At 37.1% G+C, this 72089-nt stretch overlaps 2 protein-coding genes, 1 long non-coding RNA gene, 1 other non-coding gene and 1 pseudogene across 4 annotated transcripts; 2 read left to right on the forward strand and 3 right to left on the reverse strand.

Annotated features, from left to right (window-relative positions):
- Nucleotides 1-16719: 16719 nt before the first annotated feature.
- Nucleotides 16720-17202, reverse strand: LOC150032964 (uncharacterized). Its single transcript, XR_016524230.1, has 2 exons — nucleotides 17061-17202; nucleotides 16720-16975 (listed from the first exon to the last, which is right to left on the reverse strand). It is a non-coding gene; the product is annotated as an uncharacterized LOC150032964 (long non-coding RNA).
- A 2760-nt stretch (nucleotides 17203-19962) lies between these two features.
- LOC150032965 (uncharacterized) lies at nucleotides 19963-21427 on the reverse strand. Its single transcript, XM_090307088.1, has 4 exons — nucleotides 21299-21427; nucleotides 20379-20655; nucleotides 20220-20290; nucleotides 19963-20103 (listed from the first exon to the last, which is right to left on the reverse strand). Exons 1-4 carry the CDS (start codon nucleotides 21425-21427, stop codon nucleotides 19996-19998), a joined length of 585 nt encoding a protein of 194 aa, XP_090163214.1. The 3' UTR covers nucleotides 19963-19995.
- A 1940-nt stretch (nucleotides 21428-23367) lies between these two features.
- Nucleotides 23368-24090, forward strand: LOC150032966 (secreted RxLR effector protein 161 pseudogene; annotated as a pseudogene).
- Nucleotides 24091-30012: 5922 nt separating this feature from the next.
- On the forward strand, nucleotides 30013-33345 carry LOC120069921 (putative disease resistance protein RGA1). Its single transcript, XM_039021759.2, is given in 2 exon segments — nucleotides 30013-32126; nucleotides 32129-33345. Coding segments are annotated over 2 exon segments (2646 nt in total). The 5' UTR covers nucleotides 30013-30097; the 3' UTR covers nucleotides 32746-33345.
- Nucleotides 33346-40363: 7018 nt separating this feature from the next.
- LOC150032967 (small nucleolar RNA R71) lies at nucleotides 40364-40470 on the reverse strand. Its single transcript, XR_016524954.1, has one exon. It is a non-coding gene; the product is annotated as a small nucleolar RNA R71 (small nucleolar RNA).
- Nucleotides 40471-72089: the final 31619 nt, after the last annotated feature.

A 72089-nucleotide genomic window follows, 5' to 3' on the forward strand; every position in this document is an offset into this window, starting at 1 on the left:
GAGAAGGTGTGTGGCGCCACATCTTTCAAGCCTTGGAATCAGCCCTTAAGGGAGCTATCTATCTACTTGCCTCTGCTTCAGGGAAGAAGTGAATTCCATTTTGTGTAGCTAAGTTCCCAGCTCCCAAATCAGACGAATCCCCAAAATGGTAGGTTTGAATCAGCGACCTGGCCACTCGCACCCATACAAATCAAAGGACTACCCTCAATGGCAGAAGTTCCCAACTCACTCAGAATTGAGGTCATATTACCTATGGTCATCCTAGTGAAGTGAAGTCTCTGTCATGAACGGTGTTATATAATGAGACATTAACACTTTGTGGTCAGGTCTAATATAAATTCTTTGTATAGGGCGTCCCCACTTGCATGTCTCCAACACGAATGATTAGGATCAGACCATCTGTGACAAGTCACAACACTTGTGATTATTCCACAAAGCGGGCCGCATCCGTAGCATTACTAGGTTAAGGTTTCCCTCCTTTAACCATATACTACAGACCATTTTGGTTATCACTCAAGACATGATCCACTTGTATGTCACTACATACATGCTTAAGTTACATACACATAACCAGGGATTTTATGTTTATTGGTTTATGGTAAAACAAATAAAACATGCAACTGAGCAAAAAACAAGATGTGAAGTAAATATCATATATTATACAACACAAGTGTTTGTACAAACTGTTTACAAAATACAGGATACGAGACTTCAGGGCATCAACCACAACAATCTCCTACTTGTCCTAAAGCGAAGTGGGGTGTACATAAAACTAGTACAAAATAATAAACAAGGGCATAAAAGCCCAGTACAATAAAATCTCCCATTTGCCCTAGTCCAGCCACAGACGATCCTGTAGACTCATGCTCCGTAGGTGGCCCTCAAATACTGTACCCATGAGAGCCTTCGTAAACGAGTCAGCAACATTGTGCTCCGAAGCGATATTCGAGACGATCACGTCCCCTTGATGCACTATCTCGTGGATCAGATGATACTTCCGCTCTATTTGTTTGTTGCGTTTGTGTCTCCTCGGCTTCTTGGAGTTTGCCACTACCCCATTATTATCACAATATAGGGTAATGGGCCTAACCATATTTGGAACAACTTCCAGTTCTATCAAGAACTTTCTGAGCCAGACGACCTTCTTAGCAGCTTTGCAAGCCACTACGTACTCCGCCTCCATAGTGGAGTTGGCAATGCACCCCTACTTAGTGCTTCGCCACATTATTGCTCCTCCGTTAAGAGTAAAGACTAACCCTGATGTGGACTTGGGAGAGTTCTTATTAGTCTGAAAGTCAGACGCATATGGGACCCGTTTCATCTCCTCAACCTTTTGAGGCGTCTTAGGACACATGTTCTTAGACAAAGTGACTCCATGCGGCAGTAGGCCCTTCTTGGAGTCCTGTATCGAGTACTTGAGCAACATCTTGTCAATGTGCGATGCCTGAGACAGTGCTAGCACTTTGTTCTTATGATCCTTAAAGATCTGTATACCAAGAACAAACTAAGCCTCTCTCAAATCTTTCATTTTGAATTGGGTCGTTAGCTAGTTCCTAACTGCAGCCAGTAGACCTACATCATTCCCAGTGAGTATGATATCGTCTATGTACAACACTAAAAAGACTACTAAAGCGTTGATGGTCTTTTTGTAGACACAAGGTTCATCAACATTTTGGTCAAAGCCATACGACTTAATCGCAATATCAAACTGTATGTTCCAAGATCGAGACGCCTATTTCAGCTCACAAATGGACCAATTTAGTTTGCAATCTTTTTGCTCTTGACCTTGGGCTATGAATCCCTCGGGTTGCACCATGTAAATGGTCTCCTCAAGATTTCCATTCAGAAAGGCTGTCTTGACGTCCATTTGCCAGATCTTATAATTATAATAAGTTGCAATGGAAGGGAGGATGCGGATCGACTTTAACATGGCAACAAGCGAAAAAGTCTCCTCATAGTCGACTCCGTCTACCTGGGTATAACCCTTTACCACAAGTCGGGCCTTGAAGTTCTGTACGTTCCCATTAGCACCCCGTTTGTACTTGTAGATCCATTTACAACCTATAGGTCTTACCCCATCAGGCTGATCTACAAGATCCCATGCTGAGTTGAAGTACATCAATTCCATCTCGAGATCCATGGCCTTACCCCATTCATCCCGGTCAACATCCTCCATTGCCTTCTGATAAGACAACGGATCCTCAATGTCGCCATTTACTACCATAACAAGGATTTTCGTGAACCCCAGATAGCAAACGGGTGAGTTCGCAACCCTCCCACTATACCGAGGTTCCCTCAACTCTTGTGGTGGAGTCGACCTACTAGATGAACTCCCATCAACAACTGTTGCTGATGAAACAGGCTCTTCAACAACTCTTGTTGAGGTTTTAGTAGTTTCATTGGAAAGCTCACGCGACACGATTTTACTTCGTGGACTGTGCTCTCTTATATGATTCTCCTCCAAGAAAGTAGCGTTCGTTGAAACAAACATCCTATTTTCCGTTGGATCATAAAAATAACCCCCTCGTATACCTTTGGGGTAGCCTACAAAGAGGCAAAACCTCGACCGTGGTTCCAACTTCTTAGGATTAGCCTCAAGCAGGTGTGTAAGGCAACCCTAAATGCGGAAGTGACGTAAACTAGCTTTACGCCCATTCCACAACTTCAGAGGCGCAACACTCTTGGAGAGAACACAATTGAGTATGTATACTGCAGTTTCCACTGCGAAACCCCAAAACGAGTCCAGTAAGGAAGTGTAACTCAACATCGAGCGAACCATGTCCAACAAGGTTCTATTTCTCCTCTCTGCTACACCATTTTGCTGAGGTGTACCTGATGGTGAGAGTTAAGAAACAATTCCATGCTCTATCAAATAGTCATGGAATGCACAATCCAAAAACTCTCCACCTCGATCAGATCGAAGTGTTTTAATTCGTCTATGCAATGCGTTTTCAACTACATCCTTGAAACTCTTTGAACTTTTCAAAGAATTTAGACTTTCGTTGCATAAGATAAACATACCCGTACCTGGAGTAATCATCAGTAAAATTGATAAAATACTCATAGCCACCTCGGGCTCGCACATTCATAGGACCACAAAGGTCAGAATGTACTAACTCAAGAGACCCTTTGACTCTATAACCTTTTCCAGTAAAAGGTCATTTAGTCATCTTACCTTTAAGGCAAGACTCGCACACTGGTAAAGAGTTTTCTGTAGGATTGTATCAATAGTAGCGGAACCACAAGGATCATCTAAGCATTCAAATTCACTAATTTTGGCAAAATATAAAGCATGCTTTTATAGGAAAAATGAGTTTCAAGACATACCTCTTGTAGAACTTCTTCAAAGCTCCATCTCCAACTGTTATCTTCTCCATGTCTTGTTGTAGACCACCTCAAGATCTTCCCCACTATACTCTTGGTGCTCTAGATTGAGTTGTGGGACTCAAAATAAGCTCGAATCAAGGGATGAAGGAGAAAAACTCACTGGAGCAACCTTGTTGAAGAACAATTCTTCAAACCAGTTTTTCTCTAAAAAAACTCTATGGATTGCATGCCCGATTTTCACTCCAATCTTCTCATTATATTGCATATCAACATGCAAAGAGAAGAGTTTCATGAGTTGCAGCTCATGCTTGGAGAAGACAAGGCAATGCTAATGCTTCATGTGTGAGCTACTTAGATGATAGATAATGGAAAACTCCATTTTTCCATTTTGTGTTTTGTTTTCCAATTTTATCTAAAAATCAAAATTTGATTTTATAATCTATTTTGATTTTAAAAATGAAAATTTAATTAATTTCATAAATTAATGATTAAATAAAAATTAATTAATTTAATATCAAATATTAAATTAATTTTAACACATATCCATCTTTATATATTTAAATTATATTTAAATATATAAATTCTCCTATACCGTTTAATTCTAAAATTAACATAATTATATCTCATATAATTACTAATTCCCTTAATTCTAATTTGAACGTTTCAAATTAACTTATCACGCTATTCTAGAGCTAGTCCGTTACGAGCTAGTACGGGGACCTCGTAGACCTATAGATCATGGGCTCCAACGATTTGAGCTTAATTGGTTGAACTCATTAGACCAAATTAATCTCCATTCGTTAACTAATGAGTCATTCCACTAAAGCCCATAGTTGCATTCCCCTCACTGTAGATATATTATGTCCACATGATTTAACCATAATCAGCAAGTCGACCCTTCACAGGTTGTTCGTAATAACGGCTGGGTCAAACATCTGATTTACCCCCAAGATTACGTCTTATTCCTCAAGTTCCTACTGATCATCTAATGAACAACTAGTTTGTGATCCAATCACCAAACCAAACTCTCTTAGCCCATTGAGAGGGTAGGGCCCCTTATTCAAGACCTGGATTCAGTACTTGAGAGAACAACCTTTCTCCTATCCCTAAATTGGTTTGGCGTGAACTCCGTCTTGCACCTTATGTCTCCAGCTATCTATCCGGTCTTACCCCTAAAATGGGAGTCTTATTGAGCCGGCGCTGTTGAATCAACCCTCAACTATGAAAATCTAAGGGCAATCTCGAATAAACAGAAGTTCATAGTTAGCTCATGATTAAGATCGAGTTACCTAGGTCATCTAGGTGAAATAATCAGTCTTAAACAATAAATAGTGACTTTTCTTGGTCCTGATCTTATGCAAATTCATTGCATAGGACACCCCCACTCCTCATGTCATAACATGTTCGAATTAGGATCACATCGTATGTAGTACTTTACAACTCTTTGTAACAACTACAGAGTAAGTTGCATCCAATGGTGTTACTAGAATAAGGAAACCAACCTCATTCATGTACCATAGATCATTTTGACTATTTACTCAAACTCGATCCACTCTTATGTCTCCACATAAAGTTCAAGTACTCATACAATAGTCATGGGTCTTAGTTTATTGGATTTAGACTTTCATACAATTTATTAGATCAATAACAAGTATATTGATAATAGAAAATGTTTATCATTTTACAAACTGCGAGTTTTTAGGACATAAAACCCAACATTTTCTTCTAACTCACTTAGAAGTCCATTCTTCACCAATCTCTCAATCATATTGAGATTGATGTGCCCTAAAAGTAGATGCCAAATATGGGCATTTTCCTTTGGAGAAATACGTTGACGTTTTGATTAAGTTACAACAATTCTAAACAATTCAGTTATGGAGGGAATTAATGGCTAACGACCTTAGCACATATAAATTCGATTCCAGATTTGCAGTACAAATAAAAACACCATTTTTGTGAATGATCGGTTTATCCACATTAAAAGAGATAGTATATTTACGTTGCAATAAACACTTTACAAAAATGAGGTTCCTCTTTAGTTCAGGAACAATACATACATCATTCAAAACAAGAAACCTATTATGTAAAGCTAACTAGAGCCTTCCCATTGCCATAGCTGAGACGACATGCCCGGTGCCCGAATCAATCATCTCACCAGCCTCTAGCTGTCGCCAGGATCTAATCCCCTGAAAAGAAAAACAAATGTGATTAGTGGCGCCCGAATCAATTATTCAGCTAGAATCATCATTCTCCACTAAACAGGTTTTAAGAACTAGTAAATCATATTTACCTTTATCGGCCTTGGCCTTAGCCTTGGCTACTTTCTTCTCTTTCAGATACCGAGGACAGTTCCTCTTCCAGTGTCCATCTTGGTTGAACCGATGGATGCCTCCTTAGGCTGACAGACGGTGGGTTAGCAGGCGCCTTCCATTTTCCCTTACCACCCATCTTCTTCTTCCCATTTTCAGAGTTAGAAGTAGAAGGTGCAGACTTCGTTCCTGAGGACAAGCCTCTATGGAATGTCCTAGAGGATGAAGTAACATTTGCCTCACCCTTCTTCCTCTCTTTACTTTTCAGTAAAGATTGGTAGGTCTGCAACTCGTTGTGGAGAGTTGTAAGGTTATATTTCACTTTGTTAAGAACCACATTGTTAACAAAGTGCAGGAAGCTCTCCGGCAATGAATGCAGGATTATGCTAACCTGACTGCCTTTATCAATGGTTGACCCATTCAACTCCACCACATTGAAGTGGACCATCCTGTTAAGCACATGTTCTAGAACAGAGATGCCTTCTTCCATTTTGGAGTTGAATATATATTTAAGAGCCTCATGCATAAGCTGTTCAGATGGATGTCCAAACATCCCTTGCAAGGACTCCATGATCTCACGCACTGAGACTATAGGCTCATGTTTCTTGGCCAAGAATTCAGAAAGACATGCCAAGATGTAAGCTCGAGTCTTCTCATTCGCCTTTGTCCATCGCTCGTATGCCTCCCAAACCTTTCGAGCGACATTTGGAGCTGGAATAGAAGGATAGGCCTCCATGAGAGCAAACATGAGATCCTCGATGATTATGATCGTCGTGATCATGTGTTTCCATGTTGTGAAATTGTGGCCAGTCAATTTTTCGGCGCTTAACAAAACCAACGTGGTTGTTGCCATTTTGAAAAAGAAAGTGGTTGATGAAAATACAAACAAAACTTTATTAGCTTTTGCTAAACCACTTTTAAACCAATCAGTTTTGCAAAACAGTTTCAAGTACCCTAAGTTATAGACTTCTATTTTGTAATGATGCCCCAGTGAGGTAGGAAAAATATCACCGGTAGGGTGATCAGTTACTCCTTCGCTGGGATGAGACATTCTCAACCATTAGGCAGAACCAACTCTTGGAACTAAACCTAACAACCACCATTTTTCGGTCTAGAACTATTAACCTTTAACAATTCCGTGTAAGTGTGACCCCTCGCTTTCGGTGCCAGAGTTTCGCCCTAATGATCCCACCGAAGGGAAGAAGCAGATTAGGACAAGAGACTAAGTTACCTTATCCTCTTATAGGAGATCAAATAAATAAACGCGCAAAACTACCATCCTTTAGAGGGACACTCCCAGGATGCCTCGAGGCAATGCGTAGTAACTTTATTCAACCTAACGAGGGAGACCGAGGGATATGCTGTCGCACTTTCCGCTCCCACTTACTATGAACACTCTCTCCATCCACCTTGATATTGACCTACCCAAACACCATCCGTTAAGGGGACATATCAAAGTTTCCTCGAGGCCGAGGGTAGATCTCACGGTGTGGACTATTTAGGAGAAACGTGAAAGGTTTAAGTGAAACATCTTATGCCCCAAGTACCTCCCACCTAATGTTCTACTTAGGAGTTCATTAATCTAGAAAATCCGGCTACTGATTTTAGTCTAAGTCGTCTTTTTAAACTCTACTCATAAACATCGTTTGTCTATGAAATATAAACAAGTTCAAGTAGTCACATTTAAACACTTTAATGGACTATCCTTAACTTGCATGTATGCATCAAATCTATCTAATTCACCTTTCCAGGTAAGTTCTCAGGTAGGGGTATTACGTTTCTGTCGACTTAAATACCCCAGCCTAGACAGAACCCGCCTTAGACAAAAGGTCCTTTATAGATAGATTTGCTAGACTTTAACCTTTTATTAGCCAATTTAATCCTATTAAACTGATTAAAAGATTAAAGCCTTAGGGTTGCTAATCATATTAGAACTGTGATCTTAGGTCTATGTGATCCAAGTTTTAAACACTTTAAAACCATGAATTAAACCTAAGTGAGCATGTATGTCTTTTTTATTTCTTTTAGTTCTAATTTCTCTTTAACTTTTAAAAAGAAACAATAAAAAACCATTGTGCACAACAAGGTGTTTATAACATTTATAAAGTAACCTATGTGTCATGCTTCATGCAATGTCCGATCATTACTATACATAACTTTTATATAACGCGTAATAACCAAGCAAACATGCTATCATTCACCCTTATACTATAACAATTATAATATAAAGATGATGCATGTCTATGCTTTTTATGCATGCATTAATATAACTCTTATATTATATGATGCATGAGCATGCTCTTACATAATTAAATCATGCTACTCTAAATTATAACATTTACAATAAAGAGATGATGCATGACCAATGCATAACCTAAGGTGGGATTTACTATATGTTCATACCATATGACATATAAAAACCATACATCGCATGTAATAAATTAAAGATTAATGGACCGAGATTAGCCTTTACAAAAATCGGAATGAAATAACCCTATCTATTACATTTTTCATCAAACGAATCGGGTCTTGAACTGCCAGAAGGACTCCATCATGTAGTAAACCCTGAATGTAGACGATTGCCCAGTGTGCACTAGACCATAGATGCAAAAACTAAACGATCGTGTAGACGACTAAAAGGCTACGAAGCCTGATCGTCTAGGTGATCGCTTAATGCGGCTACAGGTAAATGATTTACCTTGCGTTACTAAGCGATCGTTTAGCCAGTTACTAAGCGATGAAGCTTGCTGAGCTAAACGATCGTCTAGTACGTGTGCGTGTTAAACGATACGTGAGTATCCCATCGTTTACATGTCCCGATACTCAGCGATTGCGTACCTCATCGTCTACACGATGCGATCAACCATTGATAGTCTCCTTCCTCGAAGAACTACAACGTTTGCTCCGATCTTCTTCACGAACGACTCAAGACTCAAACAGAATTTGAATTACAAACTCGATAACTCCTATTAATGCCTAAAAACACAGAGGCCTTTACAAACAACTGCAAATGTAAAAGAATTAAATCAAACCGAGGCTAACATCCATGAAAATATCCATTGATCCACACATCCATAGCAATTTAACAAATTTAAGCAGAGCAGACATGCACCCACCAAGAATGTATTTGTAATTCGTTGCAATAATGAAATTGGAGTATTAGAACTAGGCTCTGATACCAATTGAAGGAACTCTTAACGAAGAGCATCCGTGAGCACATTTGGATCTTTCTGATTTCACCATGACTGAAATACAACATATACATTCTAACATATAGTTATGCAAATTAACACTATTTAAAGGCATGCTTCGAACAATAAAAATACGAAGGGAAAGAGTTCTCATACCAGTTGAAGACCCTCTTCAAGTGTTGAACTCTGATGCAGCATAAGACCTCTACGTAATCTCTATCGCCCAGCAAACAAGTTATCTGCAGCAGCACGAACTATCACAAACAAGTGAACAACAGCGGGGACGACACAACCAAAATGGAGCCATTGGTATTCTCGGAGTGAGAACCCAAAGTGTGGTCTTTGGTGAGTTTGGTAGAGGTAGAAGGAAGAACAAATCGTGTAGACAATAAGCAAGTGGGAGAGAAAAGGAAGCTATCGTATAGCTAAATGCTTATCGTTTAGAAGAAGCTACATGGTCGTGTAGGTTTTACTAAGCGATCGTTTAGTAAAAGGTGGACGATCGTTTAGAAAACACGACACACTATACGATCGTTCGGGAAAGCTAAGCGATCGTTTAGGGACTAGCATGCGATCGTTTAGGCACGATGTATACAATCGTTTAGGCGCTGAGCGACTATCGTATAGGTTCTCGACTATGTGATCGTTTACGTTTCCATACCGATGCCAACTTTTCCAAACCTTTGCAAAATGAAAGAAATGTTCATTTTATTCTTCGGTTACCATAACCGATTGTGGCTGCTCCCACAAACGCACGACCGAGAGAAATTTTAGGCCAATTATCATATAATTAACCAATTTAATAATTAATAAATATAATCATATTATATTCTTACCCTATAGTTTGATATCACATATCTACTATAGTAATTTCTCCCTACTTGATATAAAACATATTTATATCTAATTTCCTCCAAAATAATGTATCTCATACATTTAGTCAATTATATCATATATAATCAACCAGTTCAATTATATCATATATAATCAAACTCCCTCTTGTCAATTTGAACATTTCAAACTGACCCAAATACTACTTCTCGACTTTATCCAAACTACCTAGGGGACTTAATGGACCTGCGGCTTGAAGCTTCAACGATACATGAATAACTGACTAAACTCTTTAGCCACGAGATCCACCATCCGTTAACTGTCAGACATTCCACTAAAGACCAACAGCTGAACTCTTCTTACCATAGATATATTTCTGTGTCCATCGGATAAAACCAATCATGAGTACGATGACCCTTCACAGATACTCGTACGTACAGCTGGGCCAAATTATTGTTTTTTCCCTATAGTCACATCTCACTCCTTAAGTACCACTGATTCCTCTAATGAACAATACAACATAGTCCAACTATGTGTGAACACCTCTCAGGCTAAGAGAAGGCGTGTGGCGCAACATCATTCAAGCCCTGAAATCAACCCTTAAGGGAGCTATCTATCTACTTTCCCCTGCCTCGAGGAAGGAGTGAATTCCATCTTGTGTAACTGAGTTCCCAGCTCCAAAATCAGACGAATCCCTAAAATGGTAGGTTTGAATCGACGACCTGGCCACTCACACCCATACAAATCAAAGGACCGCCCTCAATGGCAGGAGTTCCCAACTCATTCAGGATTGAGGTCATGTTACCTATGGTCATCCTAGTGAAGTGAAGTCTCTGTCATGAACGGTGTTATATAATGAGTCGTTAACACTTGTAATGACATAAAAATGCCATATATTTGTTGACGTACAATGTATTCTAATCTTATGATCTTATGTCATACAACGCATGGATGAATGATGAATTTATTTTCTTTATGCGATACTACTTCTAGATATGTGTTATTTCTGAAGGCTCTTGTAGTATGCTATACGCTGTCACAAGTTTTCTTGCACTGGAACCAAGTATAATTCTATCGTAAGTTTCTCGGTGTGATTCAAGATCGAACACAGGGACTGTTTTAGGTTAAGTGCATTACATTTATGATATATGCGACCGAGGGGTTTTTTTCAATGAATAAAAGGTTGTTTGTACATGCGATAAAGTAAATTGTGCAGTAAAGTAAAGATAAGCGATAAAAATGCGATAATAAAGTAAAATGCGATAAATGAAGTGCGATAAAATAAACATAAGCTATGATGATACAAGATACAGGTTACATGATACAAGATAGGTTGAGACTAACTGTGAAGATTATACAAAGGTCGTGTTATGCGGTGGCGAGGCTTATGTGCGAAGTAGAAAGAGAAAAGATAATTAGTACAAACATCGCAAGTTCCTTAATTGCGTTAAAGACATAAGTATGGTTCCACTTTCCCTTGGCGTACACCTCTCGGTGATCGGCCACGTTCCCATATCTCTGAGGTGAAACAGGGATGAATGTAATGAACGCAAGGTTACTTCTATCTCTGGAAGTACTTCTCGCTTTAGGTAACGCATTCTTCTAACCTTCTCTCGACAGATCAGAATGGCATCTTCATTTCTGCTCTCACAGGTGAAGATGCTGTCTAGCATGCTTTAGCTAAACATCTTTATTTCTTTAGCACAGATTAAGTAACTTGTTTAATTCACCTTAATTACCAAGGTATTAAGAAAACATCGTGGAGAAAATGATTCATGGAGGAACGGAAGTAGACAGAAATATGGACATGACAATGATCATGACATTCAATAATACTATTTAGCGTCTGATACATGATAGTGAATGAAGAGATTAAGAAAATGAAATACAATTGATGAATGAGAGTTAAAAACAAATACAGATGAGTGCCAACGTCTTGACACAGATCTGGATGGAGAAATCGCTTGCCAGCGTAGATGAAGTGAACGGAAGGATGAGCTTCCCTTTCAAGCTTGCTCAACCGGTAGAAGGGATCTAGGTACAGAGCTTCACGGTGGGGATTTGGCAGATTTGCGCTGAGACTCACCTCTCGGCCTTGTCTCTTTTCTTCCCGGATCTTCTTTGATTAGCACTCAGATCAGCCTCTCTCTCAATAGCCTTGTATCAATTATCCCCCGTATTAAGTATATCTTTCAGTGAATTCTATGAGGGTATTTATAGGCTGAAGGCTTTGACTCTCTGACTCGTGGTCCCCACTTTATTGTTATGGCATCTCTGAAAATGGTGGAATAATATTCCTTCTGTTATGCAATCAGTCCGTCGAAAATGCACAACAGTTAGTTGTACACGTGTCAAAATCCTCCGCAATTGCGTTGCTCATTTGCATGTTCGATCGTGTGTCCGTATGCGGTGTTATTTTTATTACCGCATGCGGTTGAAGTTCAGCTCTGGATCGACTGTTGCATTGCGCCGTCATTTCGTTGATCGTCTCTTTAGTATTGATTTGACGAGCGCCATGCGACAGAGATACATTGTTCAGTTTCTCTTTGAGCCTTGATCGCAAGCGGTGACTTGGTTTCCTGCAAAACAGAATAGAAATATCCTTTTCTACCATCTTGATGGTGTCAGTGGGTGTATTGGCGATAATTTATAATTATTGTATTTCTTAGCTAATTTTCATACAATCAACGCATATTTTCTCTCTTTTGGCTGCAATATCTGAATAAGGTAGCATAAATAACTTGTATTTCTACAAGTTATCATCCCTCTACTAGCTCATAAATGGATTAAACCTTAGAGTAGTGTGTTGAAAGAATTTGAAACGTTCAAGTTTGAATTATTATATTTAAAATAATTAATATTTGATTATCAAATTAAACAAAGTTGGAGAGTTAAGAATATTGAAATTTTATTGAAATATTAAAATATATCAATATGGATTCATATTTCGATCAGGTGATTTATCAATTTAATATTTGATATTAAATTAATTAATTAAATTGTTTGTTTGTTTATTTATTTATTTAAAATTAACTTTGTAACATTTTGAATTTTTGAAATTTAGTTTTAATTTTATTAAAGTTAATTTAATATTGATTAAATTAATATAGTTTTAATAAATAAATTAAACTAAACTAATTTTTTTGAATTTATGAAATTTCCTAATTCAAATAAAATTAGTGGGAAAAGTTGGATTTTTCCAGTAATTTGTACACTTTAATTCTCACTTAAATGGACTTGTTTTGGTACCAATTTTTGGTTTTTTTTTTTTATTTCATGTTTAATTTCTATAAAAGGGTGTTTTAAATTAAATTTAAAAGTTCATGAAAATAAAAAAATTTAAAGATAAAAAAAAAGTTTCTTACATTTTCTCTGAGAACTCAAAATCTCCTCCAAATTCTTCCCAATTTGGGTTCAAGAAACTTGTAGAGGATTGAAGCAATTTAGGGTATCTTCAAAGGTTGTATACTTTTAACCCTAAATTCTGAAAAATGGACATTCATACTAATTCACTAAAATTAATGTAGTTAAAGTGTTTAGGACCTAAATTATTTGTGCATGTTAAATGTCAGCTCTATCAAAATTAAGCATATGAGAGATTTAATTATTGGCCACTTGGTGGGCCGACCATGTATTAGCCAGCTAAGAAATACTAAGTTTTTAGCAATTGATGAGACACATAGAACATTTTTGAGTTTGAGATCCAGAAGATGATCTAATGCAGTATGAAGTGATCGCCGAATTTGCTGCAAAAGAATTAGGAGCACCACGATACCCTTAATTGTTATCGAACATTTGTTTTAGATTGTTGAAATACTTGATGTAACGCATATAACAGACATTTGCTATATGACCTAGTCTTCCACAGACCTAGCACATGGCTTGATTTGCTATATCACCATACAAGCCACAGTCAACAACTTTTGAGCCACTGATTGACTACCACATCATGTATCTCAACATAAATTACAGATGGTTGATTCTTGCTAATTTTTGTAATTTGCAACTTATTTGCTCTTTATAAAATCACTTCAAGCTGCTTCTTAAAGTTGATGTATTTAAAATTGTTTGAACCACTATATATTGTTGTTTTCTCTGTTCTTTTGTTTATAGCTCTTTCAATTTTATCTTCTGGTTGTTGTGTTCTGTCTGGCTGCATGTTCTGAGTTCGGTTTATTTCAGACACCACACTATCAAAATGGTACTCCAATCTTACACCATTAATTCCTCCATCTTTGCAAATTCTTAACGGGTTCACAAAGGCTCGCACATCATCTTGTTTTTTTATTTTTATTTCACAAAAATCATAATAAAGTTTTGTTGGGTCAGATAACTATATTTCTCTTGTTTGCAGTCCAAACTACTCAGCATTAACGATCAACTTCACTTCAAGACTCAGGAAAGACTATATCCTTCAAGCTTCAAAACTCTTCAATCATTTACCTGAATGTAGCTCAATCGTGTAGACGAAGCTCTGAGGAACTAGACGATAGTTCAATTATGTAAATGATATTACGAAGCACTAGACGATCGTGTAGGCAATAGTTGAATGGAACTAAACGATCGTATAAACGACAGCTAAGGAACTAGACGATCATATAGACGATGCAATATGGAGCTAAACGATCGTGTAAACGATGCAAGAGAAACTAAACGATCGTGTACACGATACTTAGGTAAAAGCTACACGATCACAAAGAAAGAAAGAACACAAGTATTTAAGTGGTTCAGCCAAAAGGCTTACGTCCACCGTACAAATTGGGAGGGTCTTTTTTTATTACTTCTTTAAAACTTCTTTACAAAATGAATGCTTTGCTCTCTCTCATTCTCGTTATTCTCTCATTCGTTTTCTTTTATACAGGCGCTCATTTTCAACAAAGAAGCTCTTGTGGTTACAACAGATAAAACAGAAAGAGACAACAACGATCAACTGTTTGCAACTTCTTTTCTTTTTATCTCGATTCTTTCTATAACAAGTTTTGTGCATTTACACAGAGTTTGAAAGGAGCTTTTAGATTATATAAATCTCTTTTATAAACTCCTAATAATTTTTCTTTTTAATTCAATCAATCCTTGGAAATTTATACACGCTTGAGACGTTAGAAAAGGGTAATTTGAAATTTCCCAATTTTCCATGTTAACGTGGTCCGATTTTCTATGATATGACTTTGTGTGTATAATAGGAGTTCCATAGTAATAAAAAGCAGCAGTAAGCGTACATGTTCATCTTAAGCCTAAGAATGTTGCTATTGTTGAATAATTAGTAAGGAATTTAAGTAGTTTGGGTTTATGAAAACTGTATTTGAATGATATATTTTGGAAGTCCAAATTTAAAAAGTCTAGATTTAAAAAGACTGTATTTAGAATACAAGTTTAAGAACCAAAATAGAGTAGTGAAATTTTGGGTTTTTATGATTGTATTAGTTCAACATATAAGATTTTATATTAATACGATTTGTCATTTTAACATTTTTCTTATTATTTAAATATAACTAAGTTCGAAATCAAAATTGTGTTTACTATATTTCTTAAACTTTAAATTGACTAGCTTAATTACGTTTTAAGAAAGGACTAATTTGAAAACTAAATATATTGAGAAGATTTCTTTTTTCTTTTTTCTTTTTTTTTTTTTCCTAACAATGAATGTCCAAAAGTTGTATATATATGGGGCATTTGCTAGAAGAGGGAAAAAAAAAGTCTTAAATTTGTAAGTTTAGCACTAGGTTTTTAAATTTTGCAAATATGGAAAAAAAACAAAAAAGAAAACTTTCGTTTATTTCAAATTTACCCTTATTGGTGTGTTAATATATATATATATATATCAGTAGTATACTTGATATACTTTATATTGGGTGTATCAGTCATGTGATATACTTTATATCTGATATATCGGTTGACTAATATACCAAACATAAAGAATATAAGTTATACAAGAGATATACCAAATTTATCATTCATAAACTATATTTATCAATCAAGAAGTGTTTGTCCATTTACTATTATTCGTGGACATAATTTCAATCCTTATTCGTCTCTATAGAATATTATTTTTATAGTACACTATAATCAACTTATAATGGTCAAATTTATTATGTTAGTAACCATTTTGAATTAATGTTGATAAACTAATGTTACACTTAAAATTGAATTTCAAACATGTGTTGATATATAATTGATATACTTTTAACATATTTATTTTTAAGAAGTATTGATATACTAATGATATATCAACGTTATATAGTTGAAATAAATTTTGAGTTAATGTTGATATAATATTAATACACCAATGTTATATTTAAAAATTTATTTAGAAGAAATGTTGATACGTTAATAATGTACTTGAAGTTAGTTTTTTTTGTGAGCATTAATACAATATTGACAAATTAATTTTGAATTAGTGCTTAACTATAATTATTCATGCACTTATAATCTATATACTTGAAATTGAATTTGGATTGAGTATTAATATACTACCTCCAATTTTTGAAAAGAATGATGTTCCCAGTTATGTGGCTTGATTTGATTAATGGACAAATTTTTCTCTTAAAAAATCCAAGTATAAACCTTATTCTAGTGAATTTCTGGGTGAAAATTAAGGTCGAATCCAAGGGTTTTTTTCCCAAACTAACTTAGTTATGTTGTTCTTCCTTAACTTTAGCAAATTCGAGTACAAATACGAGCAATAAAAATACTAAAATAGAGAGTAAACATGCATGAAGTTCATGTCATAGATGAAATCAGCAGTGTTGAGTTGAAAAGGAAGATTAGATTGAGAAATAGGGTTGAGATGAGTACCACTATTCCATTAAACATACACAAGAACTTTGGTTTGGATTCACAACCACAACATTTTGCTCCACATCTCGGTGAGACAACCACATTTATTATATTTCTATGAAGCATGCGTAAGAATTATTTTGAATGAAGGATTATTTTTCTCTTCAAAGACACTACATACTTCAGTTAATGCGATCCACAACTCCTTATCTTCTTAGATAGGTGGTTGTTTCCCTTTGATTCAAATGCCAAATGGAACCAAGTTTAAAGACGTGTGAACTCACTAACTGAACTGAACGTTTATTCTTGTTCTCTTCGTCGGATTGATGTACCTTCACTTCAACCCATTAACAGTTTAGCTATTCATGGATTGAAACAAAACAAAAGTGGAGAAGTAGAAAATAATGGAATTCATGTTATGATTATGTTACAGAAAGTCTTGAAATCAAGAATGAATAGTATTGTTCGCAGTTAAACGGTTATCGACTTCTTTCTGTTAAATATTGTAACCACAAGAGCTCATCATCTTGACCGGATCGCCTGCACATATATAAATGAAATCAAACGAGAGATCAATGGAAGAATGAATAGAAATCGAGAGAGCAAGGCATTCGTTCTGTAATACTTTGAAGAGTAATAAAAGAGAACCTCCCAATTTGCATAGTGGACGTAGGGCTTTGGCCGAATGATAACTGGTAGAAATACAAGTTATTACAGCTCAAATAAGTAAAACAATGAGAGAATACGATGGTAAAATAAGCAATATCATGTCTAAAAGCGCTAAACTAAAAGGAATTGCGATCGCAAGCGCTCATCGCATAAAAGCAGTTAATTTACCTATTTTGTGCACAAACAATGCGATGGCACATATGAAATTGCGATCCAAAGGCACAATGCGTCAACGCGGTCGAAGATTGTGATCGCAAGTTATGCGATCGTGAGAAGTATCGTAAAAAGGTGGCCACATAAAGACCTCACATCAAGGTGACAACATAATAAATCATGATGAGAGGGGAAGTTGATAACGGTCTATTTCGAATTTAGTTGACAAGCCGTTAAAAGCCACACTGTAGCAGTACACTCAACTTTCGTTGACTATTAAACGACACATCAGAGTAGGGGAATTAATACCGCCCATCATTGCAATCATTAGCAAGAAAGGTTGCTTCACCTTGAAATCTATAAATACTGAAGGCCACCAGTGAAAACGGGAGCTTAGCAATTTAGAGAGTTAATCAGTTAGTCTATTCAGGCACATACTCATACATATACATAGAGGGCGGAGAAGAGCAAGGAGACGAGGAAGCCGAGAGATCATTCTCGAACAGATCGAGAGACTGTCGGAAAGCAATACAAAGGAGAGAGGGCCAACACTTGCGAGCGCAAGAATATACATCTGGAACAAAGTTGGAGTGAAAAAGAGCAGCGTAAAAGGTCACGGGAAGCAAGACATTGCTTACTGGTCTTCTTATCTCTCAATCCATTGCTTGGTCATTACAGACCCTGCGAAGTACCCTGAAACATTTTTTGAGGCAGACAAAGAGACTATTGAATTAAATGCATATGGAACCATTGTTCTGAATGTCACAGATAGTGTTTTGAGGCAAATTGTGGATCAGCCTACTGCCTATGCCTTGTGAAATAAGTTGAATGAGATATATCTCAACAAAGATCTACCCAACAAAGCTTTCTTGAGGGAAAGATTCTTCACTTATAAGATGGATCTGGCAAAGTCCCTCACAGACAATCTTAATGAGTTCAAGAGGTTGTCTTCTTAGTTTAGATTGATTGGAGATAATATTGGAGAAGAGAATGAAGCATTCATATTAATTAATTCTCTACCAGAAACTTTCAAAGATGTGAAGACTGCATTGAAGTATGGTAGAGAAAGAATCACCACTGATGCTATTATATCAGCTGTAAGAGTCAGCGAGCTTGAATTACAAATGACCAAGAAGGATCAACCATGAGGTGAAGGCTTGTTCTCAAAAGAGAAGAACAAGAACAATGGGAAGGGAAAACAGAATAATGGAGAAAAGTCCAAAATAAAGTGCCATTTTTGTCACAAAATGTAGCACATGAAAAAGGATTGTTATGCCTTAAAAGAAATTGAACCAACAGAACAAGGGGGGTAAACAGACCGAGGCTGCTGTAGGTGAGAATTTCCTAGTCTATTCAGATGCTTAGCAGCTACTGAAGAAGATGAAGACCAGAATTGTGACGACCCGACCCCCTAGGACTCAAGCTAGGCTGTTACTAACATATGCATGCATGTATGTTGAAACGATATTCTTTTATAATGAAAGAAATGCTCAATAAATAAGATAACTAAAAAGATTTGCAATAATGTCAAATACTTAAAGTCAAATGACAGGGTACCCATAAATCATGAAAAGAAACAAATAAGTCTGGAAACAAAACTGAAGCGGTGGCTCAAATCTTAAAACTGAAAATGTAAAACATAATAAAAATATTAAAATATGAGCAGAAGCATGTAAACTAGTCCCCAGTGACTCGATCAAGGATTCCTCTTGTCAATCGTCGGTGCATCTCTACCCTTACCTAAAACAACAACATGAGAAAGAATGAGTATAAAAAAATACTCAGTAAGTAACCCCACTACTGGGGTCAGGCTTGGTATCTATGTCCTCTAGATGCCTTCCTCTGGTGGAACATAAATACTCCTCTAGTCCTCATGGAACTCATACATGAAAAACTTATTTTTATCCTACTGTAGTTAAGTATGCCCACTACCTCTAGTAAGTCCCGTAGGACCCACAACCTCTAGTGAATCCTGAAGGAAAACACCACCTCTAGTGAATCCCGAAGGAAACACAACCTCTGGTAGATCCCGAAGGAAACCACCACCTTTAGTCAATCCCGAAGGAAATACAACCTTTAGTGAATCCCGAAGGATAACACCACCTCTAGTAAATCCCGAAGGAAACACTGTTTCTGGTGAATCCTGAAGGATAACACTACCTCTAGTGAATCCCAAAGGAAACACAACATCTAGTGGGCATCTAACTAATCAGTGAGGACGCTATCACAATCTCAATATCACAAGTATCACAACATGGTTCTATAACATACATATACATCTCAACATCATAATTATACGGCATACGTATACATCTCAACATCATGGCTCTACAACATACATATACGTCTCAATATCCTTAGATCAAATACAACCTCATGGAATCAAATAACATCTCATGCTAGCATTCAAGTATATATGCGCACAATTAATCTTTCAAATCCTCATAGAAGAACATACATCGGTTATATTATACTATCAGTCTATCATGCTATCGTTCTGTCATAATATCAATCTGTCATGCTAGCATACATCTAGTGCCTGGCCCATGGGTAGTTCCAGTAGTAAGATTACTTACCTCGAAGTTAAATCCAAAGAAATCCAAGTAAGCTTATCATTTTCTAGCCAAACAACACCTAAAATATGGCTTGGTTTAAACTTAATTCCGAAACCAAATTTCGCTGGCTACCTGAACATACACATATTCCAAAATTAATAACTTAATTCTCCACGGTTAATCTTAATTCAAAATAGCCAACCAACAACTTACTCTAAACTTACCAAACTTCAAAAGAAAATTGGCCTTTACTTTGATGGGCAACGCCCCTAAACGTCTCAAATCTCGAATCTAAAGCCCAAACCCAAGAGATATTAACCATTTTAACCTAAAATTAATACATATAAAATTTGATCTAACAATCCTCAATCCAACCCACAATGGGGTTACCAAGCCATGGAACTTACCAAATCGTCATGAAGAATGAACTTCAACACCCATTGGACAACGCACAAATTCTCCTCCAAAACCCCAAAATCTAGAATTCAACCATAAAGGGTAAATTAACAATCCAAACCAAAATCAAGTGAGTAACCCAAAAATAACCAATATGCCAAATAACTTACCCAACCACCGAACCAGCAGCAATCGTCGGTAGCAGAGGCTGGGCGGTGATGGATCGACGTGGCCGGCAGGGCAGAAAAACGACGACGAGCAGCGGCGGAGGTCTTGGACGAGCGACTCGGCCTCAACCAAACAGGGTTGGGTGACGGCGGGCTCGCGGCATCGAACGGCTGCTGGAGGTGCGGTTGAATCTTCAGATCCAGCGTAGACGACCTTGGGTAGGTGCGACGGCACATGAGGGCGAGCGGCGCACTGCTTCGAATGGACACGTGTTGGGGTCTAAGGCATCGAATGGGAGGCGACACAATGTCGATCGGTTGGCGCAGTCGACCACGTGGGTGGTGGATCTAAGGGATGGTCGGATGGTTGAGTGGGTGGGAGAGGGAGGTGGTGCAACTAGGCTTCGTGTGGGTGTCGGAGAAAACAAAAGCAGGGGGGGCTCCTCGGGCGGCGAGAACAAGAAATTGGGGGGTGGGGGGGGGGGGGCGCGGGAAGAGGGAGAAAAAGAAAAAGAAAGGGAAAAGAATAGGAAAGAATAAAAATAATAAAATAAAAGAATAAAATATATCTTATTTTATTTTATTCTTTTCCTAATCCACATAATTTATTAAATTCCCTTTATTTCAAAAAAAAAAAAAAAAAAAACTTCTACCAATAATTTTCAACATAAATAATTTCCAACGTCAACAATTAAATTTCCACAATTACACTTAAAGTCCAAAATTCCAAAAGCATCCTCTCAATTAAAAGAAATTACTGAAATTACATCACTAACAAAATTTGGGGTGTTACAAGATACTATGGAGACTCAAGATTGGGTGTTAGATTCTAGTTGTTCAATCTACATGACACCATCCAAGGGATGGTTTTGCACTTATAAGAAGTGGGATGGTCGGTTGATCTATATGGGAAACAATAATACATACAGAGCTGTAGGAATAAGGTCTGTGTCCTTCAAGATACAGGATGGTTTAGTCAAATTAATAAGCAACATGAGGCATGTTCCAACTTTGATGAGGAATCTCCTTTCATTGAGGATGTTTGATGCCATAGGATGTAAATATAGGGGTGTGGGAGGCACCTTTGAAATTATTAAGGATTCCAAAGTGGTCTTGGTGGCAACCAAGGTAAATGGTCTATATGTCATCAAGTATGTGCAAATGGCACACATGGCTTTGTCAACAACGGATGAGGAACCTATTAAAGATGAGTTGTGGCTAAAAAGGCTCTCTCATATCAGTGTGAGAGAGCTGCAAGTGCTATCAAAACAAGGTATACTACCAAGGGTGTTAGAGATAACCTTAAATTTTGTGAAAATTATATATTGGGCAAAGCAACTAGACAACACACTCCAAAAGAAATCCTAGAATATGTGCACTCAAATTTGTGGGGTCCAGCTCACTCTCATCTCTTAGTGGAACAAGGTACTTTCTTTCATTTATAGATGACTATTCAAGAAAGAGTTTGGTTTATTTCTTAAAATCAAAAGGTGAAGTATTTAGTAGATTTAAAGAATGGAAGACCTTGGTTTATTTCTTAAAATCCAAAGGTGAAGTATTTAGTAGATTTAAAGAATGGAAGACCTTGGTTGAGAAGCATACCTTTAAACAAATTAAACATTTGAGAACTAATAACGGTTTAAAGTTTTGTGGAAAGGAGTTTAATTTGTATTGCAGGGAGAATGGCATAGTAAGGCATAGAACTGTGAGGTACATACCTCAAAAAAATGGAGTAGCTGAAAGATTAAACAGAACAGTGCTGGAAAAGAGTAAGATGTCAACTATCCAATGCCTTGTTACCTGAAAAATATTAGGCTGAAGCTGTCTTCTACACCATATACACACTTAATAGATTTCCTCATCAGTCTGTAGAGCTGAAGACTCCTGAAGAGAGGTGGACAGGGCAGCCACCTAAGCTAGAACACCTAAAAGTGTTTGGTTGTGTTGGTTATGTGCACCAAAGCCAAGGGAAATTGAAACCAAGGGCTGTAAAGTGCATGTTTTTAGGCTTTACAACGGGAGTAAAGGGGTTTAGGCTGTGGCATCCAATTGAAAAGAGGTGTGTGAACAATAGGGATGTGATCTTTAGAGAAAATGAAATGTCCATGATGTTAGAACAACCATCTTCAAAACCATCTAAGACTAGTAGCACTAGATTTGAGGTGGGGCCTTAAAATAATAATGGAGCTTCTACTTCCTCTCAAAATCAAGAGCTAGAAGGTGACAAGGCAGCTGAATCTAGTGATCATGTGTCAAGTGATCAAGTTGAGACACATGGGGACTTGCACAACTACTCATTAGCAAGAGACAAACCGAGAAGAACTATAGTACCACTGACAAGGTACCAACAGTCTGACTTTGCAAGTATAGTATTGAGTGCTGCCATTTCTTTGAGTAATAATGAACCTTCCAGCTTTGAAGAAGCAACAAATAACCCGGATGCTAGGCAATGGATTGAGGCTATGAATGATGAGATGAAGTCCCTCAATCAATATGACACTTAGAGATTAGTACCTTTACCTAAAGGGTACAAACCTATCTCATGCAAATGGATATACAAATTTAAAGAAGAGATTCCAGATGTGCAAAAGTCTAGGTTCAAGGCTAGGCTTGTTGCTAAGGGGTTCACTCAAAAGGAAGGCATTGACTATAATGAGGTGTTCTTTCCTGTTGTAAAGCCTACTTCTGCCCGACTGCTTCTTTCCCTTGTTCTGGAAAACAATTTGGAGCTTGACCAGCTGGATGTAAAGACAACCTGCTTACATGGGCTGTTGAATAAGACAACCTCGAGGCTATGTTAAAAGTGGAGAAGAAGAACTTGTGTGTTTGTTGAACAAGTCCATCTATGGCCTAAAATAGTCACCGAGATCCTGGTATGAAAGGTTTGATGAGATGATGTCCAAGATGGGGTTCAAGAGGAGTTCATTTGATTGGTGTGTTTACACAAATACTAGTAGTTTAAAGGAATCGGACTATCTATTACTCTATGAAGATGACATATTGCTGGCCAGGATCCAAAGAGGAATTGAAGCAAGTGAAAATGCTTCTTAAGAGAGAATTTGACATGAAAGACCTAGGGGAGTCAAGAAGGATCCTAGGTATTGAAATAGAAAGAGACAGAAAACAGGGCAGATTACATGTTAGCCAGTCTGAATATTGTTCAAAGATTTTACAGAGGTTTAAGATGGAGAAAGCTAAGCCAGTAGGTTCTCATCTTACTCCTCACTTCAAGCTTTTAGCTGCTAATAGTCCAAAGAGCACTGATGAAGAGCATTTGAACCATATGAAGGTTGTCCCTTATTCCCAAGCAGTGGGATCTCTTATGTATCTTATGACTTCTACACGACCAGACATGTCATATGCAACAAGTATGGTCAGTAGGTACATGGAAAATCCTGGTAGAAGACATTGGGAGGCAGTCAAGTGGATACTAAAGTATCTATGTTCATCTAAGGAGGTAAAAGTTCTTTATAGACAGAATGAGCCATTAAATTATGAGGTTTATGGTTATGTAGATGTAGACTATGCAGGGGACTTGAACAGAAGACGTTCTCTATCACGTTATGTTTTCCTATGGGGAAACAATTTGATCAATTGGAAAGCTACATTGCAGCCTGTTGTGGCCCTTTCCAAAATCAAGGTTGAGTACACCGCATTGTCTGAGGCTGTGAAGGAAGGTTTGTGGCTGAAAGGTTTACTAAACGATTCGGCATAACACAAACTAAAGTAAGAATCTATTGTGATAATCAGAGCACAATATATCTATCTAAGAATCAGCAGTTTCACGGCAAAACCAAACATATCGATATTAAATATCATTGAATTAGACAAGAGATTGAAAAAGGGCAAGTTGAGGTAGTGAAGATTCATACCTCGGATAATGAAGCTGATATGCTAACCAAAACTATTCCATTGGATAAGCTTGGCAAATGCTTGGACCTTCTCGGGTTCGAGTTACCTGAAAAAGGTTAGCTCAAGTCAGCTCAGTGAAGCAAAGAGGGAAGGAACTCTAGATGCTTACAAAGGTGGAGATTTTTACAGAAAGTCTCGAAATTAAGAATGAACAATGCTATCGGCAGTTGAATAGTTGTCGACTTCTTTCTGTTAAATGTTGTAACCACCAGAGCTCATCATCTTGACCGAATCACCTGCATATATAGAAATGAAATCAAACAAGAGATCAATGGAAGAGTGAATAGAAATCGAGAGAGCAAGGCATTCGTTCTGTAATACTTTGAAGAGTAATAAAAGAAAACCTCCCAATTTGCATAGTGGACGTAGGCCTTTGGCCGAACCATTTAAACTCCTGTGCCTTTTCTTCTTACATCTATGATCGTTTAGATTTTTCTAAGGTATCATTTACACGATCGTGTAGTTCCTATCGCATCGTGTACAAGATCGCTTAGCTCACGCTCAATCGTCTATACAATCGTTTAGCTCCTCAGCTGTCGTCTATTTAACTTCAATCAACTATCGTCTATACAATCATTTAACGCTTCCTTCTATCGTTTACTTAATTTACCTATCGTTTAGTTAGTAGTGCATCGTCTACACGATCGTGTAGAATTTTGGTAAACGACAGAAGGATTTTTTAAGCATCTACACTCTATCTCTCCTGACTCTTGAATTATTATCAACCGTTATAACTGAGTGTATTGTGATTATTAACGTGAAGATCTAGTATCCGGGACAACAGATTAATTTAAACAATGTATTTATAGAGTGTTTGAATGATAGACTAAAAGAAAATAGATGAAGATGATTGATGAAGGTAGATGAGCCAAGCTGCTGGTTCTCTCGAGCTCTTTCCCCTTAACCTTTGGCTTCTCCTAAAATTTAGTGCTCTCCAATGATGCTCTCGTATTGTTGTATATTTTTCTGCATATTCTCTCTTTCAAGGTAGTTGTATATCTAGACGGATGTGGGGACATTCTCTGTCATTTAGAACCATGTGTCAGACAACTTTTTCACGTATCACTATTTGTTCTCTATTGTCCTCTTTGTGCATTACATTTAATTTCACCGCATACCTTGCTCTTGCAAGCTTTGTCGCATCCCTTGTTGGTACATGATCATTCCAACGCAAGGTTGCCAATTCCTTTGCACATTACCTGTTTTCCTGCATTTCAATAGATTAATTGTTAAGCTGAAGATCCTTCACAAGTCCCAAATACTCAAGATCACCATTGAAGAGATGAAGAAATGACTTAAATCAATTATGCCAAATCCTCGATACTCAGAACTCGACTCTCAACTTCTTGCTACTCGATTCTTGATCAGAATTCTCTTCTTCGTCTGATTGGTCTCTGTTAAATCCTCGATGATAACAGAGTTAATACTTAATTGTATTCGACGGTTCTTGAACGATACTCGGTGCAACTCGAAGGTGAAAACCATGTACTCGAACATACCCAATAGTAATTAATCGATGCACGATTGACTTGATAACTTGATTACTCGATGCGATTTGTAATGTAAACTATTGACGCGCGATTTGCAGTAAGGAAATATCCGATTGAATACAAGAAAGATAAGAGAAAAGAAAGAGACATGGTGTTTTACGTGGTTCAGCAAGGTTGCCTACGTCCATGGGAAGATCTGAAATCTTTACTTAATGAAGATTGCTTATAGAGTTGTTATTTGCAGAAAACTATGAAAATGATGATAACTCTCTGTTTTGAGTTCGAAATCAGTGGTATTTATAAGGTTATACGAGCTGACCATTATACAAGTTAGTTACAAACAAAAAATCTAATGGTATTTGAGTCAAACTTCTTCATTAATACTTAAAATCACATATATCTTAATTTTGCACCTAGGCTAACACAAAAGAACATATTTTTCCCAATTTTCACTTAATGCTAAGATGTCTTCCATAAAGTAGCATTGCTTATTCTAACCTAGAAGTAGCAATAATTTGTATTTCTATAAATTATCATATATACAAATACAATACTTAAAAATGAATTTAGATCATGAGTGATATACTATTGATAAATTACTGATACTCTGTTAGGGATGATGGAACTCCAGATATCTCCACAGTTGTATGATATTATTCACTTTGGGTATAAAACCCCCATGACTTTGCTTTTGGAACCACCCCAAAAGGCCTCATACCATTGGAGATAGTTTTCCTTCCTTATAAACCCATGATCATCCCCTTATTTAATCGATGTGAGACTTTGATCGCATTCCCACCTAACAATCCTCCCCTTGAACAAAAGACCACCAAGTGTTCCTTCAAATAGTCATTTGATCTCCGTGCTAACTCAACCATGGAGTAATCATCCATTTAAATTACACTTGAGCATTCTTCCCGTCTGAAGGCTCAACCACGAACAGATACTCTGAACATGACTACTTCTTGTTTGACCACTGAGGATTTTTATTGACGGGGCATGACTTTGATACCAATTTTTTATGAAATCGACAATCAAAGAATACAAAAGAACGTAAAAATAAATAGAGAAGATCGACACACTGATTTACGTAGTTCACTGATAATGTGTCAGCTACGTCCACAAGGTAGAGAGAGAACAATATTATTAGAGAGAATGTTATGGAAAATACAGAATCTGCCAAATAATGGCTATAGGGTTAGAGATTTTATATAGTGAACTTCTCTAAACCCTAAATGGAGAAGGAAAAGATTTAAATAATTAAATATATCAAATACCAATTCTAGCATTCCAACAAATCTTCACCTTAACTTGAAATCTCCTAAACCAATTTGGATTAGAATTGAAGGCATTTCAACAAATTTCCACCTTGACATGAATTCTTTAAAAAATAACAGATGTACTGGATGCAATATAAAACACATTGCCAGATGTGCTCAAACTTCTCCCTCATGCCTCAAAATAGTAGATCTTGACCATAAATTGAAAATCCACAGATGTACAAAATGCAACATAAATATATTGCCAAACATACTCAAACTTCTCCCTTAAACTCAAGGTGGTAGAATGACGTATAACTTGAGTTCTCAAAGAAAACTTCTGAATCAAATCAGCAGATCTGGATTGGAAATAAAAAACCATAGATGTACCAAATGCAACATAAGTATGTTGTCAAATGTACTCAGACTTCTCCCTCAAACTTAAGATGGTAGAATGACGAACAACTTGAGTTTGCGAAGAAAAAATTCCAGATAAAATCAGCAGATCTAAACTGGATACAGAAAACCTACAGATGTACCAAATGCAACATAAATATATTGTCAAACATACTCAAACTTCTTCCTCAAACTCAGGATGGTAGAATGACAAACAACTTGAGTTCGAAGAAAAAACTTCTGAATCAAATCAATAGATCTACTCTTGAAACAGAAATCCACAAAGGCATATCAGGCTAAAACAAACCAAAATCAGCATGATACAATGGTTGAAACTCTGACAATTGACAACTTTATGGAAGTTGTCCAGGAAAAATCAAACTATATTGCAATTTTATAGATTCTGTTTAGTAGTGACTACAGATAAATCCAAAGCTCAACATAAAGATCTAACCGTTCAAAATAAGACACAGTGTATTCTCAATACGTGTATCAAATTTCAATACGATCCAACGGTTGAAACTCGGAAAATCGACAACTTTGTGAAAGCTGTCTTTGAAAAAATTGAACTTCACTGTAGGTTTACAGATTATGTTCAATAACAATAACAGAGAAAAGCATAACTCAAAACGACGATCCAAACAATCACAACATGACCCTAGGTGTCCCCAACAGGCTGAAAAATTTAGTACGATCCAACGGTTGTAATTTCGAAAATTACAACTTTGTATAATTTATTCTTGAAAAATCGAACTACACTACAGTTTTTTCAGATTCTATTCAGTAGTGACTACAAACAAAGTCAGAGTTCAAAACGATGATCCAACCGTTTAAAACGAATCTCTACATGTCCTTGATAGGCTAACCAAGTTTCAGCACGATCCAATGGTTGAAAATCTGAAAATTGACAAGTTTGTGAAAGTTATTTTTGAAAAATCAAACTACACTGTAGTTTTACAGTTTCTATTCAGCAGCGACTATAGACAAAGTCAGACTTCAAAATGACGATCCAATTGTTAAAAATAAACCCTAGATGTCTCGACCAGGCTGACCAAAATTCAACATGATCCAACGGTCGAAACTGTGAAAATGAACAACTTTGTAAAAGATGTCTTTGAAAAATCAATTGCACCGCTCTCTTGGTGAATTTGTCATTATTTACGTTCATGCCATACATCTTTAATTGCCAAACAAATGCAGAATTTCGAAAAATCCTATCAAGACTCTGATACCAATTTTTTACAAAATCGACAACTAACGAATACAAAAGAACGTAAAAAGAAATTGAGAAGATCGACACAATGATTTATGTAGTTCACTAACAATGTGTTAGCTATGTCCATGCGATAGAGGGAGAAAATATTATTAGAGAGAATGTTATAGAAAATATAGAATCTGTCAAATAATGCGTATAGAGTTGGAGAGTTTATAGACTGTACTTCTCTAAACCCTAAGTGGAGAAGGAAAATATTTTTAAATAACTAAATATATCAAATGTCAATTCTAGCATTCCAAAAAATCTCTACCTTGACTTGAAATCTCCTAAACCAATTTGGATTAGAATTCAAGGCATTCCATTTCAACATACACCAAAAACTTAGCATTGCATTTTCAACTCATTATGATATACCATTGATGCAGTAATGATCTACTTACAATTCATTTTAAATTAGTATTAATATATAATTGAAATGTCAATTTTAAACTTTATGTATCATTTTAAATTATATACTTCATATTTGGTATATAATTTAGAAAAAAGTCAATGATATAATTTCATTGTAATGATAGAAAAAGTCAATTTGGATTATATATTAGTATTAATATATAATTTCATTCTTTTTTATGTAACTTAGTAAAGAAATGAAGGTATCGATTTAGATGTTTTGATCCTAGTGTAAAAATAGTTCATGTATTCACGGTTCAACCCAACAAATGGAAATAAGGAAAATAAATATTTTGAAAACTTTAGAGGTTTAAGAAGAGTTAAAAAGCATAATGCTTTAGTGCTTCGGATCATTCAACAAGGTATTATTAAGTCTATTATTCCTCAAATTAAGATGCATAGGATGTGTGTTGCAGAAAGAACTTGAGGAATCTAAAAAATAATCTTTTGATGATTTTAAATTGCAAAAGCAATATCATATATTTGATCATGCATCCATTCTCATCTTTAATTCCATATTGAAATATGGGGCGAGACTACGATAAAAAGTTGAAGTATTGTTCTTTGTATCATCCATTATCAAATTCTCTCTATCTTGTTTGGATTGAATAAAACTTTTTGCTATCCACGTTTTAATTAGTTCATATTTTCCAAATTCACGAGTTTGAAGAAAATTTGAGCGGCAAGCAAAACATTGCTTCAATTAAAGAAAATGGTAAAGAATCTACACTTTAATTTTAATATGGACAAGTCTTTGTCGGTCTTTGAAATGTTGCTCTCATAATTTTCTTCTTCAAATTTTTGGCCAACTTCCTTTGATGCTAAGTTATTCTAAAATTCTCTTACAAGACTTGTTTGTGAACACAAGTTTCTATGGAAAGCAATTTGGTCTTTCTCAAATTAAAGTAGCTTCCTTTCTTTTTAAAACCTTCTTAACTTCTGAATTTCCTCTTCATCGTAGATCATTTGAAATTGAGGGGTCAAAAAGTAGAGAGAAATATGGCTGAATTTCTATGGACTTTTGCTGTTCAGGAAGTCTTGAAGAAGATTGTGAAATTTGGAGCAGAGCAAATTGGTTTGGCATGGGGCTTGGAGAAGGAAGTGTCCCAGTTGAGAAACTGGTTACTCAAAGCTGAAACAATTTTAGCAGACATTAACAAAAAAAAATTACACATTGCTTCTGTGAGGCTATGGGTGGAAGATCTCCAAGATATTGTTTATGAAGCTGATGATCTATTGGATGAGCTTGTTTATGAACATCTACGACGAGCTGTGGAACAAACCGGAAAATTGAGGAAGGTATGTGATTCCATCTCACTATCCAAAAATCCCTTCTTGTTTCGTCGCAAGAAGGCCAAGCAAATGAAGAATATTACTCAAGCTTTATACAAACATTACTGTGAAGCAAGTCCTTTAGGCCTAGTTAGTGACGAATCCGCCATGGAAACAGAAGTCACTCTTGCGCAGATTCGAGAGACAACCTCGATTCTTGATTTTAAAGTTAGAGGAAGGGAAGCTGAATTTCAAGAGATATTGAAATTGGTGATTGAGTCTAGCAATGAACATGAGATGTCGGTGATATCCATTGTTGGAATGGGTGGTCTTGGGAAAACAACTTTGGCCAAGATGGTCTTCAATCATGATGCCATTAAAGGTCATTTTGATAAAACTATATGGGTTTGTGTGTCTAAACCATTTATTGTCATGAAAATTTTGGAAGCAATCTTTCAAGGCTCGACCAATACTTGTAGTGGCTTGAACTCCAAAGAGGCCTTACTTAAGAGGCTCCGAGAGGCGATGCAAGGCAAAAGATATTTTCTTGTGCTTGACGATGTTTGGGATAAAGATAATGGCTTGTGGGATGAGTTGAGTGGCTGTTTGAAGCAGATTAATGGAAAATCTGGAAATTGTGTTATGGTGACCACAAGGAGTGTAGAAGTCGCAACTATGGTGAATACTGTTTCCGTTCATCATCTAAAAGAATTATCTGATGATCAATGTTGGGTATTGTTCAAAGAAAGTGCAAATGTAAATCAACTGTCAATGAATTCAAAGACAGAGATTGTGAAAGATTTGTTGGTTAGAAAAATGGGTGGTGTACCACTTGTTGCCAAGGTTTTAGGAGGGGCAGTAAAATTTGAAGAGGTTGACTTTGAAAAAGGAGATTATGAGAGTTGGATCACAAAAGTTGAAAGCATTGCAAAAAATATTTTAAAGGAAGACAGAGATTTTGTTTTGTCCATACTAAAATTAAGTGTGGATTCTCTACCACTTCTTGTATTGAAGCAATGTTTTGCCTATTGTTCAAACTTTCCTCAAGATTATGACTTTAAGAAAGATGAACTAATCCAAATGTGGATAGCACAAGGTTTTATTCAATCCCAACAAGAGAGAGAGAATTTGGTTATGGAGGATATAGGAGAAGAGTACTTCAACTTCTTATTGTCCCGCTCCTTATTCCAAGATGTTATAAGGGATGAGAATAAGAGAATTATTACTTTTAAGATGCATGATCTAATGCATGATATTGCTTGTGCAATTTCGAATAATCAAAATATGGTATCAAATCCTAATAATTTGAGTGGGAGAAGTGCAGGAAAGTTGCGCACATTGGTTTACAGTGATGAAGAGAATCAATACAAGGTTTGTGACAACTTTTTTCATTTGCGTGTTTTAAAACAAGATAAGATTTGGGCTAATAATTTGCCATATTTACTGGATAAGTTGATACATTTGAGATATCTTGACCTTTCAAAATGTTACATAATCAAGAATCTTCGAGAATCTCTTTGTCTACTATATAATTTGCAAACGTTAAAGCTTGGATATATAGAAAGTGAATTGCCAGAGAATTTGAGAAAATTGGTTAATTTGAGACATTTAGAATTTTACGTAGTTCCCGGTATGAAACAAATGCCTTCACATATGGGCAACTTAATTCATCTCCAAACATTATCTCGATTTGCAGTTGGTTTTGAGAAGGGATGTAAAATTGAAGAGCTTGGGCCGTTAAAAAACCTCAAAGATGAACTATTCTTACAAATCTTGAGAAGTTGAAAAGTAAAGAGGAAGCTATGGCTGCAAAATTGGTGGAGAAAAAAAAATTGCGTCGATTATTGTTTCGATGGACTTTATTTGATGGAGTAGAATATGACAAACACAATTTCGTACAAGTGTTGGAAGGACTTCAACCACACAAAAATCTTCAATCATTGAATATTAGTGGCTTTGGAGGGGAAGTCTTACCTAATGACATTTTTGTTGAAAATTTAGTTGAGATACGTTTGTTTGATTGTTCTAAATGTGAAGTGCTTCCAATGCTTGGACAATTGGCCAACTTAAAGAAACTTGAGATTACTTGGATGAACAATGTTAGAAGTATAGGGAATGAGTTCTATGGTATTGACCCCAACCTACAGAGAAATTCTTTTGCCTTTCCACAGTTGGAGGAACTCTATATTAATGGGATGAAGAAGCTAGAGCAATGGGATGAATTTACCACTTCAAATCTCTTTGGATCTCTTAAAAAACTTAGTGTCCTTGGATGTGATAAATTGACAAAATTGCCAAGTGGGTTAGAAGGTTGCCATTCAATTGAGTATGTGATAGAACGTTGTCCTAATTTGATGCTAAATGTGCAAAATTGACCCAACTTATATCATTTTTAGACATTGATTTATTCAGACGATCATTGGCTGATTTATTAAGTGACCTTAGTAACTTGAAAGAATTGATGATTAATGGATGCATGTAGATTTATGAGTTTATTCTCTTCATATAATTATCACCTCAGCTTATTGAACTTAAGTCGATCGATGATGGCTCAAGCTAAGTGATAATGCGACAACCCAACTTTTCAAACAACTTCAACACTTCACTAACTTGAAAGTTTTGAATATCAAAATTTTGATGTCATTGAAGCTTTGCCAGAATGGTTGAAAATTCTTACGGGAATTACTATCTAGAGAGGCTATACTACGCCTAACCAATTAATTAGAGGATTTTGGTGGTTAATGGAAGTCCAACACTACTAGTTGGGGAAGGCAAGCAAGAGGTGGCTAAACTTTCCCACCTTCCAACCAAGTGTGTTGTTCGTAAAATATGTGGTAGTTTTTCTTATTTACAATAGTCTTTTTCATCCAAGTCTTGTTACCTCATACCGTTCTCCTTCAAGTTTATGGTTGAATTATTTAATTTTTATATGATGTTTTGTATAGTTGAATCAGAATAATGTTGTTAATTTTCAATTGTATATCTTTGACTTTAATACCCAAAACATTTAAATTTAAGATTGTTTAACATTTTACTTGGTTTATAGGCATGATTGGAAAGAACATGAAAAAATGGTATATCATGACTGAAGGGAATCAGGATCGAATCCTAGCCATAGCGAAAGTGTTTCTCATGAGAGATCTCCTTGCATCCCGCAATTTTATTTTTGCAATAAACAAAATCATTATACTAAAAATAATAAATAAACATGTAAACTAGCATGCATTAGGAAAAAGATTATAACAATGCCTTTGTAGATTCCCTAATGTCACGAACAAGCCTCTTCAAGGTTCCAATGAACGGATCTCTAAACGGTCTTGATCATGAACAACTCCTTAAGTGATCTTGAATACTACCATGAGAGTAACCTTGCTATTCTCTTAGGATTCCAATAGAGGATAATGGTATCCAACTATTGGGAAAGGGAGAGGAAAATAGGATTTTGGAGAGTAGTGAGACTCAGAGAAAATTTTGCATAATAACACTAGGGTGTTGTGTATTGTTAGAGTTTCTCTGCAATGAGACTATATGAGAATGTGTGTTTTGTAAAAGGCGATAGGGAGGTTTTTATATAGAGAAGGACCAAACCCCTTTCCTAATATATTTTCCTTTTCTATAATTAATTAAATAACATTTATTTAATTAATTAGCTGACTTAATTAAATAATGCTTATTTAATCAATTAGTCCAATTAAATAACACATATTTAATTTTAATTTGCACAATAATTAGATAACCATTTATAAATTAAACCCGATTTAATATATATATTTAATTATCATATACATCGCATGTATATGAGCAACACATCTCTATTAATTAATTCTTTGTGAATTTAATTCATTTGAATTAATTAATTTGAATCTTATTCAAATATTACTTTCCAGTTTGATTATAGATCATATTCATAATTAATTATATACTAATCACATTAATATATAGTTTTTTCAAATTAATTTGAATAATCCAAATTATCCCTTTTAAGTATCCTCTAGTGAGCTAGCGAGGGGGCCTGGTGGACCTACAGATCAGAAGCTCCAATGATATAAGATTAAGTGGCTAAACTCATTAACCAAATTAATTAATATTTGTTAACTGTGGATACACTCCTAAAGACCCACAGTTGCACTCTTCTCATTACAGATGTATTTCTGCATCCATGGATATAGATCAAAGTTAGTCCTTCACGAGTATTCATAACTCCAACTTGGTCAAATTATTGTTCTACCCTTGGGTTACCTCTAACTCCTTAAGTACTAGTGTTCCTCTAATGAACAACCTGTTTATGGTCTAATTAATAAGTAGAAACCCCTCTCAGGCCAATGAGAGGGTAGGGTCCTTTGTTCAAGTCTTGCAGACATCACATAAGAGAACACTCATTTACTTACCCTCAGGGAGGGAAGAAGTGAATTATATCTTGTATTATTATATTCCTAGCTCCCCACTGAGTCTTGTCCCTAAAATGGTAGGCATATTGGGTTGACGAACTGGCTAACCTCATCCATACAAATCAAAGGACAGACCCTTGTGAATAGAAGTTCAAAATATATTTAGGATTAAGACTAAGTCGCCTAGATCATCCTATTGAAATAGAAACCTGACTAGTCAACGGTGTTACATCTAATGGTTACTATTTTGCAATCCAGTCTTATGCATATATAATCATTGCATAGGATACCCCCCACTCACATGTCACCTACACGAACATGTTGGATCATTATGTTTGTATCAAATACAAAGTTAGTCGTACCATAGTGTTACCAGGATAAGGTACCCAGCCTTTTAAGGCAACCTTGGATGTTAGTTTATTCGATTTAGGGTTATTAAAACAAATTAGACAATAATACAAATAGTAACATTTATTTTTTTAACATCCATAATTCTTTATTTATGATGGTTAATTAATAACATTTACTATCTACGAGTTTTAGGGCATAAAACCTAACATACATAAGACCAGACCACGAAATAGTCACTTTTCTTTACTGTCACAACTGACTAATTCAATTCGATGACCTATGGTAACTCGATCTCAGTCCTAAGCTAACTATGAACTCTTGTTTATTCAGGATTATCCTTTAATCTGCATAAGTGAGAGTGACTCAACATCACTGCTCGATAAGCCTCCCATTTCAGGGGTAAGACCGGATAGATAGCTGAGGACATAGTCCTGCAAGATGAAATTCACTCCTACCCATTTTAGGGTTAGCAGATAGGTTGTTCCCTTAAGTACTGACTCCTGGTCTTGAACAAAGAGACCCCACCTTCTCTATTGTTGAGAGGGACTCGGTTTATTCGAAGGACCATAAACCAATTGTTCATTAGAGGATCAGTGGAAACTTAAGGAGCAAGATACATTACAAGGATAAAATAGTAATTTTGACCTAGCTGTAAATACGAACAACCTGTGAAGGATCAACTTACTGATTATGGTCCAATCAAGTGGACAGAAATATATCGACAGTGAAGAGAGCGCAACTACTGAGCTATAGTTGTGTGTCTCGGTAGTTAATAAATATTGATTAATTCAATTTAAAGAGTTTAGCCAATTAATCTCAAATCATTGGAGCTCATGATCTATAGGTCCATTAGATCTCTCTACTGCCTCGTAAAAGAATTAAACCTTAGAATAACGTGTTGAGAGAATTTGAAATGTTTAAATTCAGTTTAGGGTTTGGATTATTATATTCGATATAATCAAACATTTAATTATCTAATTAAACGTATTGGAGAGTTGAAAAATATTTAAATACGATTTAAATATTGAATACATGAATAAGAATTCATGTTTTGGATTAGGTTTTAAATTAATTTAATATTTGATATTAAATTATTTATTTAATTAATTAAACTTCTTTTATTAATTATTTATTCAAAATAAAGTATTTTAAATAATTTTGAATTCGAAATTTCAAATTCAGAAATTGTTTTTTTTTTTAAATTTCATATGATTTTATTTGAAAATTAAAATTAAATTTTTAAAAAAATATTTTAAAATGGAAAGTGGATTTTTCCTTTTTTTTCCATTAATCCTCCACCTATTCGACTTAATTAGTGGATAATTGAGTATCAATTTCCACATTGAATCATTTTGCATATTCATATTACTTAAATACAAGTTAATTTGAAGAGAATTCATTCATGCAACCTGAAATTAAAAAGGAAATTCTGTCAAACTTTTTCCTCTCTTCAACTTTTATAATCCTCCCAAAATCTCTCTCAATTTGGATCCCACAATCCAATTTAAGGCATGAGGATAGTATAGAAGACTCTTGTGGTAATCTACTAAAAGATGTGAAGAAGAAATTCGTGGAGATTTGAAGCAATCAAGAGGAATCATCAAATGTTGTATTCTAGAAACCCTATCTCTGTTACTATCATGAACATGCTATTAAAATTATTGTAGTTAGAATGCTTAGGATCCTAATAGCTTCTGTATGTTTATTGTCAACTCCATTTTGGAAACTTCATTTTGGAAAGTTTACCTGAATGTTTTCTACAATTCTGGAGCAATGTTGTTATGAACATGATTAACTACATCGTGACCACCTTGTTCAACAAGCTATAGATATACCAATCCTTAACAAAAGTCAAGGAATAGAAGGGTGAGCCAAAGTTTATACCCTTTTCTTCCGGCACCAAAAAGTGGAAGAGGAAAAAGAAGGGAGGTTAGGGGAAGGCTAACTCACCAGCTGTTGCTCAAAAGAGCAAGAAGGCTAAGCTAAAGAGGGAATATCTTTCCATTGCAACCAACAGGGACATTGGAATAGAAATTGTCCCAAATACTTGTCAGAGAAGAAAAAAGGTGAAGCAAGGTAAATACGATTTATTTGTAGTGGAAACTTGCTTAGTGGAGAATGACGATTCGACCTATATAATAGATTTGGGGTCCATTGATCACGTTCGTTCTTCATTTTAGGGAATTGATTCCTGGCGGCTCGTGAGATGACAATGCGTGTTGACACTGAGCACGTCGTTTCATTGAAGGCAGTAAGAGGGCTCCGGCTTACTTTACAAAAATCTTATATTTTATTAGAAAATGTTTTTGTAGTTCCTTATTTAAAAAGGAACTTAATTTCTATAAAGTGTTTACTTGAAAAACAATATACTGTACATTTTTCTGTAAATAAAGTGTTTATTTGCAAAAATGGTATTGAGCTTTATTCTGTTAAGCTGGAAGATAATCTTTATGTGCTAAGACCGTTAGCAACAAAAGTCCTCCCAAATATTGTACTGTTTAAAACTATGGTAACTCGAAATAAAAGACAAAAAATTTCTCTAAAAGAAAATGTTCATCTTTTGCACCTAATATTAGGAAACATAAATCTCAATATGATTGAGAGATTGGTTAATAATAGATTTCTAAGTGAGTTAGAAGAAAAATTTTTACCTGTATGTGAGTCATGCCTTGAAGGCAAAATGACAAAGAGATCTTTTACTAGAAAATGCCTCCGAGCAAAAGAGCCCTTCGAACTTGTACAATTGGACCTATGTGGTCCTATGAATGTTAAGGAAAGAGAGGGGTTTGAATATTTCATCACCTTTACTGGTGATTATTCAAGGTATGGGTATGTTTATTCAATGCAACATAAATCTGAAGCCTTTGAAAAATTCAAGAAGTACAAGGCTAAAGTTAAAATGCATCAAGTAAAACAATTAAAACATTTTGATTTGATTGAGGTGGAGAGTATATGGATTTAAAACTTTAAGACTACTTGACCGAACATGGAATTGTATCCCAACTCTTAGCACCTGGTACACCTCATCAGAATGGTGTATCATAAAGGAGAAATCAAACCCTATTGGATATGGTTGGGTTTATGATGAGTTACACTTCCTTACTTGACTCGTTTTCGGGTTATGTGGTCTTGCCTTTTTGGTGTCGCCCCCAAAAGACTGAAAATCAAAAGAAAATTTATAATACTAAACTACTTCTACCACTACAAAGACGTAACAATAGTGGTAAGTACGGGTCGATCCGCAGGGAAGCGCTATTTGTTTCGTTAAGCCAATTTCCTAACTAGAGCGGTAAATGGAGGGTTTTGGTGTGAGAGAGATAAACATGCAAGAAATTGAAATAAAAGAGATAAATATAAACTACGATTAGTCTATCTAGTTTCTAGAGCCATTCAATAGAATTTCCATCCTCGAATTATGTGACTTAAACATGCAACTAATTCATGCGTGCATAACAACTCGCTCGATGCGATCTAACTAGCCTCTACAAAGACAGAAAACTAGCAAAGACCAAACCTAGGGAGCGTCCTAGGCATTAATTAAGGTCGGAAAGGCCATACCCCAACAAATCTACATGCTTCTAAATCCTATTGGATTCGTTAACATCCATATAGAATTAAAAACACATGCATTCTGTTCAAGGATCTATTGTATCGATTAATTTTCAAGAAAGCCATATTCAATTAATCAAATTATCTTCAAACCTAGCAATTCATGCATCCTTGGAATAGCCATCAAATGCACAATTAACTAATGCTACTTAATTTATTTTAGCTAGACAATTGGGTAAGAACTGTTGGAAATGTTCTAAAACTCGTAGTTCGTAAATATTGGAAACATATTCTATTTAATCAATAAAATTATTATCGAGTTGTTCATTCAATAAAATGTTATTGAGATTGCATTTTGTTATAAAATCCAATAAACAAATCTATGACTATAATATGAATACTTTAACTTTATGTAGAGACATAAATGTGGATCAAGTTTTAGTATATAGCCAAAATGGTCTATAAGTATATGGATGAGATTGGGTACCTCATCCTGGCGATACTATTGGATGCGGCCCACTTTGTATACTGATACAAATAATGTGATCCCAAAATCATTTATTTAGAGACATGCGAGTGGAGACATCCTATGCAAAGGATGTTTATATAAGATTGAACCACGAAATAGTCACTTTTCTTTATAACGACTGTTTACTATTAAAACTGACTATTTTAAATTTGATAACCTAGTGTAACTCGACCTTAATCTCAAGCTAACTATGAACTCCTATTTATTCGTGATTATCCTTTGATCTGTATAAGTGAGAGTAGTTCAACAACACTGCTCAATAAGCCTCCCATTTTAGGGATAAGACTGGATAGATAGCTGGGGTAGTCCAGCAAGATATAATTCACTCCTACCTAACTTAGGGTTAGCAGATAGGTTGTTCCCTTAAGTACTGACTCCTAGTTTTTAACAAAGGGACCTCGCCCTCTCATGGCCGAGAGGGATATAGTTTATTAATTGGACTATAAACCAATTGTTTAATAGAGGATCAGTGAAACTTAAGAAGCAAGATGTATTTATAGGGGTAAAATGATAATTTTGACCTAGGTTTAAATACGAATGATCTATGAAGGATCGACTTACTAATTATGGTTAAAATAGATAGAAATATATCTACAGTGAGGAGAGTGCAACTATCGAGTTATAGTGATGTGTCTCGGTAGTTAACAAATATTGATTAATTTTCTTTAAATAGTTTAGCCGATTGATCTTAAATCATTGGAGCTCATGATCTGTCGGTCCGTAAGGTCCCTCTACTAGCTCGTAAAATTGTACCTTGGATTAGTGAATTGATAAATTTGAAATGTTCAAAATCAAAATTAGGGTTTTGAATTTGAAGTGTTCAAATTCAATTTAGGGTTTTTTTAAATTATATTTGCTATAAATAAGCATTTAAATTTATCAAAATTAAACGTAAATTAGAGAGTATACAATATTTAAATGATACAAACAGCAGGACAGTTCGTAGGACGGCGTGGTGAAGATCCGCACGCCCATCTACGAAGCTTCATTAAAATTTGCAACACTTTTGTGTTCCCTAATATTTCCCTAGAAGAGGTTCGACTCATGTTATTTCTATTTTCACTATGTGATAAAGCATGAAAATAGGCTTACTCTCTCGAACCAGGAGATATAACGTCGTGGGAGTAAGTTGTGGAAGAGTTTATGAAGAAGTATTTCCCTCCCATGGAGAATGCCAGAAGGAGGAAATTGATCACCAATTTTGAACAAGAAAAAGATGAATCGCTCAGTGATGCATGGGCGAGATTCAAGAGACTAGTACGCGACTGCCCACACAGTGGATTAACAGATTTCCTCCAAATGGAGATTTTTATATCATAGACTCAACTCTGCATTACAAACAGCTGCCAATGCGGCAGCAGCAGCAGGTCTGCTGGACAAAACATATGATGAAGCAAAGAATATTCTTGATCGCATCTCGAAAAACCACAAAGATTGGCAAGAAATCGATCAAATAACAAAACCCAGAGAAGGAAATGCGAGTAATGGTGCCATCGCATCATCAAAAAATCATATGAATGCGATGATAAACTTGTTGCAAGGCATCACAATAAATAATTCAGGAACTTGAAATGGGCAAGTCAATGCGCTAGAGAAAACAAGCACTAGTTGTTTCGTATGTGAAGAATCGCATTCTTTTGAGGAATGCCCGTGAAATCCTCAATCAGTTTACTTTGTCAAAAACAATCCTTTTTCAAACACTTACAACCCGGGGTGGCGAAATCACCCTATTTTTTCTTGGAAGAACAACCAACAGTAAGACAATCAGCCTGTGGCTCAGAAAGAGGGACCGCCAGGGTTTTTCCATAAAACTAATGGACAACAGCAAGCTAGTAGCTTTCAAACACCATCCTCATCATCCCTGGAAAACTTGTTGAAGCAATACATCGAAAAGAATGAAACAATCCTTCAAAACCAAGCTACATCCATCCGCAATTTGGAAATTCAAATAGGACAAATTGCAGGAGAGCTAAAGAACAAACCCCAAGGGATATTGCCTAGCTCAACCGAGCTTCAACACAATCCAGGAAATACAGGGAAAGAACACTGCCAAGCAATCACCCTAAGGAGTAAAAAAACGGCGATAGAAGTCAGAAAGGAGCCTCACAAGACCGAGTCAAAGGAGCAACCTATGATTGAATCAAAGAAACCTGTATCGCAGACTGAATCAAAGGAGTCCGAAACTAGGGAACCAGAAGATGCAATCACCACTAAGCCTCCAGACCATGAAACATTCAAAGTACAGCTACCTTCATTTCCTCAAAGATTGAAAAAGAAACATAACGATGAAAGCCAGTATCAGCACTTCTTGGAAATATTGAAACGATTGCACATCAATGTTCCTTTCATAGAAGTTGTAAAGCAGATGCTAGTGTATGCGAAATTTTTTAAAGACATTGTCTTGAAGAAGAGAAGCACGTGAAGATTTGCCATGGTGGCATTGACACAAGGATCCAATACTATAATCCCACCAAAGATGTGCGACCTAGGTAGTTTCACAATACCCTGCTCAATAGGAGGAATCTATATTGGTCAAGCATTATGCGATCTTAGGGCAAGCATAAACTTAATGCCCCTTTCAATCTTCAAAAGATTGAATGTAGGACAGCTAACACCCACAATAGTGACTCTTCAACTCACTGATAGATCCCTTGTGCACCCTCAAGGGAAATTAAAGGATGTCTTGGTAACAATAGACCGATTCATTCTACCTACAGACTTCATTATCTTAGATTATGAGGCAGATAAAGATGTTCCAATCATATTGGGACAACCATTCTTGTCTACTGGCCATGCTCAAATAGATGTGCACAAGGGAGAAATCACAATGAGCATCAACGATAAAAAGCTCAAGTTCAATATTATCAAGGCAATGAAGTTCCCAGATGAGGAAGGCTTATCAGATTCCGATGATGAACACACTTGCGCTAAAAATTGGGAGTCCGGGGAAGAGAATGAAGAAATAGAGGATGCGACAGAATCCATAGAGACTTGCCATGCAATAATAGAGATATTGAAGAATGAGGAAATGCTGATTTGGATGAAGAAAGAAAAGCACAGAAGCCCTCTTTAGAGCATTCACTTACACTAGAACTAAAAACTCTACAAACCCACTTGAAGTATGTATTTCTCGGTCAAAATGAAACCTTACCAGTCATCATCATATCCTCTGCGTTACTTGAACAAAAAAAAATTGTGTTGCTCAGTGTTCTAAAGAAATATATTAGAGCAATTGGATGGACTCTCACAGACATCAGAGGTATTAGCCCGACGTATCGCATGCATCGAATCCAGCGTGAAGAAAATCAGAAGGGCTCGATAAAACCTCAACGCAGACTGAACCCTGCGATGAAGGAGGTTGTCAAAAAAGAAATCATCAAATGGTTAGATGTCGGCATTATCTACCCTATCGCAGATAGCACGTGGGTCAGCCCCGTGCAGTGTGTTCCCAAAAAGGGTGGGATGATACTAATTCCTAATGTAAAAAATGAATTAATCCCCATGAGGACCGTCACGGGTTGGCGGATTTGTATGGACTATAGGAAACTCAATGCGGCGACAAAGAAAGATCATTTCCCCTTGCCTTTCATTGATCAAATGCTCGACCGATTATGGGAATGATTATTTCTGCTTCCTTGATGGGTACTCAGCTATAACCAAATTATGATCGCACCAGAGGATCAAGAAAAGACCACGTTCACATGTCCATATGAAACGTTCACCTTTCGTCGCATGCCTTTTGGATTATGCAATGCTCCCAGTACGTTTCAAATGTGTATGATGGCTATCTTCTCCGATACCTTGAAGACTCGGTTGAAATCTTTATGGATGATTTCTCAGTCTATGGGCAAACATATGAAATCTGTTTGCAAAACCTAGAGAGAATACTGAAAAGATGTGAAGAAACTAATATGGTATTGAACTCGGAAAAGTGTCATTTTATGCTCAAAGAAAGAATTGTGCTCGGGTATAAGGTTTCAAGGAATGGGTTAGAGGTGGACAAAGAAAAAATTGAAGCTATAGAAAGCTTCCACCTTCAGCGAATGTGAAAGCTTTGAGGAGTTTCCTAGGATGCGGGGTTTTACAGAAGGTTTGTGAGGGACTTTTCCAAAATTGCTCGACCTTTGAATGCGTCGTTGGAAGCTGATACACCCTTTGATTTTGATTCACATTAGCTCATTGCATTCAAAACACTAAAGGACGCTTTGACTACAGTGCCAATTCTGATTGCACCTGATTGGACAAAGCCATTCGAACTGATGTGCGATGCCAGCGGATATGCGATGGGGGCAGTCTTGGCACAAAAAGTAAAGACAATGTTACACCCTATCACATATGCTAGCAGAACATTAAACTCCACGCAGGCGAATTACACCACCACCAAGAAGGAACTTTTAGCGGTAATTTTTGTGATTGAAAAATTCAAACCTTACTTGTTGGGGTCAAAAGCAATAGTCCACACAGACCACTCTGTGATAAGATATTTGATGATCAAAAAAGATGCGAAGCCTAGACTAATCCGATGGTTCTCTTACTCCAAGAATTTAATATGGAAATAATCGACCGAAAGGGAACAGAGAACCAAGTCGCTAACCATTTATCGCAATTAGAGAATCCAGAAGTGGATCGCATCCAGTCGGAGGTGAATGCCTCATTTCCTGATGACCAGTTGCTTAAAATTGAAGAACTACCCTGGTATGCAAATATTGTCAACTTCTTGGTCTGCAAAAAATTCCCTAAAAATTACACATCCCATCAAAAGAAAAGGTTCATTCATTAATGTAAATTTTACTATTGGGACAACCCGAATCTCTACAAAAGGGGACCAGACTAGATATTGAGACTCTGTGTTCCAGAAACTGCTTTGCATCGCATATTGTTTCAATGTCCTTAATCACTCTATGGAGGGCATTTCGGAGGACAGCGCACAGTAGCGAAAGTTTTGCAATGTGGGTATTACTGGCCTACTCTGTTTAAGGATGCACGAGAATACTCCATGAAATGCGATAAGTGCCAACGCACTCGAAGCATTTCAGAAAAAAATGTGATGCCAATGAACATCATTTTAGAAGTGGAGCTATTCGACATCTGGGGAATAGATTTCATGGGACCATTTCCATCGTCAAATGGTCATAAATACATTCTATTGGCTGTCGATTATGTTTCCAAATGGATTGAAGTTGTTTCATGCATTGCAAACAATGCGGCAACAGTCTCTAATTTCTTGCAGAAAAACATCTTCACTCGTTTTAGCACCCCACGTGCCATAATAAGTGACGAAGGGACCCACTTTGTGAATCGCATTGTTAGTAAACTATTGATCAAATATTATGTCCACCATAAGATCGCCACCGCATATCACCCCCAAATAAAGGGGCAAGCAGAGGTTTCTAACAGAGAAATCAAGTCGATCTTAGAGAAGGTGGTGAACCCATCGCGGAAAGATTGGACCATGAAACTGGATGATGCCTTGTGGGCATATCGAACTGCTTATAAGACACCCATAGGCATGTGATAACGGGTAGAAATACAGATTATTACAGTGCAAATAAGTAAAACAATGAGAGAATGCAACGGTAAAAATAAGCAATATCATGTCCAAAAGGGCTAAACTGAGGAAATTGCGATCGCATGCACCCATCGCATAAAAACAGTTAATTTACTTATTTTGTGCAGGAAATAGGCGTTGGCGCAAGTAAAATTGCGATTCAAGGTGACAACACAATAAACCATGATGGGACGGAAAGCTGATGACGGTCGAATCCGAATTTAGTTGACAAGCCGTTAAAGCCACACTGTAGCAAGTACACTCAACTTTTGGTGACCATTAATCAGCGCATCAGAGCAGAAGATTTATGAACGCCCATCATTGCAATCATTAGAGAGAAAGGTTGCTTCATCTTGAGCTCTATAAATACCGAAGGCCACCATTGTAATGAAAAAAAAAAGAGATAGCATAGAGAGAACAGGTTAGAGAGTCGTTAGTCTGTTCACGTACATACTTAGAGTTAGAAGACGGAGACGAGCTAAGAGACGAAGAAGCCGAGAGATCATTCCTGGACAGATCGAGAGACTTTCGAAAAGCGCTACAAAGAGAGAAAGGGCTAACACTTGCAAAAGCAAGAATATTCATCTGGACAGAGTTGGAGTGAAAAAGACAGTGTAAAAGGCCACGGGAAGCAAGATATTACATACCGAGCTTCTTATCTCTAAATTCCATTATTATTTTGTATTCAGCACTTTATTTATAATTATTTATAGAAATTGGAATTCTCATTTCAATCTATGTTTAATCTCTCCACAATTCGCATGAGTAGCTAAATTTTCGAATGGGTTGAGAAATACTTAGCTAGCATGACCTAAGATTTACATTTTATGTGATCATCTTGTCTTATGTATGCGTCATTCAACCTTTAGAGATACTTGAGAGGGTCATCTAAAGATAGAATCTAGACTTGAGAGAGTCAGATTAGAATCTAGGCTTGAGAGAGTTAGATTAGAACCATAAGCAAGAAATAGAAACTTAGACATAAGTTCTATCGCTATTTACACATCACATGCACCCTAGAAATAGGATATGATAGTATGCGACCACCTTGTTTTTGTGTGCATCATGCATCATCGCATAGACAAGAATAGAGGCTTAGACATAAGTCCTATCGAATTTTTCGTATACATCGCATATGTCCTAGAAATAGGAATTATGGAATTTTCATTGAGAGATGACATGTTGTTGTTTGTGGGTAGCATGATCGCATAACTTGTACGTAATCTTAAGAAGTGTTAGCTAAACCCCTTCTCAACCCATTCACCGCATACTCATTGTAACTCTCGATTTCATCAACTCTTCGTTCGAACTCTGTCGCATAGGAAATATTCTTTTTCAAAACACCATCCAACTTATTTGTTTTTACCACCGCAAGAGAATCAAAATAGTTGTCACATATTTACTCAGTAGTCCCTGTATTCGACCTTGGAATTACCAGGAAACCTAGTGAGGCTTACACTTAGGTCTTATTAGGAAAACTTGCATCTGCAACACATCACCGTAAACTCACACCATAATCGCATCAAAATTTACAATGCATCAGCATGTCACCATATGCGTTGGTATTTGGAAAGGCTTGTCATCTGTCGTTGGAACTAGAATATAAGGCGATGTAGGTAGTTAAGAAACTTAACTTTAATCTTAAGGCTATAGGAGAAGAGAGAAAAATTCAGCTACTAGAGTTGGACGAGTGGAGATTACAGGCGTATGAGAATTCCAAAGTTTACAAAGAACGCGCCAATCGATGGCATGATAAGCTCTTTGCGAGAAAAACCTCAAGGCAGGTCAAAGGGTATTACTATTTAACTCTAGGTTGTGTCTCTTTTTTGGAAAACTAAAGTCGCGTTGGTCCGAGCCTTTCATAATCAAGGAAGTATTCCCACATGGAGCGGTGGAATTGACCGACGAAGATAGGACCAACGCATTTAAAGTGAATGGACAAAGAGTAAAGTATCATGGAGGAGATTTCTAACGTGAGAAAACCTCCATTGACTTGGATAAGCCAAAATAAAGAAGAAACACTCAGTCCCTGCGATGATAAACGGCATACATTCATTTGGGACGAAGTATATCCTTTTGAGTATCCTTTTTGTTTTTCTTTCAAGAATCTATTTTACATTCTGCATATTTACTACTATTTATGATTGTCAACTTTTTGTTTCGTACTTCTAATCTTTTTGGTTTCATCATTTTGATCGCAATAAACGAATGCGATGGGCTTAAAACATGCGATTGGTTGAGCTTAATATATATATATATATATATATATAAAGGCCATCGTAATCACAAAATCAACGCATCAAGTTTTTGAAGCCCATCACAATCACAATATCAACTCATCTCAGGAAAGGATGCGATCACAATGATGTAGGCGAAAAATTAAATTTGGGGGTTGTGTTCTTCCTTGCCTCATCTTGTTTAAATTTTTGTACTTCTCACTTTCAAATTAATATTGTTGAATTCTACTATCGCATTCTCTCTCGTTTGGCTCAATTATGAATTTTTTATTACTTAATTTGGTATCCGCATTCATCCTTTGCCCATTATGACTTCAATGATGAAATATATGCTTCTTTTCTTATCACATGAACTAGCATCAGATTAATTTCAAGACAATCGATACACAAAAAATTTCTAAAATTTAGTGGTCTACCAGCTTTACTTCAAAACTATTTTTTACAAAATTTTTTGAGTCCATCGCATGAATTATTTCGTCTTCAGCTATGAGGACATTGCTGCATGTTAAATTTGGGGGGGGGGGTGTGTTATTTTCATAATTTCATTTAAAAAAAAAATTACATTGAGATCGGATCCCGCTCGTAGTTGGATGTCTGCATAACACCCGTGGAGGCAAGCCAAAACGAAGGTGGGGATCGTGATCAACGCAGAAGCTAAGTGATCGCAACTCCGCCGCCAAATAAAGAGATAGACATGAGTTTTGACTAAAAAGAGCGTCTCGCTCATAGTTGGATGTCTGCATGACACCCGTGGGGGCAAGCTGAAACGAAGGCTGGGCACTCAAATCAGCACAAGATCACAAAATGAATATCTGAATCATGCAAAGGCCGAAACTGCTTGAACACCCCGGTTTGATAAAATTTGAAATAAATCATGCCATGTCCTGGGAAGTGAGTAAAGATTCTGTTGAAGATTAAGCTCGCGGTCCCTAAAGGTTAGAAATATTTTAGGAAGAGATTAGGATAGAAATTAATAAGGCATTGGTTCAGCGATTTGAATAAGGCACCATGAGAAGCCTAGGCAGGGTGAAGGCGATTGAAATTTTGAGAAATCTTTAGTTTATGCTTGAGGACATGCATTGTTTTAAATTTGGGGGTGTGATAACTGGTAGAAATACAAGTTATTAAAACTCAAATTATTAAAGCAATAGAAGATAGCGATGGTAAAACAGGCAAAATTACGATTGAATGCAACAAACTAAAAGAAAACTGCGATCGCCAACGCTCATCGCATAAAAATAGTTAAATTACATTATTCTGTGCGCGACGTCGCGCTTGAGTTTGCGATCCAAGGACACAATGTGATGGCGCGTTTGAGTTTGCGATCCAAGGGTACCTCGAAGATGATTGCATAAAGACCTTACATAAAGGTGACAGTATAATGAAACATGATGGGACGTAAAGCTGATAACGGTCAATTCGAAAATACAGTTGACGGTCGTTGAAAGACCATACCGTTGCAAATACATTGAATTCCGGTGAATATCAGATGGCGCAACAGGGTATGGAAGTTAATGCTGCCCATCCACACAATCATTAGAAGTCTATAAATACCCAATGCTACCAAACCAGGAAAAAAAAAAAAAAAAAAGCGCGCAAGGAGGCAAGGCGAAGTCAAGGGAAGGGAATTCTTAAGAAGAAATTAATTTTCAGAGAGATCGAGAAGCTATCGGAAATGGCACGAAGGAGAGACACCCAACCCTTGCGAAAGCAAGATTCTACAATTCGGGAAAGAGTTGAAGTGATAAGAGTAGTGTAAAAAGCCAGAGGAAGCAAGACATTGTTTACCTGGCTTGATACTTCTTACACCATTTATTGTTTTGTACTCAAACACTTTATTTGCAAAAATGGAAACTTCATTTCAATTTATGTTCAGTCTCTCCCCACCATGCATGAGTAACTAAATTTGTGAATGGGTTGAGAAGTACTTAGCTGGCATGACTTAAGCAATGCACTTTATGTGATCATCTTGTCTTATGTATGCTTCATTCATCATTTGGAGTACTTGAGATAGTAGTCTAAAGACAGAATCTAGGCTTGAGAGAGTCAGATTAAATCGCATAAGCAAGAGTAGAGACTTAGAAATAAGTTCTATCTGCTACATTCCATACACATTGCATGCATCCTAGAAATAGAAAATGTGGCATTATGCATTGAGAAATGTAGAGCATAATACTTGTGTATAACATGATCGCATGACTTGTACTAAATCTTAAGAAATGCTAGCTAAATCTCTTCTCAACCCCTTCATCGCATACTTGTTACAACACCACCCTTTCATCGCTTTGCATTTAATTCCATCGCATTAGAAAATCTAAGTTAAATCACCATCGCAATAGGATCAGAGAGTCCACCGCATATATATTTAGTAATCCCTACGTTCGACCCTGGACTTACCAAGACCCTAAGAAGGCTTATACTTTGGCTTTGTTAGGAAAACTTACATAATCATCGCATCCACACATCCTTACATTGCATGATAAATCAACGCATCAATACGCGTCTAATGATGATTTCTCTTCTCTCACTCATGATTATGCTGATAGAGTGCATTAAATTCCATACCCTGATGTGCCGCCTGAAACACATCAAAAGTTCATTGGATCTTCACCGAATCAGCTACCAACTCAATCTGAGATTTGACTTCCACCACCCATGTCATATCATGCTTCATTGCCTAAGGTTGTTGCATTAACTGGTTATGCAATCGTGCTTTTATTTCTGATATTTCTTGTTTGATCGCATCAGCGGGCAATCTGCATTAAAATAGCGACATTAGCTCAAAATTTAGATACATCAGGCATTGGAGATGTATGAATGCATATTGTGATTACTTTATAAATTATTTAGCAAAAATGTTGCACTTTCAAAACTTTCTTCTTTATGCTTTTAGATGAGAGAGATAAAATAAATTGTATTTCTACAAATTATCACATCCCTAAATTTAAAACATGCTTTTCCTCAAGAATATACTCAGGATTTCTTAAAGATTCGATCACCTTGATTAGTCTAATAGACCCCTCAAAGTGATTTACTCAGATTACTAGATTAGAACCTTCTTGAGTTTTATTCCATTTCTTTCTGAAATTATTTCCAAACTTGAGAAGCCGCAAGCTTAATCGCCAATGCATAGGCTGTATAGCACCAACGCATAGGCTGCATCCATCACATCCAACGCGTCCAACACGTCCATCACGTCCAACGCGTCCAACCCGTCCATCACGTCCATCGTCACATGCCTCCCTTGCCACATGCCATCCATCGACGCATGCCTCGCACCGTGTTATCGCATGCCCTCGCACCGCATGCCTTCGGCTACTTACCAACGCATCATAGCTTTCACTTATGCATTCACCCTTGGTACCAATGTATTGCTTATCCTTGCCCTCAACACTTAGCCTCTATAAGCCTTGATTGCTACACATGCAACCTCATGTGTTCCCTCTTCTCCCTCAATGCATGTCTACACTATTCTTCCATACTTAACCAAATTTCCATTTGTAATATTATCTAAACTCACACATCTAAGTATTTCTAATACTTAGAATTTTCTTCCTCCATCTTCCTACTTTTTTTATCTTCTTTCATAATTTTATTTAACACACTTGTTGCTTACTTTTGTAGGAAAATAGAGTACGGGGTTGACAATTACCTCCCCCTTACAGAAATTTCGTCCTCGAAATTTGCTCGGACTTACTTATAAGTAAAGTTTCACAACACCCTTTGGTCGTAATAATTTACAACCTTCTTCTTCTTTTCTTTTACTACACTTTCGCTGCGCTACTCTGATATTAACTTTGTTCATACCAAGTGATACTAATATGTATGAACAACTTGGTCATAATAATGCACTGTACTTGTTACATCATTTGATGACCCTTCCATTCTTTACTTAGTCATAGCATCTACTTTTTACTAGGGTGGTCTTTCCCCTCTCCTAGCAATACCACCGGAACATTCTTTTCAGTTGTCATACCTCTGAATTATTTGCTAGCTATGGAATCATTATTCATGTCAGCTAAACTTCCCGACCTAACTGCAGGCACTCTTCTTAACATGTCTTATCTACCCATACTTAGGAGAAGACATTCATTCTATTATAACATTTCCCGTCTATGGCTTACTATACCACATACATAAGTTTTCTTAACTGTACCAGTCTTTAGCTTAGTCTCAATTCAAACTTCGAGCTATTATCCGGAACATCAGCAGGTCTGAACCTTTTCCTTTTTACCTTCTGCTGGCCATATTGTTCCTTATTTTATACTCAACGTGTCCCTGGTACATTTCAAGCTCATTTTTGCTCATCTTTTCTCTGAATTCACTAGAATAGATTTCACATTTGCCACCAACCTCTAAGCAAATTTGTTAAATATTCTATTTTTAGTGAGAAGTTCATGTTTACCTGCGTGACTTTCGACTTCCCTTTTTGAAGTCTTCCTTCCTGAGTCACTGAAACTTTATCTTTCACTTACTAGAATCTCCGTTCTTTCGAATCTCAGAGCTTCTAAAGGTAGGGTCAGAGTTCTCGTTGTCAGTCTGTCTACTCTACTTGCCACTCTTACTTGACATCTTCCTTTTACTTAGGTAGTACACAGGCTAAGAAGTTAGGATTCAAACTTATATATATAAACTTTTCCCTTTTCTTCCCAAAATCTTTTGCTTTGATACCAACTTGTCACACCCCGCTCCAGATTATCCTCTTAACCTGGATGGAATGGTGACTGTAGCAGTTATCAACCCTTTTGCTGGCACTTACTGCCCATCTAACCTGTTAAACATTCTTAAACCCTTAAAATGTACATATCATGAATACACTGAACAATTAATTCAAAACTTAACACATTTTCATTACAGGGTTTTGCAGCATTGTTCATAAAGATTCTTACAATTTAGTGAACCCCAACAAAAATACTAGTCACTAAACAGACACATGTGTACTAACTAACTACAGGTCTTCAATTAAGCTTCCTTCAACCTAACTCTTTAAGTGGCAGAGTAGCAGCAACGAACTCTTTTGGGAACTGACCGCTACCTGAAAGGAAAGACATTTGTAAACATGAGCTAAAAGCCCAGTGAGTGACTAACATTTAAACATAATGTTCATATATAAATTTCATATTTAGACTGAAAGCTTTTACTGAACTATAAACTTGGAAACTTTTATTCATGTCATCATTAACATCACATAACATTTTCTTACTATCCTAGACTATAACTTAGTCAATTTGTCTAAAGTGGCCCTTTTGCTCACTCCTATCATTCTTTACCATATTACAACTTAACTAGGAAGGAACCCTTTTTGTTCTCTTCCTACAATCATAACTTACATTCTTAGTTGAGAGAGAATCTTTACTCAACCCCTCAACATCCTCAATTCATGGCTAAATTGGAGTGTTCTCGACACTACCAATAACAACTTTTACTTACATTGTACAATTCTAGTTTAAGTACCGTCATACCTTAGGTACTATTGCTCAGATACCTTTTCCATGTCCTTCAGTATCGAGCTGCTCGGATACCTTCTCCATGTCCTTCAGTATCGAGCCATTCAAGTTCTAGGACAAAGCTTCAGTACCTTCTCCATGTACTTCATTACTGAGCTATTCATTTTCTAGTCCAAGCTTCAGTACCTTCTTCGTGTACCTCAGTACTGAGCTATTTATACTTACTTGCATATTCTCATCTCTTAATAACTTAGTTGCCCAAACACATTTCTTACTAACGCATCCTCATGGTCATTGTAAAATATAGCATAAACATAACATTAATGTGAGATGTGTTGCTACATAGCTATTTGAGAATAATTATCATAAATAGCTTCCAGTAAACATGCATTGCTAAACATTCATATGCTTAAGCAATTTACTTAAAACATTTAAAGCATTTAGAGTCACTCACAGTCTTTGGCGATCTTCTTCATGAATATACTTACTGTGTATTGAACACTTAGCCAAATTCTTAGGCCTTAACTTGACTAGGAAGCAACTTCATTACTATGCGTCCATGCCTTGCGTCCATACATTGCGTTAGGCATTCAAGCCTCCTATGCATCCAAGCCTTCAATTCACGCCTACTACCCATCGCATGGCCCAACGCATAGCAATCTTTGCGCCCATCACTCGGCTTATGCGCCCATCTGGTGGCACATCAATGCATGCCCCATGCGTCCATCACTCGGCTTATGCGCCCATCTGGTGGCACATCGACGTATGCCCCATGCGTCTATCACTCGGCTTGTGCGCCCATCGTCCAATGTAACCTTGTGCTTATGGCTTTAATATGCGTTGCATGGTTTGATGCTTCCTAGTGCATCCTTGCGGCCATTCAACCTCCAATGCATGCGCTCATCATCCTTGTCAAGCCCTTAAAGCTGCTTGTTTGCTCAACCCAAGCAGTTGCATGCTTGCTTAAGGTTCCAGATTTAACTTACAATTTTAATAATTAATTTTTCAGGCCTTTTCTCAAGGAATTTCCTTCTACAAACATTCTCTAAATTGTCTTAGCAAGCTTAACTTAAAATTTTAGCTCAGAGTTCCTCGTGGTTGTGCCGGAATCCTTAAATTATCAAGACTGGCCCAACTTACCTGAGAATTCGACCTCCAGCCAGATTCTTCATACTTCAGCTTGATTCTGCCAGAATCTCCCTTCGGCATATCAATCTCAATAACTAAACATGCTTAGGGTTTGAATGGCTCTGAAATTACTTCATTTTCCCAAGTGAATTTCTCTAACCTTCTGCTTGAAGTCGGGCTTCTTCTTTTAAACTAACAGTTGCATGCTTTCCTTTTAACATCAGGCTGCCACCTCATGCTTAGAGGATAATGTCAAACCTGAGTATGACAGCTGGCTTAGCTGACCAATCTTCAAGATAATCTTTCCCTCTTGGCTAATAACGCAAGGATCAACTCCTAGGCCAACGCTTGCAACCACATGGTCACATACATCCTTCTTAATGCATTGCCAAATCTAGCTAACGCATAGCTCACCTAGAGGCTTTTGTGTCCCTCCTTTGGTCGCATACTTCTAGGCCAACGCATGTCCTAGCCCACGCATAGCTCTTATCATATCAACCATGCGTTAAGCCTTCCTCACTTCATAGTATACACCAACGCATACACCGCATAGCGCCAACGCCTAAGCTGCATAGCACCAATGCATAGGCTGCATAGCACCAACGCATAGGCTGCATAGCACCAATGCATAGGCTGCATAGCACCAATGCATAGGCTGCATAGCGCCAACGCATAGGCTGCATCCATCACGTCCATCATCGCATGCCTCCCTTGCCACATGCCATCCATCGACGCATGCTTCGCACCGTGTTATCACATGCCCTCGCACGCGTTATCGCATGCCCTTGCACTGCATGCCTTCGACTACTTACCAACGCATCATAGCTTTCACCCATGTGTTCACCCTTGGTACCAACGCATTACTTATCCTTGCCCTCAACACTTAGCCTCTACAAGCCTTGATTGTTACACACGGAACCTCAAGCATTCCCTCTTCTCCCTCAATGCATGTCTACACTATTCTTCTATACTTAACCAAATTTCCATTTGTTATATTATCTAAACTCATACATCTAAGTATTTCTAATACTTAGAATTTTCTTCCTCCATCTTCCTACTTTCTTTATCTTTTTTCATAATTTTACTTAACACACTTGTTGCTTACTTTTGTAGAAAAATAGAGTACGGGGTTGACAAGTTGCCCTCTTGGCCTTAAAAAAATGACCAAATTAGGCTTGCGATCAGGCAACTAACATTTATAGGGTTTAGCCATATGATGCAAAAAAATGGCCATTACCCTCCCTCTCGAGACCGAATGATCATGCGTTGTAGGGTGCAGCTTTCTTTTGATGAAGTACAACCATACATAGATTGTGTCGTGACAACGTCTTGACCCATTTTGCTGAGACACTCTATTTGGTCCCAGGCAACGCTACCACCTTCAGTGCTTCTTTTTGTTCTTTAGATCTTGGGCTTTCAATTGTTTGATTTCCTTAAGTGTCAGAAATGTCTTCTAGATTGTACAAATGATTGATTTTCTTGACGCTGAAACCTATAGTTGCCTCCAAAACATTTGTTTGGTATTTCCCAGTATCAGGCTTTCCTTCATAGAACGCGGTCACCATAGATGGTTTTACCATTCTATCCCATTCGTAGAATTCCCTCCACCACAATGCGTCGATTATATTTTTGATGAAATTCGATAGAGGCGAACTTTCTGGTAAGAAGCCCATCTCAATCAGAATAGGGGGTCTCTTTTTGGGAATTGTTTCTTTTTCTACCGTGGGCGCCTTGCCCTTTTCTTCCTTTCTTACTGCCGCTTTCTTTGGCGCTTTTTCCTTTTTTGAAACACCACTGACCATGCCCTTTCTCTTCTCTTCCACTTCAGACTTTTCTCCTTTCTTTTTCCTTGATTCTTCCCCCATCAATCATTTTTCTTCCCTAATCTTTTGCAAATTGCGTTTGATGCACTTAGTCTTTTCCTCCCTGGCTCTCTTCTCTTCCTCGCTTTCGTCGTGTATCTCCTTTTCAAATTCTAGCGCGGTGCACTTCACACTATCTGGAGATTTCTCAAGATGCGATGAACTTCCTGTGCATTCGAGTTCTTCATCGCATATTTCATGACATAGCTCAGTTGCCACGATTAGGATTCAGCTACCTTCCTTATTTCTCCAAGGCTTTCCTTAACCCTTCTGGCCTCCTTTTGAAATTCCTTTTCCATCACCTCTGCAAAGGAGGCGGGGATACCGATGGCATCGCTTTTTCTTTTTCCCCATTTTGTATTTTCTTTGCTAGGGGCTCCTCTTCAACATCAATCAAATCAACCCCACTTTGTTTCCCCTTTTCCAACACCTGGGTAGGCCCATACAAAGATACTTCAGCCCCACCCTTCTGACTGCTTGGTTGGTTTACCACTCCATCCAAGGATTCAAGCGATTTCAGATTTTTCAGAATGTCCCCATAAACTTCTTGTTCATCTCTTCGCCTGGATTCACTGGTAGTCGATGTGTTGGTTGCAGGTGGTCTTGTGGTGATGAAGACTATGATAACGCAGAGGCCGATGGAATTAGCGTGGGATTGAATGGTGAAAGTGAAGCCACCATGGGTGGAGGCACATAGATAGGCACGACGACACTTATGAAGGAAACTGACTTGATAGAAACAGTTGAGGATACCACCTCGTGGGAATAGGTGGGAGTGGAGGAACGAGTAGAGGAAGGGGTATTTTGGTGGGCCATTTGGAATGTGAGTCAGTTGGGTACGAAATTAAGGCAAATTGGAGAACCTGGGGCTTCATTGGAGAACATATAGAAGTCAGAGGGTTTAGGGTTTTCTTAAAGCATAAGGAGCTTAGGTTGTTTAAGAACAAGGGTCTAAATAGATGAAGCAAGAGTGAAAAATTAAGAGGGGCATGAGATTGATGTTGGCTCATAAATCACATAACGCATACCCCACGTCTATTCCTCTTATTGAACATGAGATTGTGAAACTACCTAGATCTCTTTGTTTTTCAGGAATTTTACTATTCATCAATGTGTTGCATTCTTGTGTTAGTGCCATGGCTCCAAGCTCACTAATATTTCTTTTCTTTGACAGAATATACTTTAAGAACTTTACATAACTAGGCATTTGCTCCAACACTTCAATGAGAGGGATATTGATGTGTAATTGTTTAAGAACCTTAAGGAAGGGTTTAAATGGCCTCTCGTCATTCTTTTTATGCAGGCATCGGGGAAATGGTGCATTCAAACACACTTCAGGTTCCCCTTCGTTAGATGTACTCGGTTGAGAATAACTGATAAAGCCAAGTGCTCTTTCTTGTTGCTCTCTCCTAAATGTCATAGTTACTTGCGTTGTATCCTCAGGTGTTGAAGGATGAATATCTTTTCTTGGGTTTCTCTTCTCTTCTACTAATGGTCTACCACTACACAGGACTACGTGACATTGCTTCTTGCCATTATTATTTCCCGGTGCTTCAGTATTACTAGGAAATGTTCCCTGCGGTCGATCTTCAGCTCATTGGCAATCTGTCCGACTTGCATCTTCAGATTTCTTATCGTCAATGCTTGATGTTTCAGCAATGCATCATTCTGGGCTATATACTCTTTTAACAGATTTTCAAGTGGAGATGATGAGCTTGACGAATTGCCCCCTCTGTTAAAAGGTTGACGATGAGACGACTACTGAATGGGCTAGAATCCAAGTGGCGGCCTTTGCCTATGCTACTGATGCGTTCCAAAATGGTGTTGATCCTGCTGGTGAAATCCCCAAGAAAAGTTAAGATGGTTTTTCCATCCAGGGATGTGAGTGTTTGAGAACGGGTTATTCTTTATGAAACAGACATATTGTAGATTCTGTGGGCAATTGTTATAGATGTGTGGCTCTCCACACCCACACAGCTTACCGTGGGTTGTGTGAATGTGTCTATATGCTACACACTCTATGTTTGTGCTGCGTTGTTGATCGTTAGATTTTTCAGCATGTTTGTCATCGTAGCTACTTGTACTGAAAAAGTGGCTACTGCATTGGTGTCAATAACATTTTGTGATCACTGCTTACTGTCTGTTCTGGAGTCGTAAGCGTCATCAACCCATTCCATGTTATGTTTCGAAATTCGATCTAAAAATTCCATGGCCTCGTTATATAATTTATCCATAATGTTACCTGCGGCGACTGCATCTACTGCCATCTGGGAAGGTCTGTTTAATCCTCCATATAAAGTTCCCATTTGTAATGCCATAGGTAGTCTATGGTTAGGATAATTTTTTACCAACTCTTTAAATCTCTCCCATGCAACACTAAGTGTTTCAAACTCTCCTTGTTCGAAATTCATAATCTCGTAATGCCTCATTGCATTGATTTTGGGAAGGAAGTATTTTTACATTAATTTCTCCACTAACTTATCCCATGTTGTTATTTCGCTCAGCTCTAAAGAGCTTACCCATTGCTTGGCGTCATCACAGAGTGAATAAGGAAATAACGATAGTCTGATTGCTTCGGATGTGATTTCAAGAATCACCAATGAATTCCAGTTTCTAAGAAGCGTTTCATGTGAGCATGGGGATCCTCACCACAGGCCCCTCCAAACAGCCCTATCGTCTGCGACATTTAGAGCATTATAGATTTCATTTCGAACTCGTCCCATCAGGCGTTGGGTAAATAATCCTAGGAGAGATGCCATATAACACTGATGATGCATACTTACGCATTGGACGTGTGTTGTTGTTCGCCATTAGGATTGAATTTAGTGTAGCATTAGCTAGTTGTTGAGCCAAATTTTGATTAATTTAGTCGTCTGCTATTTTTTCTTGTTGTTGTTGTTGTTGTTGTTGAGAATGGCCTAAACTCGCAATTCGTAAATGTTGTTAACATATTCTATTTATTAGTAAAAGTGTTGTTGAGTTTTTTATTTAATAAATTACTATTGATATTGCATCCTTCTATGAAAATCCAATAAACGAATTCATGGCTATAACATGAATACTTTAACTTTATATGTTGACATAAAAATGGATCAAGTTTTAGTATGTAGCGAAAATGGTTTATAAGTATACGGATGAGATTGGGTACCTCATCCTGGTGACACTATTAGATGCGGCCCATTTTGTATACTGATACAAATAATGTAATCCAAAAATCATTCATGTAGAGACATGTGAGTAGGGGCATCCTATACAATGAGTTTGCATAAGACCGGACCTCAAAATAGTTACTTTTCTTTATAACAACCGTTTACTATTAAAACTTACTATCTCAAACTCAATGACCTAGGGTAACTTGATCTTAATCCTGAGCTAACTATGAACTCCTATTTATTTCGGATTATTCTTTGATCTGCATAGGTGAGAATGGTCCAACAGCACTGTTCAATAAGCCTCCCATTTTGGGATAAGACCGGATAGATAGCTGGGGACATAGCTTTGCAATATGGAATTCACTCCTACCCGATTTAGGGTTAGATGATGGGTTGTTCTCTTAAGCGTTGATACCTTATCTTGAACAACGGGACCCCACCCTCTCATGGAAGAAAGGGTTATGATTTATAAGTTGAACTATAAATCAATAGTTCAATGGAGGGTCAGTGGGAGCTTAAAGAGCAAGATATGTTTATAGGGGTAAAACGGTAATCTTTGACCCAGCTGTAAATACGAATGACCTGTGAATGATTGACTTACCGATTATGGTTAAAATGGACAGAAATATATCTACAGTGAGAAGAATGCAACTACCGAGCTATAGTGGAATGTCTTAATAGTTAACGAATAGTAATTAATTCGGTTTAAAGAGTTTAACCAATTAATTACAAGTCGTTGGAGCTCATGATCTGTAGGTCCACAAGGTCTCTCTACTAGCTCGTAATTTGGATTAGTAAATTGAATAATCTTGATAAGATTTGAAATTAGGGTTTAGAATTTCAAATGTTCAAATTCAATTGAGGTTTCTATTTATTGTATTCAATACAATTAAAATGTTTAATTGTATCGAAATTAAACAAAATTGGAGAAACGATTAATGTTTAAAATATGATTTAAATATTAAGTGTATTAAATTAATTTCATTTTGATGGATTTTTTTTTATTAATTTAATATAATTAATTAGTTTTATTTAAAAATTAATTAATTGAATTAATTTTATAAAACTAATAAATAAAATTAAATAAGTTTAATTTAAAAATGATTTTGGAAAATCATTTTTGTGAAAAAATAATTTTGAAAATCAAAATGGAGATTTCCAACCACTATGATTTATACCTCCTTGTTAAATCAACTCCATTTCCTCCATGAAGTAGGAGTTGCCCTTTATGCAAGCCATGAATTTACATGGTGACCGCTATATAAATTGAAGTGTTGAGATGAATAATCATTCATGCTTACAAGAACTTCAAAAAGAACTCTGCAGAAACCTCAAAACCTCTTCAAATCTTATATACCATCTCAATTTAGTGTTTCCACTACACAATCCTTGCAAGAGAATAGTAGAGAAGATCTTAGTGGTTGTCTACTTGAAAATTGAAGCTCTTTCACGTGGAACTCAGTTGGACTTGAAGAGGATATTTCAAAGGTATTGTGTTCGTATTGTGTTCAACAAACCCTCTTCTGTAAAAATTACTTTGGAGCATGTTTTAAACTCAAATTAAGTATGATTAGAGTGCTTATGGATTCTGTTTTTCTCCGCTGCACGTTAATATACTGTAATAATTGGATGTCTTTGATGCATGTTATGGATGTGTTTAGCATGTCTATTTTCGTAAGTTGTTATAAAATTTAATTAGATATTAAAATCCATAACAAAGATAAAAAGTATGTTCACTTAGGTTAACAACTTGTTTTAATAGTTTAAATAGGTCGTTATCTTATAAAATTTGTTTACAAACTCAATCAGTTCACAAACCTGTCTAAGGCTGGGGGTACTTAAGTTGACAGTTAACGTAACACCTCCTACTTGAGCATGCGTGAACGGTGTAAGGTATAAAATTAGTTTTAACCTAGACATCATAGGTTAAATTCAAATATAAACATTATACTTGGATAATAAACATGTAAACTTAGGTTGTTTAAAATTAGTCGTGACAAACTTAAGTTAAAGAACACCCAAAATATTTAGAACACTTCACTGGGAGATTAACAATATATATGATATATCGTTTTTAGCTCTTACGTATTGGTGACGTAGATTTGGTCACACAATTATGCGATGCATGTCTTAAGTTATGCGTTTATTATCATGCGTCGGTGGTCATGCATTGGAATGGAAAGTATGCGTTGATCTCATATGCAATGACCATACGTTCCTGTCTCAAGTTTTCTTGCTCTCTCGCCAAGTAAAACGAGATCGCAAGTTTCTCGGGTGATCCAAGGTTGAACTCAGGGACTTGTAGCTAAATGGTATACGGTAATGTGTTTGCGACGAAGAAATAAAAGAATGATGAGGGTTATGAGCTATGCACTACTCTTACTTCTAACTAACAGATTAAGCAGTGGAAGTATGACTTAGAGGTAGGGACATGGCAACTGTTAATGCGTAGTAAAATGCATGGAAAAATAGATAAAAGGGCGAGGATGTCTTTACTACAACACTAAGCTCGACTGCAAGGGTAACCCCAGCCAACGCATGTTATGCGATCATGCTGTACACACTTGATGAAGACGCATGCGATGTATATGCGATAGTGTCGAGAGGCCTTATTTCTAAGTCTCTATTCCTACTCACATGCTCTCACACTTAAACAAGATGACCGCACACTACCATATCCTACTTAAAAGGTGCATACGCTGTATAGTAGCAAATGGAGCTTATTCCTAAGTCTCCATTCCTGCTTATGCGATTGTAATCCAGCTTTCTCAAGCCTAGATTCTAACCTAGCTCTTTCAATTCTTAGGTTCTTTTTTTAGACTCTCTCTCGAGTAGCTCTAAAGGAGTGATGGACGCATACATAAGACAAGGTAATCACATAAACTTGGTTGACGTAAGATTATTCCTATCTCTAGTGAACACTTACTTACATTGCTTAATGCGACCAACTACTTACCCTCCCGGGCAGTTAGTTGTTGCTGATTTTACTCATAGACAAGCATTGTGTCCGCTTATAGACAAGCGTTGCTACAGCTTCACACTAAGCAAATAAGGTTTTCTCACAACACTCATGCAATGCACACCTCCCGATGGTTTGCTACATGCGTCATATCCCTATGTCGCATGATTAAGTATGCGATACTCTAGCAGCCTTACTTAGTGATGTAATGAAAGTAAAGGATGCTAGTAAATGAAGATGGAGATGGAATCGAAGGAAAATATAGAAATGCATTGATCACAAAATGTATAAATTCCTTAAGCCAAAATGTAATACAATACAAGGATAGAAGAGATATGGAGGGCCAGATGGAAGTAATGTCTTGCTTCCATCAGATGTGTGTCAAGGCTGCCGGTGGTGCCATGGATGGGCGGTGGAGTAGACTCTCTCGAGCTTTAACTCTGGCGAAGACTCCGGTCGTCACTCGGAATGGTTGAGGGGATGAAGAACTCTCAAGACTATCTTCTCACACTTTGGTCTGGATCACAAGGATCCACCCGAAGGTAGAGAACCTTGGATGGAAAACCCTGGATGATTTAAAGTTCTGCTCAACGGCTTCTATTTATAGAGCTTGATCACCGACAGAACTAATGGACCTACTCTGAATCTGACACTCGCGGCATGATGGTCCTTTTCTGAATCTCTGCTATTAACGGCATGGTAGGTGAAATGTCAACATCATCTTTTTGATAATCCCATTGTATGCGTTCATGCTTGCATTCCACCAACCTTGCGATTGCCCTTCTATTATGGTTATTATCTGTAACCGCAATCTCCCTGCGATGACCGCATTCGCTTGACAGCCACAACGTCTATGCGATGGACGCATGCGGTGAATGACCACATCGTCCGTGCGTCGAACGTATGCATTTTCCTCTGCGATGGAGAGATTCCCCGCATGTGGTCGTCTTTGTGATAGCCTGGCTTCCGCGCATGCGATCGATTCCTGAGATTGCTACAAAAATAAACAATTGAACGCATAATAACGCATAATAATGGGTTAGTCGAGTTCTTAATGTCGATAGACGCAAGCTCATTTTATCATGAATTCTAAGTATAATCACCGCATCTTCTACTTAACAGCCCTCATAATTCTAAATAAAAGGCCTATAATGACGTGCATTTTTGCCCATCATCACAGCCCCAAACTTAGAATCATGCTTGTCCTCAAGCATGCTTTATACTTGGGAAATTCATAATTCATCCTCTAGTGTCCTTTGCGATGACCAACCGCTCAGAATATAATTTACTCATACCTCTAACCATGGCACGCTCTCCCCAACTTCGGCTACTTCTTCAAAGAAATCTTTTCTAAGCTTAATTCAGGCAAGCCTATGCCCAAAAACTTTTTATTCATTCCCTACAACTTTGCGTGTAGCTTTTAAGAATGCGTTCATTGAAACAATTTAAAGCCTTGCGATTTCTTATTAGAATGTGGCGTTGAACCTGGTTACGCTCTTCATTTTGGCTTTCTCCTACGTGTGTCATGTGGACAGCCAACTTTGGTTGCGTGCCATATTCAACTCATTTCTGGTCCTGGCTTAATTTAGCTCTAGACAGAGGAGTTACGCTTATACGTTGATCCTACCGACTTATTTTCGTTTTGGCTTGCCCCCAAGTGTGCCATGCGGACATCCAACTATAGTAAGTGCCTTCACAACTTAACTCTTATCAGCATGGGTTTCCTCATTGCGCTGACAGTGGAGTTTTTATTCCCGACTTTTTTTTTTACATTGAATAGCATTGCAATGTAGTGAACGCATTTCTCCTGAACCGCTGCCACCCCCAAACTTAGAGATTGGCAGTGCTCTCGCCACAAAGCTAAAGACAAACTCAACAGGAATGCAGTAACAAATGTTTGAACAGAGGTTTGCACAGAATAAAACTTAGACTGTCAAATTTTAAAGAAGCTATTAAAAGTAATGTGAGCCTTGCGATGTTTAGTTAGTGGATGTAGTAAATTATACGTACCATCATAGATGCATCGCAAAGGAAGCACTTGGACAAAGAGAATTTCAAAAGGATAATGTGTAACAGATAACAAGAAAATAACCTTGAGTAAAATAACATTTGCAATCATGCTTCAGAATTCATGCGGTCGAAGCCATGCGTTGAATGATGAAGAGGATCCTTCCGTTGTAACTGCGCACCGAGGAGAATTATTGTCACACCTACAAAGGGAAAATGAACCACATCCAAGGAAGTAGCCATATATCCAAAACAACAATAATTAAAATAAACTAAACTAAGAAAGCAAGGTAAAGATAGAGTAGAAGACGTCCCTAGAGAAATTAGAGTGATGTCACTGCAAGGAGTCTTCCATGCAGGAGGTTGCTCTCAACTACTTAGGTCAAGAAGCTCATCCTGACCATTGGAACTTCCGGCAATTGTCGGGAGCATGCTGGTTGTTACGTGCTTATAACTACCTTCAGCTCATGCAACTGATTGCCCTTCTATCTTGGGGTCAATACTGGCTTTCGGTGCATCACCTACACTTCAATATTATTTGCAGCTTGGTCGTACAAGCTACAATACTCCCAAGGTACAAAGGTTGCCTGCGAAAACACAAAACTCAACAAACTAGTTCTTGGAAACAACTCTCAGAGTATGAAATGACTTTCGAGGTGGGAATGGAGGAAGTCATTTCAGCAGAAGTAGTGGGAGATGTCAAGTTGTGTTTTGGATATTCTTTTTTCTTGTTAAGAAATGAATATTATGTACCAAAGATGAAAAGAAACTTAATCTCCATTTCATGTCTACTTGAAAATATGTATAAAGTATCTTTTGAAGTTAATGAAGTGTTCGTTTTTTCAAAAGGTGTTCATATTTGTTATGCTAGACTTGAAAATAACTTGTATGTGTTAAAACCAACTGAAGCAAAAGCCATTCTAAATATAAAGATGTTTAAAATGGTTGAAACTCAAAATAAAAAAAAGGAAAATTTCTCCTAACGCCTATCTTTGGCATCTCAGACTTGGTCACATAAATCTCAACAGGATTGAGAGATTAGTGAAAAACAGTCATCTAAATCAGTTAGAAGACAGTTCTTTACCTCATTGTGAATCATGTCTTGAGGGAAAAAAGAATAAAAGATCTTTCACTGGAAAGGTCTTTGTGCCAAAGAACCCCTCAAACTTATACATTCAGACCTTTGTGGTCCGATAAATGTAAGAGCACGATGTGGATATGAATATTTTGTTAGTTTTATTAATGACTATTCTAGATATGGCTATATTTACTTAATAATTCACAAGTCTCAAACTCTTGAAAAGTTCAGGGAATTTAAGACCGAAACAGAAAACTTACTAGGTAAAAGAATTAAAACACTTCGATTAGATTGAGGTGGTGAGTATATGGATTTACAATTTCAGAACTATTTAGTAGATCATGGAATTCAATCCCAATTCACAGCACCTGGAACACCACAACAAAAGAGTGTTGCAGAAAGGAGAAATTGAACCTTGTTAGACATGGTTCGATCCATGATGAGTTTTGCTCAGTTACCTCAGTCCTTTTGGTGGTATGCAGTACAGACTGCGATATATATTTTAAACATGGTTCTCTTAAAAAGTGTTTCTAAAACACCGTATGAGTTATAGAAAGGACGTAAAGGTAGTTTACGTTACTTTTGGGTCTAGGGATGTCTGGAACACATATTGGTACAAAACCCTAAGAAATTGGAATGACGTTTAAAGTTATGCCTCTTTGTTGGATACCCAAAAGAAACAAAAGAAGGATTATTCCATGGTCCCCAAGTAGATAAAGTATTTTTTTTTTTTTGACAAATGCTACATTCTTGGAAGAAGATCATATTAGAAGTCATCAACCTCACAGTAAACTAATATTGAAAGAAATGGCCAAAGATACTACAGATAAATTAACAAAAATTGTTGATGAAGCTGGAATCAACAATGGTTGTTGCTCCATCACATTCTTCTCAAGAGTTGAGAATGCCTCAACATAGTGGGTGTTCATCAACCTAAATGCTACATAGGTTTAACAAAAACCCAAGGCATCATACTTGATGATGGTCTAGAGGATCCATTGACCATTAAACAGGCAATGGGAGATGTTGATAGATAACAATGGATAAAAGCCATGGACGTAAAAATTGAGTCTATGTACTTCAATTCTATCTGGGATCTTGTAGATCAACCACATGAAGTTAAACCTATAGGTTGTAAATGGATCTACAAGAGGAAAACAGACCAAACTGGCAAGGTGCAAACTATAAAGCCAGACTCGTGGCAAAAGGTTTTACCCATAGGGAGGGGATTGACTATGAATATACCTTCTCTTCTGTTGCCATGATAAAATCAATAAGAATACTCTTATCTGTTTCCGCATATTATGACTATGAGATATGGAAAATGGATGTCAAGATAGCTTTTTTGAATGGTCATCTTGATGAAAGTATTTTTATGTCCCAACCAGAAAGGTTCATTAAACAGGGTCAAAAACAAAAGTGTTTGTAAGCTTAAGAGATTCATTTATAGGTTGAAACAAGCTTATAGATCCTAGAATATAAGATTTGACACTGCGATCAAATTTTACGGCTTTGGACAGAATGTTGACAAACCTTATGTATACAAGAAGATAGTCAACAAAATTGTAGCATTCTTGGTTCTTTATGTTCATGATATCTTGCTCATTAGGAATGAGACAAGTTCCCTTGCTGACATAAAGAGATGGTTAGCATCACAATTGTAAATGAAAGATTTGGGAAATGCTCTGTATGTTCTTGGGATTCATATTTTTTGAAATCGAAAGAATAGAACCTTAACACTATCTCAAGCATCTTATATTGACAAAATATTGTCAAGATATAACATGCAAAATTCCAGAAAGAGTATTTTACCTTTTAGACATGGAATTCATCTGTCAAAGGAACAATCTCCTAAGACACCTCAAGAAGTTGAGGAAATGAAAATAATTCCATATGCATCGGAAGTTGGGAGTCTGATGTATGTTATGTTGTGTACACGTCCTAACATGTGCTATGCAGTTGGAATCGTCAGAAGGTTCCAATCTAACCTGGGCCACATCATTGGACGGCTATAAAAAACATCCTCAAATATCTCAGGAGAACAAGGAACTATATGCTTGTGTATGGATCTAAGGATTTTATCCTTATAGAATACTCTTATTCTGATTTTCAGACTGACATAGATTCCAGAAAATCTACCTCAGGATCAGTTTTCACTCTTAACAGAGGAGCTATAGTATGGAGAAGCATTAAACAAATTTGTATAGCCGACTCCATGATGGAAGCGGAATATGTAGCTGCATGCGAAGCAGCTAAAGAAGCAGTGTGGCTCCATAAGTTCCTGACAGATTTGGAAGTCATTCCAAATATGCACCTGCCCATTACTCTGTATTGTGACAATAGGGGTGCAGTTACTAATTCCAAGGAACCTAGAAGTCACAAACATGGAAAAAATATCGAAAGAAAGTACAATCTTATCAGAGAGATTGTATACCGAGGAGATGTGATAGTCACGTAGATAGCCTCAAAAGACGACCTTGTTGATCCATTTACGAAGGCCCTCTTGGCTAAAGTGTTCGAGGGCCACCTGGTTGGACTAGGACTATAAGCAACATAATCTAGGGTAAGTGGGAGAATGTCAAAGGGTATTTTGGATGCCCTAGTTTATTGTATCTTCTCTCTTTATTTCTCAACATTGTAAACATTATATATTTATATGTTTATCTCACTAGAGTGTCAGTCCAAGTGGGAGATTGTTGAGAGTGGCCTAACTCGCAGTTCATAAATGTTGTTAACATATTCAATTTATCAATAAAAATGTTGTTGAGTTTTTTATTCAAAAAATTACTATTGATATTGCACCTTCTATGGAAATTCAATAAATGAATTCATTACTATAACATGAATACTTTAACTTTATGTGGTGACATAAAAATGGATCAAGTTTTAGTATGTAGCCAAAATGGCTATAAGTATACGGATGAGATTGGGTACCTCATCCTGGTGACACTATTGGATGCGGCTTATTTTGTATACTGATAGAAATGATGTAATCCAAAAATCATTTATGTAGAGACATGTGAGTGGAGGCATCCTATGCAATGAGTTTGCATAAGACCGGACCTCGAAATAATCACTTTTTTTATAACAATCGTTTACTGTTAAAACTAACTATCTCAAACTCAATGACCTAAGGTAACTCGATCTTAATCCTGAGCTAACTATGAACTCCTGTTTATTCGCGATTATCCTTTGATCTGCATAGGTGAGAGTGGTCCAACATGTTGGGGTTGATGCCCTCAAGTCTCATGTTCTGTAGTTTGTAAACAGATTGTACGAACGCTTGTGTTGTATAATCCTTGATTTATTACATGCGATGTATGGTTTTTATATGTCATATGGTATGCACATGTAGTAAATCCCACCATAGGTTATGCATTGATCATGCATTATCTCTTTATTGTAATTGTTATAATTTAGAGAAGCAGGATTAAATTATGTAAGAGCATGCTCATGTATCATATAATATAAGAGTTATATTTATGCATGCATAAAAAGCAATGACATGCATCATCTTCATATTATAATTGTCATAGTATAAGGGTGAATGGAAATCATGTTTGCTTGGTTATTACACGTATATAAAAGTTATGTATAGTAATGACTGGACATTGCATGAAGCATGACACATAGATTACTTTATAAGCGTTATGAACACCTTGTTGTGCGCAGTGGGTTTTTAGTTGTTTCTTTTTAAAGGTTAAAGAGAAATTAGAACTAAAAGTAATAAGAACGACATTCATGCTCACTTAGGTTTAATTCATGTTTTAAAATGTTTAAAACTTGGATCACATAGACCTAAGAACATGGTTCTAATATGATTAACAACCCTAAGGCTTTAATCTTTTAATCAGTTTAATAGGATTAAATTGACTAATAAAAGGTTAAAGTGTAGCAAATCTATCTATGAGGGACCTTTTGTCTAAGGTGGGTTCTGTTTAGGCTAGGGTATTTAAGTTGACGGAAACGTAACACCCCTACCTGGGAACTTACCTGGAAAGGTGAATTAGATAGATTTGATGCATGCATGCAAGTTAAAGACAGTACATTAAAGTGTTTAAATGTGACTACTTGAACTTGTTCATATTTCATAGACAAATGTTATTTATGAGCAGAGTTTTAAAAAGACGACTTAGACTAAAATATGTAGTCGGATTGTCTAGGTTAATGAACCCCTAGGTACATTCAGTGGGAGGTACTTGGGGCATAAGATGTTTCACTTAAACCTTTCACGTTTCTCCTAAATAGTCCACACTGTGAGATCTACCCTCGGGCTCGAGGCACCTTTGGCGTGTCCCCCTAACGAATGGTGTTTGGGTAGGTCAATATCAAGGTGGATAGAAAGAGTGTTCATAGTAAATGGGAGCGGGAAGTGCGACAGCATATCCCTCGGTCTCCCTCGTACGCATCGCCTCGAGGCACCCTGGGAGTGTCCCCCTACAGGATGGCAATTTTGCGTGTTTCTTTATTTGATCTCCTGTAAGAGGATAAGATAACTTAGTCTCTTGTCCTAATCTACTTATTCCCTACGGTGGGCTCATTATGGCAGGACTCTAGCACCGAAAGCGAGGGGTCACACTTACGCGGAATTCTTAAAGTTTAACAGTTCTGGACCGAATAAATGGTGGCTGTTAGGTTTAGTTCCAAAAGTTGGTTCTGCCTAATGGTTTAGAATGTCTCATCCCAACGAAGGGGCCTCTGATCACTTCACCAGTGACGTTTGTCCTGCCTCATTCGGGCATCATTCCAAAATAGAAGTCTTTCACTTAAAGTACTTAAAACTTTTTTGCAAAACTAATTGGTTAAATGCAGTTTAGAGAAATTTAACAAAGTTTTGTTCATTTTTTCAGCAACATGTTTTCAAAATGGCAACAGCCACGTTAGCTTTGCTTAGAGCCGAAAAATTAATTGGCGACAATTTTTTGACATGGAAACACATGATCACGACGATTCTTATCATCGAGGATCTCATGTTCACCCTTACGGAGGTCTGTCCTCCTATTCCAGCGCCAAATGTTGTTCAAAATGTTTAGGAGGCATACGAGTGATGGACACAGGCGAATGAGAAGGCCCAAGCCTACATCTTGGCAAGTCTTTCTGAAGTCTTGGCCAAGATACATAAGCCCATAGTCTCAGCGAGGGATGTTTGAACAATTGAGGGATCATGGAGTCCCTACGAGGGATGTTTGAACAATCGTCTGAATAGCTTATGCATGAGGCTTTTAAATATATATTCAACCCCCAAATGGAAGAAGGCACCTCTGTTCGTGAACATGTGCTTAACATGATGGCCCATTTCAATGTGACGGAGTTGAATGGGTCTACCATCGATAAGGACAGCTAGGTTAACATAATCCTGCATTATTTACCAAAGAGCTTCCTGCACTTTGTTAGTAATGTGATTCTTAACAAAGTTAAATATAACCTTACAACTCTTCTCAATGAGTTGCAGACCTACCAATCTTTACTGAAAAGTATGGAGAGGAAGAAGGGTGAGGCAAATGTTGCTTCATCCTCCAGGACATTCCATAGAGGTTTAAACTCAGGAACAAAGTTTGCACCTTCTACTTCTCACTCTGCAAAGGAGAAGAAAAAGAAGGGTGGTAAGGGAAAAGGGAAGGCGTCTGCTAACCCATCACCCGTCGCCCCAAGAAGGCGTCCACCAGTTGAAAAGGGAAACTGTTTCCACTGCAATCAGGATGAACATTGGAAGAGGAACTGTCCTCGCTGGCTGAAAGAGAGGAAAGCCGCCAAGGCTAAGGCCAAGACAGATAAAGGTAAATATGATTTACTTGTTCTTGAAACTTGTTTACTGGAGAATGATGATTCTGCCTGGATAATTGATTCGGGCGCTACTAATAACATTTGTTCTTCTTTTCAGGGGATTAGATCCTGGCGACAGCTGGAGGCAGGTGAGATAACGATACGAGTAGGCATTGGGCACATCATCTCAGTTGTGGCAGTGGAAGGGCTCCAGTTAGCTTTACAGAATAGGTTTCTAGTTTTGAATGTTGTATATATTGTTCCCGAACTTAAGAGGAACCTCATTTCTGTAAAGTGTTTGTTGCAATGTAAATACACTATTATTTTTAATGTGGATAAAGTGTTTATTCATAAAGCAGCAAATCTGGAAAGTAATTTATATGTGCTAAGGTCGTTAGCCATTAATTCCCTCCATAACACAAAATTGTTTAAAACTACTGTAACTCAAACAAAACATCGGCGTATTTCTCCAAAAGAAAATTCCCATTTTTGGCATCTTTGTTTAAGGCATATCAATCTCAATAGGATTAGGAGATTGGTGAAGAATGGACTTCTAAGTGAGTTAGAAGAAAATTCTTTACCAGTGTCAGAGTCTTGCCTTGAGGGTAAGATGACAAAACGACCTTTTACTGGAAAAGCTTATAGAGCCAAAGAGCCTTTTAAGTTAGTACATTCTGACCTTTGTGGTCCTATGAACGTGCGAGCCCGAGGTGGCTATGGTATTTTATTAGTTTTAATGATGATTACTCTAGGTATGGGTGTGTTTATCTTATACAACTGAAGTCTGAATCCTTTGAAAAGTTCAAAGAGTTCAAGGCTGAAGTTGAAAACGCATTGGATAGACGGATTAAAACACTTCGATCGGATCAAGGTGGAAAGTTTTTGTACTCGAGATTCCAAGACTATTTGATAGAACATAGAATCGTTTTCCAACTCTCAGTGCGGGGTACGCCTCAGCAAAATGGTGTATCGGAGAGGAGAAAAAGGACCTTGTTGGACATGGTTCATCGAATGAAGAGTTATGCTTCCTTATCGGACTCGTTTTGGGGTTTTGCAGTGGAGATTACGGTATAAATACTCAATTGTATTCCCTCCAAGAGTGTTGTGAGAACACCTCTGGAGTTGTGGAACAGGCATAAAGCTAGTGTATGTCACTTCTGCATTTGGAGTTGCCCTGCACATGTACGTGAGGCAAATCCCAAGAAGTTGGAACCACGGTCAAGGTTATGCCTCTTTGTAGGCTACCCCTAAGGTACACGAGGGGGTTATTTTTATGATCCAATGGAAAATAGGGTGTTTGTTTCAACGAACACTACTTTCCTAGAGGAGAATCATATAACAGAGCACAGTCCACGAAGTAAAGTCATGTTGCGTGAGCTTTCCAATGAAACTACTGAAACTTCAACAAGAGTTGTTGAAGAACCTGCTACATCAGAAAGAGTTGTTGATGGGAGTTCATCTAGTAGGTTGGTTCCACCTCAAGAGTTGAGGGAACCTCGACGTAGTGGGAGGGTTGCGAATCCGTTCGTTCACTATCTGGGTTTCACGAAAATCCTTGCTATGGTACTAGATGGCGACGTTGAGGATCCATTATCTTATCAGATGACAATGGAGAATGTTAACTGGGATGAATGGGTCAAGGCCATAGATCTCGAGAATGATTCTATGTACTTCAACTCAGTATGGGATCTTGTAGATCAGCCTAATGAGGTAAGACCTAA

The sequence above is a fragment of the Benincasa hispida genome, chromosome 11, assembly GCF_027475165.1.
Source record: "Benincasa hispida cultivar pf3 chromosome 11, pf3_genome.v1.1, whole genome shotgun sequence".
Lineage (NCBI taxonomy): Eukaryota > Viridiplantae > Streptophyta > Magnoliopsida > Cucurbitales > Cucurbitaceae > Benincasa > Benincasa hispida.

Bases quoted from the DNA above. Each gene is read 5' to 3' on its own strand.
- LOC150032965 (XM_090307088.1), bottom strand. From the start codon at position 21,427: ATGGCATCAAACATCCTCAATGAAAGGAGATTCCTCATCAAAGTTGGA. The intron at 20,656-21,298 runs GTATTATTGTTT...TCGATGCCTTAG, and splicing joins TTATTCCTACAGCTCTGTAT to ACCCCAACACGTGTCCATTC. The intron at 20,291-20,378 runs GTAAGTTATTTG...GTTGAATTCTAG, and splicing joins GCTGCTGGTTCGGTGGTTGG to ATTTTGGGGTTTTGGAGGAG.